The sequence below is a fragment of the Rutidosis leptorrhynchoides genome, chromosome 8 (assembly GCF_046630445.1).
Source record: "Rutidosis leptorrhynchoides isolate AG116_Rl617_1_P2 chromosome 8, CSIRO_AGI_Rlap_v1, whole genome shotgun sequence".
NCBI classification, from domain to species: domain Eukaryota; kingdom Viridiplantae; phylum Streptophyta; class Magnoliopsida; order Asterales; family Asteraceae; genus Rutidosis; species Rutidosis leptorrhynchoides.
In genome coordinates, this window is record NC_092340.1 from 368,502,878 (window position 1) to 368,574,966 (window position 72,089).

Here is a 72,089-nt window from a genome sequence, read left to right on the forward strand (position 1 = left end):
TTTAAACTCGTTTACGAAAAAACATGTCACCTTCCAGTAGAAATTGAGCACAAAGCATTTTGGGCTTTGAAGACATGTAATCTTGATTTGCATGAAGCTGGACGTCTACGGTTAAGTCAACTAAACGAATTAGAAGAATTAAGACATGAAGCATATGAAAATTCATTAATCTATAAAGAAAGAACGAAGAAATGGCATGATAAAAGAATCAGAAGTTCAAAAGAATTTAAAGAATGAGACAGAGTTCTTCTTTTCAATTCACGATTCCAGCTATTTTCTGGAAAATTGAAATCAAGATGGTTTGGACCATTCATAGTCAAAAGAGTTTTTCCATATGGAACAATAGAGTTAATAAATTCAAATGGGGTTGAATTTAAGGTTAATGGTGTGATGACCCGAAAATTTTTGACTTATTTAAACCAATTCTCTATACGATTTATTATTTTAACACGCTAAACAAAGTCTGTTAGATTGAGTCTCAAAATTTTAGAACTGTTTCATATATACAATTACCTTTGATTACTCTCGACGATTCATGAACAATTATATGTATGTATATATATATGTACAAGTAAAAACGACTTTCCTACAGTAAAACCCTATTTGCTACAGTAAAAATTACTTTGCTACAGTAAAACACTATTTGCTACAGTAAAACACTATTTGCTACAGTGAAACCGTATTTTGCTACAGTGCTACAGTGAAAACGACTTGCTACAGTGATTTGCTACAGTAAACACTATTTGCTGCAGTAAACACTATAGAGGAGGTTCCAGCTCCACCCAGCTTTAGTTTTCCGGAGCCACAGTATCGTTGGCATGGACCCATGATCCCTGGAGTAAAAGAGGATCGTCCATTTCTAAACAAATATGGACATTGGTCCAGATATACCGCCGACGGGCGGGTTGTGCCGATTACGCCTGGCAGATTTCGGTTCATGACCACCGGTACATATTCTTGCAGTTCGTCATCATATTCTCCTACACATGACTCAGACAGTTCGTCATCAGACGAGATCAGTAAGGAGGAGGATTTCGCTAATGAAATAAAAGAGATCACTAAGGAGAAATTCCAACTTGCTATAGATAATAAAAACAACCACAATAATAAAATGTCCTTAATTATTAAAAAAGAACAGGACCATTCGATCCGTAACCACCCTTATTGTATTAAACCCACTGAGGCAACGGGTACCTCAAAACCCCAACCAAAAATAAAATACACTGCCAGAATGTCTGTCGGACCATGTGCACACAAACAATTGGCAGAGAGAACCAAATGGGAAGAAGTTTCTGATAGTTCTGAATAAACGACCTCGCAACCATAAATCTTCCATGCGCTATTTTATTGCTTATGTGTGCTACTCTATCTTGTTATGTAAAATAAGCATATGTAAAATATCAGTATTGTATGGTATTGTATTATTTTGGTTTATTAATAATAAATGTATGGAATGATTATTTGTATTATTACTACTTCTTATTATTATTATTACATAATAATGTAGTAACTCGCTATAATTTTTCATAGTGGAATATTATTAGGATTTTAGTAGTTAATTCCTTGTACTAGCTATTATGTATGAACTTAACGGGTAGGTAATACCCTAGAAATAATTATAAAATGCTAATAAGAAGAAAAGGCTTTTATAATAATTGGTTCATAATATTAATATGCTACGATTAACTATTGACAACTCATTTTACCTATAATATTCTATATGATTAAATTATATCTGTTGTGTTTATTGAAGAAACATGTCTCAAATGTCGGATGCTGAGTTTGAGCAACTAGTCGAGAAACGTGTGAATGAAAGAATTGCTGCAACCGAGGCAGCAAAAGCAACAGCCGAAGTAGCAGCCAAAGCAGCAGTCGTAAACACAAATTCACGAAACGGATGCTCATACAAAACTTTTCAAGGATGCAAACCACAGACGTTTAGTGGAACCGAGGGACCAGTCGGTCTAACCCGATGGTTTGAAAAGATGGAGTCCGTTTTCAAAATCAGTAATTGTGCAAACGGAGACAAGTCAAAGTATGCTTCGTGCACATTGCAAGATGGTGCACTTACTTGGTGGAACAATTATGCTAAAGCAGAAGGAATAGATACGGCATATGATATCTCTTGGGAAGAACTGAAAAAGATGCTAATCGAGGAGTACTGTCCTCGAAACGAGATCAGAAAAATGGAATCTGAGTTACGTAATCTGAAGGTTATCGGCGCGAATCTCAATAACTATGAAAAGCGTTTCATGGAACTAGCCTTGTTGTGTCCCGAATTGGTGCCAAACGAGAAACGAAAGATAGAAATGTATATTGACGGTTTATCGATCAATATCAAAGGAAATGTTACATCGTCCAAACCAAATACGATGCAGGAAGCCATGACAATGGCACACCAACTCATGGACCAGATCACAGAGAGTTCGATTAAGGCACCAATTACCGAAGTCAAGACAACTGAAGGAAAGAGGAAATGGGAAGACTATAAGGGCAAAAGTACTCACCTGAAGAAACAAGAAACTTTTAAAGGTAAACAAGATGGGGCAACTGCAAGTCCAAACTATAAGGGACCTCATCCATTCTGCAAAAGGTGTTACACACATCATGCAGGCTATTGCCAAGTGGTCTGTGATAAGTGCAACAAGAAAGGACATGTGGCGAAAGATTGTTATGCCACCGTTTCTGAAGTAAAGACAAAATCGACCGATGTCAAGAAATGTTATGGATGCGGGAAGTCTGGTCACTTTATAAATCAATGCCCTGATAAGGAGAAGAACAAAGAACTCGCACGTGGGAGGGCATTTAATGTTAGTGCCAGTAAAGCACGTGAGGATCCTAATCTTGTCACGGGTACGTTTACCGTTAATAATCAACTAGCTTCTATTATGTTTGATACGGGTGCTGATAGAAGTTATATGTGTAAAGACTTTAGTTTTAAACTAAAATGTGCATCATTACCTTTAGACGATAAATATACTATTGAATTAGCTAATGGTAAACTGATAAAAACCGATAAAATTTGCCATGGTTGCGAAATGAATCTCGCTGGTGAAACCTTCAAAATCGATTTGATACCCGTAGAATTAGGAAGTTTTGACGTAATCGTTGGCATGGACTGGATGTCCAAAACAAGAGCGGAAGTTGTTTGCGCTGAGAAAGCAATTCGCATCCCTCGTAAGGATGAAACGTCATTAATGATTTATGGGGAGAAGAGCAACTCAAAGCTGAACTTTATCAGCTGTATGAAGGCCCAGAAACTTATAAGAAAAGGTTGTTATGCTATTCTGGCACATGTAAAGAAGATCGATACTGAAGAAAGAAGCATTAATGACATGCCGGTTGTAAGAGAATATCCCGGAGTATTTCCAGAAGAATTACCGGGGCTACCTCCACACAGATGTGTAGAATTCCAGATTGATCTCATACCAGGAGCTGCACCTGTAGCCCGATCTCCATATAGACTTGCACCTTCAGAAATGCAAGAATTACAAGACCAGTTGCAAGAATTATCGGATCGTGGATTTATTCGTCCTAGTTTTTCACCTTGGGGTGCTCCTATTCTGTTCGTCAAGAAGAAGGATGGATCTATGAGAATGTTCATAGATTACCGAGAATTAAACAAATTAACGATCAAGAATCGGTACCCATTACCGAGGATTGATGATTTGTTTGATCAATTGCAAGGATCAAGTGTTTATTCTAAGATTGATCTACGCTCCGGATATCATCAGCTGAGAGTGAAGGAAGAAGATGTTCCTAAAACCGCGTTCAGAACCCGTTACGGTCACTATGAGTTTCTAGTCATGCCTTTTGGATTAACTAATGCTCCAGCAGTATTCATGGATCTAATGAATCGCATCTGTAGACCGTATTTAGACAAATTTGTCATTGTTTTTATCGACGACATATTGATTTACTCGAAGAACAAGGAAGAACATGAGCAACACTTAAGACTGGTACTAGAGATACTCAAGAAAGAAGAATTGTACGCAAAATTTTCGAAGTGTGATTTCTGGTTACAAGAAGTACAATTTTTGGGACATGTTGTCAGTAAACATGGAATTAAAGTTGACCCTGCCAAGATCGAAGCCATTAGTAAATGGGAAACACCGAAGACTCCAACACAAATCCGCCAATTCTTAGGTCTTGCTGGTTACTACCGAAGATTCATTCAAGATTTCTCTAGAATCGCCAAACCCTTAACTTCATTGACTCAAAAGGGAAAGAAGTATGATTGGTCCACGGAACAGGAATCCTCATTCCAGTTGTTAAAGAAGAAGTTAACGTCTGCACCCATTTTGTCATTACCAGAAGGAAATGATGATTTCGTGATCTATTGTGATGCTTCGCGCCAAGGTTTAGGATGTGTATTAATGCAACGCACAAAAGTTATCGCATATGCCTCACGACAACTAAAAATTCATGAAAAGAACTATACAACACACGATTTGGAACTTGGAGCTGTAGTTTTTGCACTCAAAATATGGAGACACTATCTATATGGCACCAAGTGTACAGTGTACACCGACCATAAGAGTCTTCAGCATATTTTTGATCAAAAACAACTCAATATGAGGCAACGTCGCTGGGTAGAGTTGTTAAACGATTACGATTGTGAAATCCGTTACCACCCCGGAAAAGCTAATGTTGTAGCTGATGCCCTAAGTCGAAAAGAAAGAGTAAAACCTCTTAGGGTCCGAGCTTTGAATATTACAATTCGTTCTGATCTCACAAAGCAAATTCAAGCAGCACAGTTAGAAGCTTTAAAAGAAGAAAACGAAAAAGGCGAAATGAGCAAAGGGTTAGAAAAACAACTTGAAGTAAAAGCCGATGGAACCCTGTATTTTGCTGGTAGGATATGGGTACCAAAACATGGTAACCTAAGGCAACTAGTACTGGATGAAGCACACAAAACGAGGTACTCAATTCACCCAGGAAACGGGAAAATGTACCACGATCTCAAGAAGTTTTATTGGTGGCCTGATATGAAGACAGAAATTGCTACTTATGTAAGCAAATGTTTGACGTGTGCAAAGGTCAAAGCTGAGCACCAAAAGCCGTCAGGATTACTGCAACAACCAGAAATTCCGCAGTGGAAATGGGAAAGAATAACTATGGATTTCATTACGAAATTGCCAAGGACTGCAAGTAGTCATGATACTATTTGGGTGATAGTTGATCGTCTAACTAAATCAGCTCATTTTCTACCAATAAAGGAGACAGACAGTATGGAGAAATTAGCACGCCTATATTTGAAGGAAGTAGTTTCCAGGCATGGTGTACCCATCTCTATCATATCTGATCGCGACACCCGATTCACATCACGTTTCTGGCAGTCATTACAAAAAGCATTGGGAACTCGATTAGATATGAGCACCGCTTATCACCCACAGACAGATGGTCAAAGTGAAAGAACAATACAAACATTGGAAGACATGTTACGGGCATGCGTGATTGACTTTGGAACCAGTTGGGATCGACACTTACCGTTGGCAGAATTTTCATACAATAACAGCTATCATACGAGCATCAACGCAGCGCCATTTGAAGCACTTTACGGTAGAAAGTGCAGATCTCCTATATGTTGGAGTGAAGTAGGAGAAAGACAACTTACTGGACCAGAAATTATTCACGAAACCACCGAAAAGATCATTCAAATACAACAGCGATTGAAAACGGCCATGAGTCGCCAAAAGAGTTATGCTGATGTAAGAAGAAAACCGCTAGAATTTCAAGTGGGCGACAAAGTCATGTTGAAAGTGTCACCCTGGAAAGGCGTTGTACGATTCGGTAAACGAGGAAAGCTAAGTCCTAGGTACGTAGGACCCTTTGAAATCACCGAAAGAATTGGAACAGTTGCTTATCGATTAAAGCTACCGCAAAAACTTAGTAGTGTTCACAACACATTTCACGTGTCAAATTTGAAGAAATGTTTAGCTGAAGAGGATGTCGTAATTCCTCTTGACGAAATACGAATCAATGATAAACTCCATTTTATTGAAGAACCTGTTGAAATCATGGACCGTGAGGTCAAACAATTAAAACAAAGCAAAATACCGATAGTTAGGGTTCGTTGGAACGTAAGACGAGGACCCGAGTTTACTTGGGAACGTGAAGATCAGATGAAGCAAAAGTATCCACATTTGTTCACTGATATCGCTCATGAAACAGGTACTACTCAAAATTTCGGGATGAAATTTTCTTTAAGGGGGAGGTACTGTGATGACCCGAAAATTTTTGACTTATTTAAACCAATTCTCTATACGATTTATTATTTTAACACACTAAACAAAGTCTGTTAGATTGAGTCTCAAAATTTTAGAACTGTTTCATATATACAATTACCTTTGATTACTCTCGACGATTCATGAACAATTATATGTATGTATATATATATGTACAAGTAAAAACGACTTTCCTACAGTAAAACCCTATTTGCTACAGTAAAAATTACTTTGCTACAGTAAAACACTATTTGCTACAGTAAAACACTATTTGCTACAGTGAAACTGTATTTTGCTACATTGAAACCGTATTTTGCTACAGTGCTACAGCGAAACCGTATTTTGCTACAGTGCTACAGTGATTTGCTACAGTAAACACTATTTGCTACAGTAACACTATTGATGTCGACGAACTAGCAAACAAAAATGGAAAAAAAAACGGCCATGCGATCGCATGGCAAAAACACTGAAAATCCATGCGATCGCATGGGGACCAAAATCAGAAAACATGCCTATAAAAGGCCAGCTTACTCGACGAAATATAATCACTTTTTCTTTCTTCTGTAAATTTAAATTTATATTTATAATTATAATTATAATTTTAATTTAAGTTTAATAATAATAAGGTATATTTGAGGGTGTTTTAATTCGGGTTTCAAACCGCTTTAAGCTAAGGAAATATTGGGTATTGTTCGGGGTGTTGTTCTTGAATCCAAGGCCAACCATACAGTCGTCTACCATCTTTACGTCTACACAATTTGCCTACAATATTGAGTCACAATATTGAACTGTGAGTTTATAGTCCCCCTTTTTAAATACTTTAAATATTTTTGGGCTGAGAATACATGCAATTTATTTTAAACGCAATAAGACACAAGTACATACAAAATTCTACACTGAGTTAAACCGAAAATCCCTTAGCTTTGGTAACTAGTAGCTGCCAGTACATAGGATATGGACTGGTGGGCGCGAATTATTGTATATGGATCCATAGGGCTTGACATCCCCGTCCGAGCTGGAGCGCTAGCCTTTTAACGGACGTATGTTATTTGAGTTTAAGACATGTTGGTTTGCGTGTATTAAAACGAATGGGGTAATTATCACTATAGCGTTAAGTTTAGTTACCAGGGTGCTCTGTTACGTAGAATCTATTGATAAACTTTTGATGAAATCTTGTGGTCTATCTTTATATATGTTTATGACTCGAGCAATTAAACCTATAACTCACCAACATTCGTGTTGACTTTTTAGCATGTTTTATTCTCAGGTCCTTAGAATGCTTCCGCTGTGATGTGCTTGTTGCCTGCATGGAGTCTCTCATGCTTTGTACAAAGTTTATTGCATTCAAAATAAAACTGCGTTGTGTAATAAATAATTGGACTGTGATGTCAACCTGTAAATTAAAGACTTATGTATTTCGGGGTTTTGCTTATACCTAAGCACTTGCCCACATGTTTATAACTTTCTATGTTTAGAAAGTCACTTATTTTAATGAATGCAATATTTTATAAAAACGTATCATATAGAGGTCAAAACCTCACTGTGGAATCAATGATTAACGTGCCGCGTCAATAGCGATTTTGACGGGTCGTTACAGTATATATATATATATATATATATATATATATATATATATATATATATATATATATATATATATATATATATATATATATATATATATATATATGGTCACAGTGTTAAACATTACATAGATAATCCAATGGAAGTTGAAGATGAAGTTAATCACAATTTCGACACCACAACTAACTAAGTGTGGGAAAATTCGAATCTGTTAAGGGTAATATGTATTTCTGTTAGAGTTAGATAATCTGTTCTCATGTAGTTTCCGAGAATGGAATCCGAATGGTCTTTCCCTAGCAGACCCTAAAGAACTAGTCTTCTCCCCCCATTCTGAATTTTTATTTTTATTTTAGGTTTTACTAGATGAAGAATTCCTTTGATCTGAACCATGGTCTACTGCTACACACTTTGATTACTAAACGTAATAATAACATCTTCCCGAGTGAATTAGTATCATTTATAAGAGGCAAAATGGACGAAGTAAGGAGAGAACTCAGGAACAATCATAATAAGATACATTTTGGTAAAGGAAAATCAAAATCTGCAACAAAAAGAAGACCACGACACCTTGAAAGATGTCATAAACGCGGAAAATGGTCACACGAAGGTAAATGTTCGAACAATCAAACATATTCAAATACCGAATTTGTTACTCTATGCAGAGAAGGACCGTTCATATGTTTAGAAGAAAAGTTATTGAAGAATCAAGGTTACGCTTATGTAGCTATGGAAAACTAAATCACACGACTCTCCTATGAGTCTGCTAAAGCAGGTCTCTGAGAATTCTATCTCACAGGTAAGTATGTACAGTTTTTATTTATTTTTATTTATTGAATTTAACCTTTTGATAATAAACGCTGAATCGTTCGCTATAAAGTATTAAATTGATATTCAATAAAATTAGGTACGCGAAACCGAAATTATTGATATCATATAAAAATTTATTACATCACTGCGAAATTTACCGTTTATTCTTAAGGTATAAATATCTTTAATCAGTCAATCCAAAATATTTCAAAAATTCGTTAGGAGTAAAACTAGGTAATATAGCCGAAATTACTTTACCCAAAAGAGGGACGTATATTTTTGTTAATATTTGATTGATTAAAGTGGGATAAAAGACCAAAAAGATTTTTATTTTTACCTTATTTTTAAAATTAATATATAAATATTAAATTATTATTGTAAATTTTTAAAACTATTATATAATTATAATATTTGAAATGAAAGTTTGTAAAATTAATGTATATAAATATTAATAATATTTATATGAAATTTTATGCATTTTAAATTTAAGTTTGGTGTGAATTTAAAAACAAAAATGTACTTTACTTCAACAAGTTAAAAATTGATTTATAAAATTCGTCGTGAGTTGAAGACTAGGTCGTTGAACCGAAATTGCTTAACCCAAGAGAGGGACGAGAAATTTTGTTATTATTATTTTTAATCTTATTGAATTAAAGTATGCCAAAAACATTAAAAAAAAACCCTAAAATCTTTGCTTTTAAAACAACGCTTAAAATGACAAATTTTAAAATTTTGTCGAGAGACGAACTAGGACAAAGATCCGAAACGCCCTCATTCTAAAAGAAAATAAATTTTTAAAATTAATTAAGTGTTTTATAAGTAAAAGGTTTTAATTAAAAAAACAAAAAAAAAAAACAAAACCTGGACTCCATGCGATCGCATGGGAATTGCACTGGGTAACCATGCGATCGCATGGCCCCAGAAAACTGGACAGAAACAAAAACCCAGCGAACTGGTCTCTGTCTCCCACATTTACACACACACATATTCGAAAACATCCCAAAACCCCCTTAAAAATTCGCCATTTTCACCAAATTTCTTACAATAATCCGCTATAATCATGTCTTTTCTCAGATGGGGAAGCAGGAAGGTAAAGATTTCACCCCTAAAACTCTTTAAATTCGAATTTTAGTGTTCTTGAGCTAATTTTTACCTAATTTGATTTTGTTAATTTCTAGTGTAATTAGAGTTAAATTATTAGTATATTATGCATGTATAACCTAGATTGATGCTATTTGTCATGATTTGAAGCCTTAAACTTCAAATTTTTTAGAAATCTAAGGTTTGTGTTCTTGAGCAATTTTGGGCTTTTTGATATAAACAGGTTATGGCCGATTTTTGTCATGAATTATTGCTAAATTAAGTAGTGTAACATGTTTAGGTTGCTAAATGATCCAAACATTGATCCTAAACATGATTTTTGTGAATTAAAGTAGACTTTTTAAGTCTAAAATTCATGAACTTGATTAATTTGATATAAATGCCCTTTGAGACTTGTTTAATTGCTAGTAATGATTATTTTAACATGTTATTTGAGTTGAATACTTATGAACTTTGTAAACATTTTCATATATGCTTATTTGAAAAAGTGTAGAATTGATAAAAAAAAAAATGAAAATGAGTATGAGTTCAATATGGATTAAACATGTTATTGTAATTGTTTTAATGTGTTATTTTGCAAACACTAATGCATATTTGGATGCACAAATTTTGTGTTTAATGTGTTTTGCAGAGAAATACAGATACGGACGGTGCATCATCGTCTAGGCAACCTGATCCAAAACCACAGCCAGAGATGCAATATCACGAACCGGAACAACAACAACAACATTATGATCAACACGTACCATACTATGAGCCGGAGCCATAATTTTTTATTGCCTACGTAGTATTTCCCGTTCACCATATAATAGAACACCCAACAATTCATGAAGAACAGTTGCATCCCAATTTAAGGATTGATAGAAGTTGGAGAGATTACCCGACGTACCAAAGTAACAAATTTAAGCTTTGGACCAAAAATGTAGAAGTTCCAAGGGTAATAGATTGGCAGCCTTTGGAAAGGGTCCACCTAGCTAACCCAGTTAGGCAGCATCTAATCCAATGGTATGGCAGCTCTTTTTTTCCGATTGGGAATGTTTATTTACCACTCGTAGGCCTGTATATAAAGAGTGGTGTGTTGAGCTAATGAGTACTATCGCTTTTAATAAGGATGTAGATAGGTTAGACGATAAGAGTTTTCTTAGATTTTTACTTGGCCGTAGGATGTACATGATGTCCATGCTGGACATGGTCAGGGCTTTACAGATTTACACTCCCGCTGAATTACTATCACCTGATTGTACAAATTTGATTTATCATGGTGAGCGGGTAGATAGAAATTTTGACGCCAACGCCATCTGGAGGCGTATGTCAAATTTTAATGTGTTTATGCGGGGAGGAAGACACTCCTATTTAGATATTAATAAAGCCGAGCTTCGTATAATACATAGATTCTTAGCAAACTCGATTACACAAAGAGGTAACAACAAGGAGAAAATGACCCTACATGATTTATTTTACCTTAAGTGCATTCGAAACACTAGAAACTTTGTTAATATCCCCTACTGTGTTGGTTTTTATCTGTCCAAAATGGTGGAAGGTATACAGGAAGGGGGAATAATAGGAGGAGGTATTTTTGTTACTCTCATTGGAGAGTATTTAGGTGTAGATAGGGATCAAGGGGGTCCGATGATGGTATGTAGGGAACAGGACGAGACTTTAGGTGTGCAAGTCTATCAAGGTGCAAAGGTATTGACTAGGAGACGCAATCACGCAATACCATATCAGGGCCGCCATCCACAGGTAGAGAGGAGTTCGGATGAGGAAATGGAGGAAGCGGATGACATTAGGGATGCCATTAGGGATAGTGCTACTGACATTTTCCAGCGTATAGATGAGGTAGATATGACTAATGATGATAGGCATCGTCGGTATGAGCAGTGGCAAGCCGTGAATGAGTATGAGACTTCCAGGCGACGCCAACACGATAGCGGGCAAGTTCATCAGCACCAAATCATGAGCCAGCAATCATATCAGGTACCAAATAACTACATCCCGACTCGACCTGCTTACTATCCACCGCACCAGCCCGACATGCGACCACCCTATGACCTGTACGACCCCAATCAAGCATACCAGAACACCTATCACCAACCATGGAACCCGAACGACGATATGAACTGGAACCCCTATCCAAATCAATAGTGTTCCATTGGTGATGTCTTATCTTTTATTATTTTTATGCTAAACATTTAACATTGTGATACTTTTATGTAATGTTTAATATGTTTATTATTTTGTACTAATATTTCATTTTTATAATTTGAAAGTGGGATATTAAGTCCCATTTCAAATTACCATGCATGTTTATATTTGTATTGTATGTATTTTATCTCATGTACACAACAGGGTAAAACAGCGCATTTTTAAAGACTGACATTAAGTTCAGCAAAAGCTATTAATTTTGATGACAAAACGAAAAACAAATGTGATGTAACAACAGACGAAATGAACAAATGATGTGCATCATTTATCATTCAACACAAACAACAATATGTTTGGAAACTTTGATAAAATTTAATCATTTTTCTACGCTAATCACCCTCAATAATTTAAATTGTTACTGATTTTTTACAAATGAGGGCATTGCAAGATTTTAAGTGTGGAAAGGGGTTAAATTCTTTCGGGTTTTAAAATTTAAATTTAAACACTTGGTTACCATTAAAAATACTAGCAACCCAGTAGTTTTATTAGAATCTAGTGTTCTCTGATAATAAAAAACAGCCCTAGTCTTATATACTGACTACCCAATTCTAGTAAAATTTTTAAATTTTTTTTTTCAAATAAATGAATTCAAAATCATGTTTATACATATTTATGAACGATAAAACTAGGTGTTAACACCGAAATTATTGTTACCTCGGAAAGGACATAAATTGAGAAACAACCTAAAATGCTTGAATTCATTTAAAATGGAATAGAGGAAAATAAAAACCAAGTGTGGGAAAAATTTACCAAGTTATTTAGAACATATATCACATATTTTTGTACAAATAATTGAAGATACTTTTGTTTTGGACGATTTTAATCAAGTTTTACCCAGTTTATTGTAATATAAATAGAATTTATAAGGAAGTAAAGTCTTCCGAGAAAAAGACACGTGCTTCTTGATTTAGGTCAGGAAGTTGTCGTCCAAACCAGTTGTAGAGTCTACGAAAAACCTTGAAAAATTTTCTCGAAAATCAGCTGGAAATCCACGGACCTCAGCATCAAACAGGGTCGCCAAGTGGTCAGACTTATCCTAACCATGAGAGGATCTGTCTCGTACAATGGGGGGCACCGTGCAAATTAGCTTATAAGACTAATGAATCAGATCCCCAGAAAGGATAATCTCCTTAAAGATCAAAAATCAGCTTTTAAGCCTGATATTACTTAATCCTTGAGATTGACCTTAAAGATTGAGAATTACAAACTCATGGAATTCGATGATATCTAAACTCGAGCTTGAACGAGAAAATATTTTAATCAAATTACAAACCGATTTGTTTTTTGAAAACCCTATTTTCAATGCGTTCATTACCATTGAACGTAAAATCCTAAGAATTCACCGGAATTCATTAGGTCACCTGAACCAAATTGGGTGTCAACCGTAAGAACGGTGGTTGCATAGCAGGGTCGAAGACAGGACCTTGTGCCAGACCGAAAAACTATAGGGTGATCTTTACTATTGCTCCTACAAAGGATAGTAATTGCATCCGACACGATATAGACCATAATCAAAAGCATGTCATTAGACATTGCCTTAACAGTTGCTTGTTCAACGCTTTCCTTTACAACCGGACGGTAGTTTACCGAAAGGTAATATACGGAGCAAGTATACTGGACGTGTTGCTTTCCTAATACAAGGTTAGCAAGTGGGTGACACAAAACCGCAAGTTTTGAGCTAAAATTTTCAAATCTGAAACCCACAAAACCCACAAAAACAATTTGCAAACACCGGTGAAGGGTTATTCCGGAAAACTTATCTAGGGTAAAAGCTAGATTGAATTTTCAAAAGATCAAAAGTTATCATAAACATCCAATTTCCTTAAAGGATCTAAATTTTCATAGTCATGTGGAACTGTAAACTACATCGTTACTATCATTGTTCATACCGCCGTATTAAAAACACTGATGTACAAAGTGTGAAGAATAAAGAAGTGATTCTAGTAAAGTTATATTCAAATTCTATATTGCTTGAGGACAAGCAACGCTCAAGTGTGGGAATATTTGATAATGCTAAAAACGAACACATATTTCATAGCATTATCCTTCAAGAAAGACAAGCTTTTGGTTGCAATTGTTCTATTTACAAGTGATATTCGTTTAAATAATAAAAGGTAAAGACAAAAGACAGATTTGACGATTTGAAGACGCAAACGACCAAAAAGCTCAAAAGTACAAAATACAATCCAAGTGGTTCAATTTATTGATGAGAAACGTCTAAAAGTTACAAGAGTACGAGCCGCGAAATGCAAAGTACAAGATATTAAATCGTACGAAAGGACGTTCGAAAATACGGAACCGGAACATGAACCAACTATCAACGTACGACGCAACGGGCCTAAAATTACGAGTCAACTATGCACAAGAATATAATATAATATATAAAATTATATATATTATATTATATATTATTAAATAAAACGTCGACAAATAAGAAAACAAAAGTATGTGAGCTGTCCCAGGCGGCCATGCGATCGCATGGCCAGGTAGTGTTAAATCCATGCGGTCACATGGAACACTGTAGCTGCCCAAGTCCTATAAATTGGAACGTTTTCTGCCGAGTTTGAGCACCCTTTTTTCTACTTCATACTCTCAATATATATTTATATTTTAATTTTAATTTTAATTTTAAGTTAATAATAATAAGGTTATAGTGGCGAATGTTTTAAGTTTGTAAGTCGAAATTCTGTCCGTGTAACGCTACGTGATTAATACTCATTGTAAGTTATGTTCAACCTTTTTAAATTAATGTCTCGTAGGTAAATTATTATTATGCTTATTTAAATCAAAGTAATCGTGATGTTGGGCTAAATATTAAAGACGGGGTTATTAGGCTTTGTACCATAATTGAGGGTTGGACAAAAGACCGACACTTGTAGAAATTGGACTATGGACTATTAATGGGCTTTATATTTGTTTAACTGAATGATAGTTCGTTAATTTAATATAGAGATTTACAATTTGACGTATCTATAAATAACCATATACACTCGATTGGACACGATGGGCGGGATATTTATAAATATTAATAATCATTCATTTAACCGGACATGGGGATGGATTAATAGTCAATGGACTCATTAAAACAGGGGTGGATTACATACAAGGACACTTGGTGTAATTGTTAATAAAGTATTAAAACCTTGGATTGCACGCAGTCGATATCCTGGTGTAATCATTAACAATGTATTAAAACCTTATTACAATTTAAGTCCCCAATTAGTTGGAATATTTGACTTCGGATATAAGGATAATTTGACGAGGACACTCGCACTTTATATTTATGACTGATGGACTGTTATGGACAAAAACCGTATGGACATATTGAATAATCCAGGACAAAGGACAATTAACCCGTGGTAATAAACTAAAATCAACACGTCGAACATCATGATTACGGAAGTTTAAATAAGCATAATTTCTTTATTTTATATCTCATCGTACTTTAAATTATCGCACTTTTATTTATTGTCATTTTATTTATCGCACTTTTAATTATCGCAATTTTATTTATCGTCATTTACTTTACGCTTTAAATTAAGTTATTTGTATATTTAATATTTTACATTAGGTTTTAATTGTGAATTAAGACATAAAATCGACAAACCGGTCATTAAACGGTAAAAACCCCCTTTTATAATAATAATAATACTACTTATATATATATATATATATATATATATATATATATATATATATATATATATATATATATATATATATATATATATATATATATATATATATATATATACAAATATAGTTTTAAAAATATAGCATTAAACTTGGCTAGCTCCCTGCGGAATGAACCGAACTTACTAAAAACTACACTACTTTACAATTAGGTACACTGCCTATAGTGTTGTAGCAAGGTTTAGGTATATCCACTCTATAAATAAATAAATAACTTGTGTAAAATTGTATCGTATTTAATAAGATTTCGTAACAAAAATATAACTATTTTGTATACACCTCGCATAACATCATTCATGTAGAACCAAAAGCTACAAAGCTTTGATCCTTGTTCTTGCTTCTTTATCATAAAAGTGATCAAAGGTTGCAAGATAACATGAGGATTGAAGTTATAAAAATCAAAATCCAAAAATAAATAATGATGATGATGATTTACGGTTTTGAAGGAAGAAAAAAAGAGAAAAATAATTAAAACCTTCAAGTTCTTCAAGAAAAGTTGAGAGAAAAGTTAGAGAGAATTTGAGAGAAGAGAAGTGTGTGTTTTTGAAATGAAATGAGAGTGTTTGAAATGAAATGGTGATGGTGGTGTGTGGGGGTGTGGCCGATGGTTTAAGGGAGCAAGGGGAGGGGACCATTTGCTTGCTATTGGATGGTGGTACATGGTGGTGGTTGTACATGTTGGGTGGCATGACAAAAGATGTTAAAACATGTAAGTAATGGTACACTAGCATGCTTAATACTTGTCTTAATGTCTAATGGACTTTGTCTCATGTAGTAATGGGCTAACTAGTCCATTAAGTGAGTCCATTAAGTTAAGTAGATTGGGCCTTTAATTAACTAGGTCCATTAAGGTGTTAGGTCCATTAAAACTAACTAGTAAGCATTAGTAACCACTAAGCATAATTAAAGAGCCATAAAGCTAGGTAATTGTCATAAATAAATAACAATTATGTTTACGTAGTCACAATATTCCAATTATGACCAAAGTTTAACGTGTACCAAGTACGTAGCTCGTTTTAAACGGTAAGTGACACTAACGGTCGTAAATGCATTCAAGGATCATGTTAAGCACTTAATATCATGTTGTAAAGCATTAACGAAAGTAATTAACATAATTAATGACCCCGGAATATAATTTATCACAGAAATCACAAACACGCAGTTTCGTAAAAGTAATAAATATAAATAAAAGTCAAAAAAGTCGGGTCGTTACAACTCGCTCCTTTTTTATCCCTTCTGCCGACAGTTTATATATATATATATATATATATATATATATATATATATATATATATATATATATATATATATATATATATATATATATATTATATAATATTTACGTGCATAGTTGACTTATAATTTTAGTTCCAATGACTTGTACGTTGTCGCTTGACTAACGTCTCGATTTCGGTTTTTCGAACGTCCTTTCGTACGCTAAGAAAACTTGTACTTTACTTCTCGCGACACGTACCTTTATTAATAATTAAACTTATTCGCCAATAAATTATATTACAAGCAATGTAACTTATACATTTAAGTGTTATGATCATTTGCTTCTTTAAATCAAGTTTCGCTATATATATATATATATATATATATATATATATATATATATATATATATATATATATAATAGTATTATTTTAAATCAAAATGTTTTATGTCAAGGTTAATACTATGTTTTATATATATATATATATATATATATATATATATATATATATATATATATATATTCATTTTGAAATATAAATTTATATACATTAGAAATATTTATTTAATAGTGTTTAGTTTTTCAAATACTAATTATATTTCAAAGTATAGTTTAAGATCGTTTACGTAATAGAAATTATTATAACATATAACGTTTTCATTCTAAAACTTAACTAGATATAGTTTATTTATGTACTAGCGTTTATTCTGACTTCTCGAGTTAACTTATTTAAATGTCAATCGAGTCACTAATCGAATACTAATATCATTTATTACATAATCCGAAATATATATAAACACGTTTTTAATTACACGTTGTAAGTTATTTATATTTAATTGAATCACGGACCGTTATCATTTATAATTTGTCAAAAAGGTTTCTAGAAAGATTCTAAATTTTAAGATAACGTTAAAACTTTTATCCTTATTAAAATGGCTCGATAATAATTTGTCAAAAGTGGTTCCAGATATTTATAAAGTTATATATTCTTTTTAAAGAAGACGTGACACTCAAATCATTTTACATAATTTCTAAAATTCATATATGATAATAACCTTAATAATCTACTTCTTGACATTTATATTATTTATCCTTATATATATATATATATATATATATATATATATATATATATATATATATATATATATATATGAAAATAACCTTAATAATCTACTTCTTGACATTTATATTATTTATCCTTATATATATATATATATATATATATATATACATACATATTACGAGAAAATTAATATTGTTTTCTTTTATATATTCAAAACATTTTTGTAACAAAGTTCTTTTAGATATAAAACATTTTCATACGTTTGAAATTTAATCAAATAATTATTATAAAGTTTATTCTTTTAAAACTAGTTATATTTAGATCATAAAATCTATTACTAGAACTTATGTTTATTTTAAATCCTTATAAGTTTGTATGGACTTATTTAATATCAATCAGGTGTTACTATATCTATTAATTGTATTCGAAACTGCTTATATATAAGTTTAATATACTTTGTCTATATATATATATATATATACACACACACGTTTCACATAACACGTTTTATTACGTAGATGTTTATCTAAAACGAATAAGTATAACGTTATACGTTTAATACTTTGTTAACGTTTTCAAGTCATATAATAGATTTCATATTTTATTTTCCTATCAACCAAACCGTTTAATGTTTTATTAATATCTCTCAATTTAATATACACACATGTATATATATATATATACATACATAACTATTTTACACGTCATTGTTCGTGAATCGTCGAGAGCAGTCAAATGGCAATTGAATACATGAACATAGTTCAGAATTTTTGAGACTTAACATTACAGACTTTGCTTATCGTGTCGGAATCATATAAAGATTAAGTTTAAATTTGGTCAGAAATTTTCAGGTTGTCACAAGATACGGAGGATGCACTACTATGTAGTATTGAAAGTTCGGTGGAGTCTTGGGTCTTGGATTCGGGAGCTTCGTTTCACGCTACACCCACTAAGAGCGTGATGAGGAATTTTTGGGCTTATCAAGGTAAAGTTAGATTGGCAAACAACAAAAGTCTCGAGATTAAAGGTATAGGAGATGTTGTATTGAAGACTACTCTTGGTTCTGATTGGACTTTGAAGAACGTGAGGTTTATTCCTAAGTTAAAGAGAAAGTTAATCTTGGTTGGTCAATTAGATGAAGAAGGTAATGGGGTTACTTTCAGGAATTGCCAATGGGAGGTGATTAAGGGTAGTAATGTCGTAGCTCGTGGACATAAAAGGGGAACTCTTTATATGGTTGAGGTGTTTGAAGAAGACACGGTGATTGCTACGGTTGACATTGGGGCTAGTTCTACTCTATGGCACCGAAGACTCGGGCATATGGGTGAGAAGGGTATGAAGGTTCTTAGTTCGAGTGGGAGAATTCCGGATTTGAAAAAGATAGAGCTTGGGTTTTTCGAACCATGTACTTATGGGAAGAAAAAGAAGGTAACTTTTGTTAAATCGGGGAATTCACCAAAATGCCACCTTCATTGACGACGCCACTTGAAAGGTATGGGTTTACTTTCTTAAAGCTAAATCCGAAGTTTTTGGTACTTTTGTGAAGTGGAAAGCTATGGTTGAGAATGAGACCAATTTAAAGGTTAAGTGCTTAAGGTCGGACAATGGAGGAAAATATGGTAGTCTTGAATTTAAAGACCATTGTGCAAAGTTCGGTATTAGAATGTTAAAAATGGTACCGGAAACACCGCAACACAATGGAGTCACCGAACGTATGAATCGTACGTTGAATGAAAGGGCTAGGAGTATGAGACTACATGCTGGTTTGCCTAAGATGTTTTGGGCGGATGCGGTTAATACGGCGGCTTATTTGATTAATTGGGAACCCTCAACACCATTGGGTTTTCGAATTCCCGAGGAAGAATGGCTAGGTAAAAAGGTTAGTTATGATCATCTTAGAATCTTTGGGTGTAATGTTTATGTGAAAACCAAAGATATTGATAAAGATAAACTTGAAGCTAAGTCAAAGAAGTGTACATTCATTGGTTACGGTTCGGATGAGATGGGCTATCGTTGTTGGGATAATGAAGCTAGAAAGGTTATTCGATCGCGTGATGTTACCTATGATGAAGATTCGGTCTTTGGCAAACCGGAAACGGGGAGTCAAAAACTGGATCATGTTATTCTTGACGATGTTTCTCTTGATGATCTTGCGGGTTCTAGTGGGAGTTCGGGGAATAATGAATTGCCGATTAATGGTGATGGGTCGGATCTTGACAATGATGGGGATGGTTCGGATAACGGTGATAATTCCGAACATAGTGCAAGTTCTAGTAATGAGGAGGCTAATGAAACCGGTCCAACCATTTTGGTTGCTCCTATACTTAGACGCTCGACTAGAGTGCCCAAAATTAATCCTAGGTATTCTCCATCAATAAACTACTTGCTCTATACCGAGAATGGTGAACCTGAAAGTTACTTTGAAGCAAGAAAGTCCAAAGAATCCATACAATGGGAGCTTGCTATGAAAGAAGAGATGGGGTCACTTGAGAAGAACAAGACTTGGTCACTAGTGAAATTACCTCATGATAAAAAAGCGTTGCAAAACAAATGGGTGTATAGAATAAAGAATGAGGTGGATGGCAAGAAGAGGTACAAAGCATGGTTAGTGGTTAAAGGGTTTCAACAAAGGAAAGGGGTTGATTACCAAGAGATATTCTCACCGGTGGTGAAGATGACTACTATTCGTTTGGTACTTACGTTGGTCGCATCTGATGACTTACATCTACAACAACTAGATGTGAAGACCGCATTCTTACACGGGGATCTTGATGAGGAGATCTACATGAGGTAACCCGAGAGCTTTGAGGTAAAAGGTAAAGAGAAGTGGGTTTGTATGTTAAAGAAAAGTTTGTATGGATTGAAGCAAGCACCTCAGCAATGGTACTTGAGATTTGACGAGTTTATGAAGAAGGTTGGTTTTGTAAAATGTGAAGCGGACAATTGTTGTTACTTGAAGAAATTCAAGTCTTCTTATATAATCTTATTGTTATACGTTGATGACATGTTGATTGCGGGTTCGGACATGTTCGAGATCAATAAGTTGAAAGGTATGCTTTCAAAAGAGTTCGAGATGAAGGATCTTGGTAGTGCTAAGCAAATACTTGGAATGATATTGTGCGTGATCATGCTAAAGGTGTTCTATACTTGTCTCAATCTAAGTATATTGAGAAAGTAGTAGAAAAGTTTAATGTTGATAAAGCAAAGGCTCGTACTATGCCTTTGGGTAGCGCGATAAAGTTATCGAAGAATCAATCACCTAAAACGGAAGAAGACAAAGCGGAGATGGAAAAGGTTCCGTATAGATCGGCCGTGGGAAGTATTATGTATGCCATGGTTTGTACGAGACCGGATGTAACGACCCTGGTTTTTCCAACGTTATTTATTAATAATTATTATTATTAATACGTGTGATTAATCGAATGTATGTTATTACATTTACATGTTGCTTTAATTGCCCGTACTTGAACTTTAAATGCCCGAAACGTCTTTGTGACACCCGGAACTTGCACGAATAATATTTTAAGGTATTATTTACATTCATGATTAATTTTATTAATCATTTTAATTAACTAAGATGGTTAGTTAATTACTTGGGCTTAAGTTGGACTTATTTGGATTATTTGCAACTTGGGCTTTAATTAGTGTAATGGACTCTTGAATAAGACTCACAAGCCCACCCTACTTCTTTTAATGGACATTAAGCCCACTCTTGCATACTTGTAAGTATCATTTAAACATAAACTAACTAGTTACTTGCTTAAGGAATCTAGTTGCCTTATAATCCCCATGAAATCAACTCTTATATCCACCTTTATGAACTTTACATGCTAATAACCATTAAACTTAACCTCTCCCCCTCTCTATTCAGCTGAATGCCGAGATTTTGATGCCCATATGGGGTGTTTTGGTTTCCATTTTTCATTCACAACTTACATACAACACTCTCTCAAAAACACACACACATTACTAGCAATTATCCCTCTTTCTTTTCTCTCTCAAGTTCTTTGTTCTTGCAAGTAAGTTAAAGACTTTTTTTCTTTCTTCTTTGTCTAAACAAAACCGTGGGCCTTGAGCCCTTTGATCATCATCATGATTTGTTGTTTTAATCTTTGTTTACAAGTGTTGATTTCTAGTTACTTGTTACTTACTTTCAAGCTTTCAAGAAGCAAACTTCTTAGTTTGATTTCTTCATGTATATCTTGTATTTAACAAGAACATCAAGAACATAATCTCTCTAGTTATGTTCTACATATTTTGTTTCAAAGAATTGAAGTTCATAGTTGTATAAACTCTTTACTTGTAGTTCTTAAAGTAACTTTGAAGTTACTTCACTTAAAGATCAACTTGGTTGAATCTTTAAAAGTAAGAGCAACTATGAATCATCTTCTTATTTAGATTAGCTTTCTACTTTATTTATTTCAAAGATTTAAAGTTTATAATCTTTAATTTTTGTTACTTGTGTTCTTGTTTGTTGTATGTTACTAGAATACCACCTTCATGGTTGGTTTAGGCTTATCTTTCATTTTCTTTATTTCTTATTGTTAAGTTGCTTACTAAACATTTGAACAAGGACATGAAACCAACAAGAGCTTACACTTTGGTGCAAGTATCATGGATCCAACACTTGGTTGTGATCTTTCTTAGTGTTCATGAACTTGTTCATAAACTTACATGTAACCTTGGTTCATCAAACACTTACAACACTTGCACTTGAGTTATGATGGACAAACCTTGGTCAAAATGATGTTAACACATCAACGAGTTGTACACTTGAAGCTATACGCATCAAGGATGAGAACCGTGATGAACATCAAGCACCGAGACAACCGGAACTCTCCAAAACCCACTGTTCTGTCCAAAACCTACTGACCTGATGCTTCTGGAACAGACCAGTAGACCTGGGCTGTTCTAACCTTGATTTTTGGATAGAACTTTTCGAGTAGATAACTTTTCATATAGGACTCGTCTTAATCCGAGTTACGGTTTAGGATTTGTGGCCCTCCGATCGTTACCATGTCCTTTAACGTTGTGCAGAAATTTCTGACCTACTCGCACTTAGACCGTCGCCACGGTCAAACCAAGACGAGTTTGCTTCTGTAAATTTTACCACACTTAAGGGACTCATAGACGGAGCCATGACCACTGGTCTCACCTTAATTCAGTAAGGGTAGAGGCCGTGGTGACTGACCGAAGTCAGCCTTTGTTTTAAACGACTTTCATAAACGAGTCTTACTTGTTACCTTTTGTTTAATGATGATTGATGATGACCCTTATGACCTTAATTACGTACTTGTAAACCTTTTGAGACGACTTATTGACTTAGTGCTATTTGACTTAGGTTGAGGACGTTTGGGCCGATACTTGCACACCACTTTCCGACTACTACCTTACCATTACTACTAATCAATGTGAGTTATAGCATTCCCTTTTTACTTTAACTTATTTTGGGAACTGAGAATACATGCGGATTTTATGTTTTACATACTAGGCACGAGTACTTAAACTTTATATATGTGTGGGTTATATAACGGCAGAAACATTCCCTTTAGCTCGGTAACGTTTAATCATTGGTTTTTGAACCGTGAACGCGAATCTTAGATATGGATCCATAGGGTTTGACATCCCCACTCGGGCTAGTAGCGCTAGCATTTAACGAGTGTTTAATACTTCGAGGTTATACGCACTTGCCAAGTGCACTTTAAGGGGGTACATTAAACGTTAAGTTAGTTACCGGGTGCCCACGGTTAAACATATACTTTTACATACTTTTGAATCGCTCGTTGTAGCACTGAAATCTCGTGGCCTACTTACGTTACTGTTATACTTAAACTATAGCTCACCAACCTTTGTGTTGACCTTTTTAAGCATGTATTTTCTCAGGTGCTTGAAGTCGCTTCCGCTATCTTACTAGTCGTGCTGTAGAACCCGCTGCCTAGAGTTGTTATCGCATGACTACTTATGTTGCATTCAAACTTTTTACTTATGAACTTATGTTATGTAACGACCATTATGGTCACGTACACTTATTTAATGCTTCTACTTAGCGAAGCATACTTTTGATTTGTAAAACAATTGACGTATGTTATGACGTCACTTCTATTTATGAATGTAAACTCTGTTTTGAAAACGCATATAGTACTTAACCTTGTAATGATCCTGTTGATGATGGTCCGTACATGATGATTTAGTACGGGGCGTCACACCGGATATAGCTCATGCATTGGGAGTTGTAAGCCGTTATATGTCTAATCCGGGGAAGGAGCATTGGGAAGCGGTCAAATGGTTGCTTTGTTATTTGAAAGGTACTTCTAGTATGGGATTGTGTTTCACTAAAAGCAATGTTGTACTTAGAGGTTATGCGGATGCAAATTTGGGTGGATTTGGTGATTCGGGTAAGAGTACTACGGGATATGTGTTCATGGTTGGTAAGACGGCGGTTAGTTGGATGTCTATACTACAAAGGAATGTTGCTTTGTCGACCATCGAGGCCGAGTATATGGCTATTGCGGAAGCTTCTAAAGAGCTTGTTTGGTTGAAGAACTTCTTGTGTGAGTTGGTTAAAAGACAAGACAATTGCGTCTTATATTGTGATAACCAAAGTGCAATCAATCTCACGAAGAATCCGGTGTTTCATAATCGTACGAAACACATTGATTTGATGTATCATTTTATTTGAGAACGTATTGAAGATGGTACTTTGACATTGGAGAAAGTCCTTGGTATGAAGAATCCCGCGGATATGTTTACTAAGGTGGTGTCAATGGACAAGTTGAAGTTGTGCATAGCTTCAACGGGTCTTCTCATGAACTAATGAGAAGGTGGTGACCGACTAGGGAGATAGAGAGATGGTGATTCTATTCTAACAAGAAGTGTTGAAGACCTTGTATCGAAAGTCTGCTTATCCGGCGTATGTGATAGGAGTGTGCGTGTCCCAAATGAAGTTTGGCGGTAAACGGTGCTTTGGCGGTAAACGGTGCTTTGGCGATCTTGGTTAGTTTGGTATGATGGGTTGACAAAATGTGAGTCATGGTTTTGAATATCTTCAAGTGGGAGATTGTTGGATGTGAAGGATATCAAAACAAAAGGATTCGGACGAACAGGGGAGGCGCGCCGAGGCCTTGAAGGCGCGACGCGGCCTACTACGTGAAACAGAGCATCAGTTTTGGAAAACGACTGTCCGGAGATTAGCCTTTGAGGCGCGGCGCGGCTCGTCTGGGCGCGGCGCGGCTTCGTCTGGCGAGAAGTTTCCAAAATTATGTTTTTCTTGTTCTCCAAGGTGTTTTGGCCTATATAAAGCATCCTAATGTAACCCTCGGTTGTATCTACGAATTATATCAATAAAAATCTCTCTAGTTGGTCCATGGATTAAAATAATCGACATTCGATTACATATAACCACGTTAAATCTCGTGTTCTTTAATTTTCTTGTTTTATCGTCTTTCGTTTGTCGTAGTGGGTGATTAATCTCGGTGATTAATCTTATTGTTTGGGTCCTATAATCCTAACACAAACTACACACGAAACCACGAATATTTACATCTCACTGCCTCAAGTGAGGCTTGAACTCACAACCTCTTGGTTGAAGGGTTCATCTCATACGGCCAAGCCAAGGGCCCTTTGGTTATAAAATAATATGTTTGGGATTGAATATCAAACTGAAATTAGATCCGTTAAAATTAAAACAAAATTTATTAATAAATGTTGGATCCGTTAGACCACTCTTATCGGTACTCCGTTGGGCCGCTGTTGGTGGCGCGATTCAATGGCGCCGTTGCTAGCAGCTGCGGTTGGCTCTGCCGTTGGACCTCAGCGGTTCATTGTACTATGTGGGTGTTTGGGATCACGTTTTGAATATGATTTTTTAATTATTGCGTTTTGACAACGTAAATAATTTATTTATAGTGTTTGAAAATTAAAATTTAAAATCACTTTTTTGCATTTTCTTGGCACGATAACGTGAATTTGAAGAAGCTAAGGTGGAGTTACTGTTGCAAAACGCAACTTTCAAATTTGTGGTCATCGAGTCAAAATTACTTACGTGTCCTCATATTTCTTTCGTAACTAAACTATTCATCCTCTTAACCTTCCACATCAGCGCCACATCAACACCAATATCCTATAACTAATTCATAACTAAACACTCTCTATCATGGCTAAAACAATACTCCTTTTAATATACAACGTACAAGCAATAAAGCATCAAGTCCAACAATAAATAGCCACTGGGACCCATAATTCCTATAACTAACCTAAACTCTTCCATTAAATCCATGGTGAGTGCGGGTAACTAACGCGGGTAACTAAGTCGTGACTATGGTTCATTACGGGCAACTACGGATAATGAGCGGGTAATGACGGATAGTGGAACCATAGGGAGTGGTCTTAGACTTACTTATTGATTTCTGTAATGTACTCCGTATATACTTCTCCTTTTGAAATATTATCAAGAAATATATATAAGATATATACCCCTAGATTATATATATTATCAATCAATTCAATTCATTCAATTTATAATTATAAACAATTACAGTATGTTTTTTAGCCACCATATTATACTCGATTTTTTGTGTTTGTTTTATTGGGTAAAACAAAACATTAATTATACATTATGTATTAATTTATTTATTTTTGATAGATAATAGATAATTTGTACAAATATATAAAAATAAATCATACTCCGTAACATACTATATTATAAGAATGTTCATTTTAGTAATTTTACTTCTTATGTAATTAAATTATCTGATTTACTAAACACTTAAAAATTGATTATTAGATTATCACGTTATCAAACATCATAATCATATCCAAACACTATTAATGTACAACACGTTATGCTACAGCTAATTATTTGATTATGATTATCTAAAACGCATAATCAATTTTCAAAACGCAAATCCAAGCACCCCCTATGCAATGACATGTTTGAGGACGTGGGAGGTGGGGTTGTTTAACATTAATAATAATAAAATAAATATATACCGTTGATGCAACAGTTATTTTTTTTAATATAATATATTTTTATATATTTACTGCTACCCATATTCATACATTTCATATTTTTCTAAATACCAAAACTCTTTTAAAAAAAAATAAAAATATTTAAGTATGGAGCGAGATGATGAAAATTATGAAGAGGCGTTAGCAATTGCAAAGTAAGAAATGAGACAATCATTGGCAGAAGGGTCAACATTCTTAAGTGAGAAATGTGTGTTTTAATTTTGAATTGAGAAGTGAAGTGTGTGTTTTTATTTTGAGTTGAGAAGTGAAGTGTGTGTTATGATTTGAGTTAAGTTGAAGTATTTATAGTGAAAAAACTAGTCTTTTTAGGTGCGTTTTTCGAAAGAAAAAAATAAACGGTTTGAAAAAAGTAGCCGTTTGAATAAAAAAATAAATATGTTTAAATAAATAATAATAATAATAATAAAATAATAAAATAATATTTGAAGTGAGGTCAATGTGGTTGTATGGCAGGTGTCATGGATATTAGGGAGTGTGATGAGTTAAGTGATAAAAAGAAGTTGTTGAGGTAGCGCTGATGTGGTAGTAATGTGGTTGTATGACAGACGTCGTGTATAAGAGTGGTGTAAGGGGTCAAATGGGTTAGTAGAGTTGAAAGCCATCTGTGTATTGAAATGCATACAACCTCCCAGATTTCATTATTATTAGATAAAGTTCTATTGCATTTGAAATAACATAGTTTTTGACATCATATTTACCATTTACCATATTATTAATTCATAAAGCTCAAATAATTTGAAAAAGACTCCAGTTCAACCTGTTTTGGCATGTTACCCAACCCACCCACTTTGCCATGTCTAGCATTACTATTTTGCCACACACACACTCTCTTTCTGATAATTGCTATAATTTCTAATACAAGTAAAGACAACATAAAATTTATCCACGGCTGCCACAGTTGGAGATACGTCAGCTACCAAAACAACAATTTAGGCCATCGACTAATAGACGAAGTGTTGAGTTTTTAAGTTACATATCTCGATTCTGATATTCGCATTACTAGAGGATATAGAGGTGAGCTTAGAGTCTGTGTGGTCTCATGAACCTATATTCTCATTACTATATGGAGGTTTATAAATTAGATGTTTTTTCGACAGCTAATGCAATATATAGTTACAAATTCATTTATGTAAAAGTTGCTTCATGCTCTATCAACTCAACTGGCTCATTTAACTGGTTTTCGGCACACACCATCACTGCAATTTGAATCCGAGTAGTCTGATGGGTCTTTGTTTTTGTTTTTGGAAGATCTTGTGGTTCCATCACTTCTTTTTTTACGTGTTCTTTTCACATTGTCTGCAGATGACTCACTAGTGTTGCTTTTGTTCTTTCTGGGCCTGTGATGATTCGGTGAGTCGTTCCCATGAGACGATTTTTTTATTTGCCTTGACTTATGCTGGCGACTAGATTGCGCCTCGGAACCAGTTTCACCAGATTGAGCCTCGGAACCACTTTGATACTCATTCATCTGTAGTAATTAGCAATGTAACTATTTGATCAAAACAGATGACCAAGACCAGATTATTAGACTAGGGTTGACCCAAGCCCAATATCTGACTTCGTGCAACAAATTACAGAAAAAATTTATTTTTATTTATTTATTTATCCATTTGATGTGTTTCCTTCCGGTGCGAATTTTCGCTATTTCGCCGTTCGGAATGCAGAGGAGTATTAGACGATAGTTTAGGGATTAGGCCCAAGTCCGATTGTGGACTTGGTTTCGTTAGGGTTTCTAAGCAATTTTAGGGTTTATGTATCCTATAAGTATCGCATTATAATAAAGTGATTCTAACGGGGTTTTCATTGTCTGATACGGGTATGCAGTATCGACTCATTTATGGGCTCTTCACGTGTCAAATGGTAATAAAATAAAACCATGGAATACAGGACACATGTAGAATGGGTTTACCGCGTCAAATAGGTTTAAAGTCACCCAAACCGTTTTAAATTGCATAACATGTTCATTATCATATTATGATATCCCTTTTATCGTGTTATCATTCAAGTACAATGGTTACGGGTTGGAGTGGTATTATTTTTTCGTGTTATCATATACCTTTATGGGGACGGAAAACAAAAAAGGAAAGACATGGAGGTGTCAATAACCCATTCTGAAAATGACCCATTTAAACATTATAGCAAACGTGCTTGACCCACCCATTTTACCACCTCTAGATAGATACAGCTCATACTAACCCAACTAGGTGCAGGGGTAGAAGGACCATCACATCCAATATGCGCAACATGTTTGACATCTGTTGGAGCTCCAATCTGGATTTCAGGTTCTTTTTCATCGTTGGTGTCTATAAAACATCAAATCGCTTAATCAATCAACTAATGCTCATAATTTACATGCACGGATATATGTGAATTATGTTTATTACCGAAAAGGCAACGCAGGCCTCTGAATAAACCTTTCATCATGGTGGCGGTTAGGGGAAAAACAAACAAGATATTTCGATAATATTGCTGCTTGTTAGCTGGATCATATGGAGCTTCCTATCTTCAACAACATACAATTAACACCTAATGTTAGACATCCCTATTCATATATGATATCATATCCTATAATCAAATATTGACATATTTGCATATGCAAACTCACGTCAAATATGCAAACGCATGCCCCACATGATCCTGCTGAACAATCTTTTTGTAGACCTTTGAAATGAATAATTTCCCTAACCAGAAACAAAATATAAGATTCAAGTTCAAAGAAAAGAATACAAAGGTTCTGTTATTCTTTTTATGTGAAATGATTTAGTTTTTGGGGAAAAAGATCAATCATGTGAAAAAAAAAAAAAAAAAAAAAAAAACTTTGATGGGAATTAATACAAACCATTCGTCACATCCACATTTTAAGGTACACAACAAAATTAAACAGAATCCAGTTTATTTAACATACGGTTTGGTGACTGAAAACATACGGTTTTATTTACCTCTTTGCCCATTGACAATATGAGGGATTAAAAATGTAAATTTTAACTGGATTTTGATCCATCTAAACATAAGACCATGGTATCGGGCTATCCGCTACTTTTTAATCGGGTATGGATCTCGTTGTGTTTGTTGGATCATTTGTAAAGTCATTTATTTACGAATTTGCCACTTAGTAGTTTCATTATTCCTTGAGCAGCCGACTTCTTCTTCTTCTTCTTCTTCTACACATCTCTTGTGCAGAAACCTTCAATATCTTCAAATCATCAAGTAAGATTCGTCTACCTATGTCTACGATTCGAAATCGATATTTGTTTTTCTAGGGTTCGAGTTTGCTTTTTCTATATAGCGTTTCAATCGTTAATATTCATTTTTAGGCTTATGTTTTGATGTCTTTTTTTTTAACTACTTCATATTTTTTTTAATGAATTAGTGGATATAACTGTTTGATCAAATTCTCCATTGAAGAAATCATATTTTTATTTCTATGTTTTCTTCGTATTAGGGATAATGAATAACACTTGCTTGAAGCACATGTATCCAGCTCTATTGATTTTGTTTAGAAGTATAATGTATGTATAATGAAAGCTTGTTCGACCTTATATATTTGTTAGACATTGAAATAATTAATTAACATCTAATGTACTTGTGTTAGGCATTTTAAATCACTTCAATAAGATACAGTAGTTACATAATTTTGTTTTTCTACTATTTGTTGTAACAATAGTTACATACATGTATATTAATTAATCACTTCAATAAGATACAGATTAATAGAGATAGATTACTTTTATCTCCCTTCAATTGAAAGCTATTATTATATTATTTTGTTGAGATAGTTCGTTCTGTCTAGCCACTGGTAACTCGAGTTTGAGGGGAAATAGTGCAACATCTTTTATATAGTAGATGTAAAATATAAGAAGATTTACTTATGGTGACGGCTGTTTTATCTAATTATTCAGACTTCCAGAATTATGGGCTATAGAGAAAGAGAGTTATTCATGCTACTAATAGCCACAGTTAATAAGCTAGATTTACGTGTAAATTGTTCGAAAGTATCCCTCTCAGTTGTTCCATACAGTCTTGATCTTCTTCTTGTGCGATTTAAGGCAGTGTCTAATAAAAATGTAATTAACAGCAGCCCATTAGTGTCATTATCTATAAAATCACTAAAGTTAATAGACTGATTTGCCATATCATTGTTCTCTCTTTTATTGCTTCTTTATTTGGTAGATAGGAGTGTCAAGAATAGTTTGTGAATTTTATTAATCTGTATGATGTAATAGAAGTTTTAACTAACTATAATAGTAATTGGTTTATATTAAATCCATAATTGTTTTTGTATCGTCAAAAAGATTTGACGAAATAACCCGTGTCACCCATGACCCATTTTGATTTGTATTAGAAAAGATGTATATATGTTTAATTACTCATTTGATTCGTTGTATAGTAAAAATCTACATTTAGGTATCCATAACATTTATAAGCCCGGGAAGTTTAATATGTTCAGGTAGTTGTTAGTGTGAGATTGTACATAAATTAGCTGTTCATGGCAACATTTTTTTCTTCACAAAGTCCCTGACAGCTGGAACAAAAAAATTGACATGTGGATTGCAAAGCATTTTTGCAGTGCATCATATTATGTTATACCTAGGTCCTGTTTATCATTGTGACCATAGAATATATTTTTAGTCGCCTTAAAGATACTAGTATTAACATACTCATGTTTTTTTGTAGATGTCTCAACGAGGTGTTTGGCAGCTTCAGAAGCTGGTAGTGAGCTACTGTAACTGGGGTGGAAGTAGTAGGGGCATTAGGTATGTTAGTTATATGCCTTTTCTTTCTCAAATATCGTTTAATGGCATATTTGTTTTCTATTTTTAGTTATGATTGTTTAATTAGTATATTTTTATAACACATTGTTTCATTGAATATTGTAATCTTTCAACACTGAAAATATACCAGAAAGTTCAATAAGAGATACTTATGCAATCAGCTGCCTATTTAATTTTTAGGGCATTTATGGAGTCTGAATTGCCATCATTCAAGGAAAGCAATCCTCAGTTAGAGGTTGTTACTGAGCTTAACCGTGGTCAGCATCCATTTTTGAAGGGATTATACAGTAAGGCTATTCTTTACTCGTTTAGTTATGTTATGAGTACTCTTCACCCTGCTACTGTTTTGTATTATCTCTTTTAATTAGATTGGGTATCAGTGAGTGAACACTGAACATTTACTGTTGTAAATATGTGGCTTTTGTTAACCTGTGCAGAGAATAAGAATGAGCGTGTTGTATCTGTCATGAATATGACACCAGAAGAGGTACTGCTTTGTGCAACCAGGCTTAGAAATTCACTTGGAAGAAAGGTGGTGAAGCTCAAGACTAGACATGTCACTAAACACCCTAGTGTTCAAGGAACATGGACCACCGCCTTGAAAATCTGAAGCTCACGATTGGCTTTGGTGAACCTTTTTTAATGTTTAGAAAGCTCTGCCGGTTTATTTCTTTTATGTGTATGATTCCCTTTCCTCTTAAGGATAGTCATAATATGCAATAATTTTGAAAACTCGGCATGCATGTTCTGTATTACAAATCGACCAGCTTATAATTCTTTTTGTCCAAATGCTTTCGGTGAATAGTTACTCTTTGGAGTGTTCTACAGATCTTCATCTATAATAGACTAGACCAGTCAATGTATGCCTCTTGCACATCTAATTTGACTAATCATGGATATTTATATTACATGATTATTGTCTGCTTTGTTTGTTAAATGTGCTATTAGTATACGTCTCTTCGTGGAAAAAGTGATATTTGTGCATACTTTGTTTAGGCCTAACTACAGCTTAACCTTCTAATGGCATAGGATATGAATACTAGATTCTAGAGAAAGCCTTGGACTATTTCCAAAAAATCCTGAGCCTGGTATTGACTGTTAGGCCCAGTGACCTATGTTGTAAAAGGCTTGATTGGATCGGAACGGACTATTTTAGGTTTGGTTAGGACCGAGCCTGATTAAGGACCAAATATGTTTTTTGGTACTCACTAATCTAGTTGAGGATAACAATTTTCGAGGTGACTTACTATACTTGATATTGTGAATATGGTATTAATTTAATAATCTTACTGCTCCTGTCTGTGGTCCAGTCTTAAGATGCACCCTTATCCAGGCTTTGGGTCTAATTGGCTCTAACTAGATTCAGGATTATTTAAAGACTGTTGAGCCTAAGTGGTCCTTCTTCTTGGTTTACATGATATTCTTTCCACATGGTTTTACCACCATCCATATTATGTGTCTTAATCCATGGTTTTACATGATTTCCCTGTCCACAACTAAACATTATAAATGATATCAGCAACCCCTTTTTTGTTTATTTGTCACACTTTTTATCTACACTTGGATCCTTGTTAAATTGCACTAATGTGCATTTGTGTACAAAAACCTTAAACTATTGCTGATGGAACAAGTGATAGCAACAGTCCCTGATCTAAAGTATTATGCACCAGGACCCTCTAATCATTCTGTTCCCCTCTTAATACAGATACAAAAAATCTTTAATATAGCACAAGACAATGGTCACTGTAACACCAGAAAATGCAGTCGTTTTCAAAGAACTACTCGTATTAATTACTACTCCGTATTTTAGAAAGAAAAAGAGAAGTGACGTACATAGATCCATTTAGTTAACCGAGGCATTGATTATAAGTTTTGGGTTGGATCTGAGTCCTAGTTGGCGCATGTTCGAATCCAGGGGATGTTTTCTCAGGGATTCTGTTGTAGTGAAAAAGGTGTATGCCCTAAGCCACTCGGTAAAATCCAAAGCACGCCGAGTACCCAATGCGTCAATGGTGTATGAAGAGTTTTCTCCTAACGTGTGTGTGAGTGACAAATGAGAGTATCTAATGTCGAAATAGCCGTTAAAAAAAACTAGATCCCTGTAGTAAATGCATGCATGATCTACTATTTCATCCACAATTATTATGTTATGCTTAATTAATAAAGTGACAGGTAAGAGCATCATTAAACAAAAGTGGTAGTTCAAGATTATTACATGGTGTGTGATTAAAAAGCTATGTTGGGGGGCATTAATCACATATCAACATTTCAACATTTAGATCTTAAATCTAATAGAATATAAGCTATATCAAAAAGAAGCAAGTTGGGGTCTTTTAGTAAATTCAATAAAAAAGCAAGAAATCCAACTTTGTTGCCTTTGAATTTTGAACTCTTATCTCTCACACACACACAATAAGAAGGAATCATGCCTGCCACTGGCAAAGTAAAAGGGGTGGAGGGGTATGAAATATCAACAATAAAGAAAAGAAGCCTATTTGACAACCAATATCAATCATCACTTTAGCATTCAAAAAGCTTCATCATCATCATCTTATGTAATTGTAATGTACATGAACTACCTTCATATCTACTCTCCTTCTTCTTCACCTACCTATATCTATCCATCACTTTCATGCACATCATTACTCATTTGTTCATGCAGGATCCCAAGAACACCTCTGCAACATCTAGGTATATTTCTTCCTCATCAATTACTTTTTCGCGGTAAAAGGTTGATAACCCGCAATTCAGTCCGACCCACAATCGACTGTCAATTCCATAGTGGCGGGACATACCTGACTCACTCAGCGGTTGTGGCTATAGGGTTCCAGGCTTGAACCCTGCCTAATTTTCTTTAATTTTTCTTGTTTTCGAGAATCACAAAAGGTTAAATTTCAGGAGACATGTAGCTTCGCATGCTACTTACCGTTCTTACATGGTGAAAACAATTAGCAATTAGCCTCTTGTGGTATACAATGACCCATACTATAAGGTTATTAGAAACAATGCATCACTTTATTTTAACAAAAGAATCCTATAATTTAGAGAATTATGCAAGAGGTTTTGCATCATTTGACAGTTTTCAAATTTAGCATACATTGATTAAAGGGTTTGGTCAACATATGCTTTTTCCAACACCTGGCCCCATTGGTGGTTGTATTGTTTTTCTTTTCTCAAGAATTATGCTTTACACATCACTTAGAAACATAATTCTTATGCGAAGTCTAAAGCTTAAGCAATCAGACGTTTGTTATTGACGAAAATGCTCAGGTCCAAGCTTACTAGTATGTAGAGGTGGCAAGATGGGCGGGTTGGGTTTAAGGTAAAAAAGGGCCATCTTCTAATATGGGTTGACCCAGCTGCACTCTTTTCTACATTTATTACATTTTTTATGATTACCTAATAAGTTGTTCAATTATAAAAACAATTATGTTACAATAATAACTTCAAAATTTAAATAAAGAACAACACTTTGAGCAACTTCAACCAGTCTGACAGATTTCCCTTTTGGCTAAATATATTCATTTGAACCATTTGAGACATACAAAAGGCCAAACCATCCAATTTATGCGCAAATGCTCGAAAATTGATACCACTAGTACTATTGTTTTTAAACTATTAACAACAATTTTAATGCGGTATAACAAATGGTGCAACAGGAAGCCTTGGTATCAAAGAGCAATGGAGATAGCCAGTTTATGGAAAACAACCAATCCGAAATCTACCAATATTCCATCTCCCAACCCGACGTTAAATAAAAATCTGTCCACATCAGCGAAGTATACTGCCACAAGAAACAACACCACCCCTAATAGACGACAACTTAGAAAGTCAACATCTTTGAAAGTTGCCACCTCATTCACCCGAGTTTGCCTATGTGTTCCTATATCTTCCTACACAGAGGTTTTTCAGGCCGATGTAGCCCCTAGAAGAAGCAACACGTACCCACAAGCCGATGTGGGCCCTAGAAGAAGCAACACGTACCCACGTTCAAAACCTTTTCCGAATTGTATACCGGAACGAACCGTGGTTCCAAGAATGAGCACCGAAGGAAGGAGAATATTTAGAGGGAAGTCGTTGACGGATGACGTATTGATGAGACGATTTGTGATCGAAGAAGAAGCGATGATGCAAGTTAGGAGGCGAAATGAAATGGAGATAGTGAGAAAGAGAAATGCTAAAAGAAGGAGAAAACTTGGTCCAAGTCCTTTAAGTAGAATGGTTTTGGCAGAAGAGGATGGATTTTAAGATTTTCAGAAAGTTTCAATTTTTATGGTATTCTACAATATCTAAATATTGTCATATTTGGTTGCTTTTGGTTTGTGAAATTGCAATGTTGGTTTGCTTGCAACTTGAATTGCCTTGAGTAGCACCAAATTGTTATGGCAGTGCTTATACTCTGATGATCAATGTCAAAACTTTCACAAAGCCCTGTCGTGGGCATATTGGTGAATTAATAGGTGTTGGGTGTGTGAGTTGCTGTTCTAGAAAAAGCAACTTTCGCAAAGCCTTGTTATTATGTTTCAAAGATCACGATTTTTATTTAATGAGAACAAAAACAAAAGTGATTCAGTAAATTATATAGCAGTATTCAAGATTACACCGTTATGCCCAATTACAAGTAATCTTTCAGCAAGCTACCATCATGATATTATACAACAAACTCAAATAAAATCAATCAAGATTCAAACTTTAAACCTTTATACTCCATAAACTTTTAACAAAAACTCGGTTTGTTCATATTCGTGGGAATCTGAAATGGCGTGCTTCATGTTTTTGGTTTGTTCAATTGTTGGTTTCGATAATATTTGCTGCTAGTTTCGTTTTCAATGATTTGTTTTAATGGTGATTGTTGTAATTAGTCTGGTTGTGTGTAATAGGGTCTATATCGATCGTGGTGTACAATAGACCGTAGGGTCTTGACAATCAGACAGTGGTCTGTATCGTTTGTAACATTTAAGATCTTCATATCTTTTTAATTTGGTTACTTGTTTTTTCTTTAAAAACATAACAAAACCACCAAATCCCACGAATGTGAGTTATGACGGAGGTGAGACATAATCATCCTCGACAACTAAATAACCAATAAAACACAATTAAGCCTCGACTGCCACTTCGCTAGGTCCATGCACATCATGTATCCCCAAATCTTGCCTCTTTTGACGATTCATTTGGTTTGATGTCAAGATTCGTAAACCCGAATTTTTGCTAATCTCTAAAACCTCAGGAAGCCCATTAATGCACCCTTTCGACATACCCACATCAATCCTTATAGCTTTATTATCACAAGCACCATTTATACCACCCTTTTGAATCGTATGCCCAATGATCATCCTTTTCGCACCTGGAATCCTTTCTAAAACATGTTCCAGCTTACTACAATCACAATCTTCAACTACTTTTTCACCAAAATTTCTCAACCAAACAATCGAGTCCCTAGTCTTATATAAATCCGAAGATACCTTATCGCTCAACCCAAAAATCCAATCCCTTACATCGTTATTAAGCCGTTCCAAACCGTATGCAGCATGTTCAGGGAACATACCACCATGAACGAACAACGATTCGCCTACAACAACAGCAGTTAAATTCTTAGATAAAAATCTTGTTGCAATAGGACCAGTAGGTCTCAGTGCAGCAATCCTAGCTCTAAATCCTTCCACATATTCTTGTTTTACACCTTTAAAACATAAAGGAATCCCATCATATATATCTTTCGGTTTCTCTAATCCATCACACAAACACTTTATATCGTTACCAATACGAAACCATTTAGCCCAATGTCGAAACTCATCAAGCCCGGATGGGTGCGTACTCCAAAAGTTCCCGTCCATATTCATGAACTCATGATTCCCATGAATTGTAATCACATTACCACCAGCCTTAACGGCTTGTCGTTTAAGTTTTTCAAGAAGATAAAGGATCTTGAGTTCTTGACCACCTTTATCAAGGACATCACCTATTTGTACAACAGTGGACGAGCCACCCGACCAGCAGTCCTCAGAGTCAATGAGGCCCGCCAGTCGAAAGGCTTGTTTGGATTTATCCAGGTCGCCGTGGAGATCACCCAAAGCGACTAGACGTTCGGGTGAAGGACACGTGGTTTGAGAAAAAGGTAACGATGGTGAGTCCGGTAAAAAGATTCCGGCAACGGTGAAGTCAACGAATGTGTCAATGAATGATGATACAAGATTTGGTAGGTTTTTGCAGGTGATGTTTGAATCCATTGCTTTAGTTTATTATCATTTTTCTGTTTCTGAAATCCTTTAAATGCATGGCTTTTCACATCAATTTGTAAAAAGTCAACTACTTGGTCTTATTTTATTATTTGGGTCTTAATTTATTATGCAAGTCTTAAAGTTAATTTATAATCAGCTTTGAATGCAAATTTGTCATAAGTGAGTAGTTATTTACGTACATCATATTCTGGTTAGTATATATGATCTAACACTTAGCCCACCAATAAATTAAAGTACATTGTACATAAGATTATCAATCGGATAGTATAAATACATCAATTATATTTTAAAAAATCGTTAAACCTATATATGATTCTGAAGAACGTTGGTTGCACCAATTGCCTCTTTCAACTAAAGTGTATCAAGAAGACAAGATTACCATGTAAATGAATGAAGTACATATGTTGGAAACGCATCGTACTTGGTTGCAAGTGCATTCACAGAGGACAGATCAGCAACATCTCTAAAACCCGTCAGTCCAAGTTCACTTGCGTGGATCCCACATGTGATAAAAGCCGATTCAATCCCAGATGCATTTGCACCCTTTATATCATGATGTAAAGAGTCTCCAACAGCAATTGAGTCATGAGCATCAACACCCACCATGGCCATTGCTGATTTATAGATAATCTCATAAGGCTTGCCCATCCATTTAACTTCACCACCAAGTTTTTCATATTTATCTGCTAACGTACCTAAAAAAGAAACCAAAACATGTATTGTATCTCATTGAATTTAAGGACACATTATTATATTGTATTCATTTTAAAGCTATGATAAGATGCGGTTAAGTAATTATTTTAATATACCAGGCATTATGCGCAGTTCTCGAGCTTCAACAGTCACAAAATCAGGATTTGCTACGACCATAGGGATTCTTTTAGTTGCAGATTGTTCTAGAATCGTCTCAAGGTCCTCAAGCTTCATGGAAACTGAGTCACCAGAAGGAAGACCCAAAGCTTCAGTACCATGAACCAAAATGAACTCAGCTTGTTCGACATTCTCTACAACCTCTAGCCCTAGACCCTGAACCAAAGCAAAACAAAGTAGTAAATTTTTAGCTAGCCGTCAATTGTCATGTAGACACTTTTAATAGGAATTTCAAATAAAAATTTAATTTTAATGACCGACCATATTAAAAGAAGTCAGAAAAAAATTGAATGGTAAAAGAAAGATACCTCAAGTGATATAGCACCTCTGTCACTCCAAGTGATATGAATGCAGGTCTTTCCTAGTGCCTCAAACCAAGGATCATCTCTCCTGTTCATGGGTTGATTCCGGGTCAAATGGGTCAAATTTGGCAGGTTAGTTCCGGGTGGTCGGGTTGGTTTAAGGTCAAGCAGGTATAATTTGTTAAAACTAAGTTTATGGGTTAGAATTTGCGAAAAGAAAAAACTCAAAAAAAAAAAAAAAATTCAGGTTGGTGGGTTGACCAGCTAAGCCGAATGTTGACCCGAACCTGATATAAGCATTAGATTTCAGTTTCAGTACCTTTGAAGATGCTGATATGTTAATTCTCCACTGGTGATGGCTCCTACAAACAGAGAAGGATCAAATCCAAGGCTTTTCAATTTTTCCAAAGTTGTTGATGCGCGTCTTGATGAGTTACTAATAATAATCATCTTGGCACCATGAGCAGCCAATTTTTCTACTGTTAGAAAAGCAAAAAAAAAAAAACTTATTAATAGAAACTTTTGAAAACAAAAAGGTGATGCTTTTCCAACTGACATCACTTACCAAAATGTCAAAAGCTTATAACATACATGTAGATATGGCACCAGGATAAGGTTGTTTCCCATCATGAAGAACCCCGAACTGATCTAAAAGCCAAGCCTGCACCGAAAAGTACTTTAAGTATAACTAAAACACAAAATTAAAGATCAAATGCACGGCACGCACATGCTGTGTACCTATGATATGAAACTATAATTTATACAAATACCCTAGTGATGTTTAAGAATGTACACCTTAATACTCGTGAATCTTTTAACAACAGCCTTCATTGACTTGAAATAGGGGAACTCTCTTAGGTAAACGGAATTAAAATAGAGTATATATACACTCGTAAATGTCAGTTAAGTAACGGTATATATTAAAAGAAGATCGAGCATGCAGATGGACTCTGCCTAAAATTCATGAGCAACTGTACAAGAACATAACGCACTATGGAATGAACAATTAATGGTGAAGAGTAAACCGGTGAAGCAATAATCATAATCATCATATTCAAATCCCACTACAATCCTAAAAAGTGACTAAAAAGGCCTTCGAGAAGATAAGTTCAAGGAGGAAATTAACAAAATAATTAAGCATTTGCCAAGTTATGCATAGAGCATAACAGGGATTAATATTTACATTGGGTAAATTTTGTAATCTTTTTAGGGATAATTAAATCTCTGTAGCACCGAATCTGATAATTAATCTAAAAACTGCATACTTTCCGTATGAAAAACGTACGAACTGATGTTTGAGAGGTTAAATTGCTTATATGCTACGTGACGTTTCTTCATTTCTGAGCTTAATACAACTATAAATAAATATGAAAATGCTTCAAATTCATTTAAAACACCGTTAGGGTTAGTAAAATTGGATGCCTATAAATCACCATATTTCATCCAAAAATGTGTATTTAATGGAATTATAATTATAATTATATTCAGATTGGATGGATTACTCCTATAGCCTAAGTCAAACCTAATCCTATTACCATGAACAACATCTGTGGGTTCTGATTACATAGTCGTAGTACATACAGTATATACATTAAAATTTAAATTTAAATAAGTGATTAAAAAAAGAAGTAAATATTGAAATTGAAATTAGAGATACCTTATAATGACGAGTTTCAGCGATTTGTTGGAGACTTGTTGAAGAAATGGGCACAGCCATTGAGGTTGAGCATTTTGCCATCATCTTCTCTTTTCCTTTTGGGGATGTTTTTCTATGAAATCAATCTACAAATTTTCTGTATTTTTCATCTCAGTATGAAATTTAAAAGTTAATTTAATTTTGTTTATTGTTTAGTTTCTGTATTTCAGATCTTTATTGGCGTGTTATTTTATATATTTTCTGATAGATTTTTTTAGATCCTGCAATATGTAATTGTGGTATATAAATACTCCGTAATTAGTTGTATGCTTAACAGTAATATTCATTTGAATTCATAAATTAAGTTGAGATCGAAATGACTAATGAGAGCGCGACATGTGGCGAAAATCACATGTGATTGAAAAAGAAAATTAAAAAAAAAAAATTACGGAAAAATTTTTATTTTTTTTTTGAAATTTGTTTTCGCAAATTTTTTCTTTCAAAATATTTTTTATAATCACATGTGATTTACCTGCACAATCACATACAATTGATTGACACGCAGAATCACATGTGATTGTAAAGAAAAATTCGAGAAAAAAAAATTTAAAAAAAAAAATTTGAAAAAAATATTTTTTTCGAAAAAAATTAGTTCAATAAAAAAAAAATTTGAATTTTTTTTTCCAATCACATGTGATTTTCGCGCCACATGTTGCGCTTTCATTGAACCCTTGAATTTCAAGCAAATTAATGATGCAAATGATTACAACTCAAATAAATAATTAGTTGCAATATTTTAACGCATGATCCAAAATCAAAATTTTTCTAACGATAACCCTTAAAGTTGTCGTCGACATGCATGAAATAGTAACGTATGAAGGTTGAAGGTTGAAGGTTGAAGGTTGTTTGTTGACTTTTTTAGCGACGATTATTAAATTTACAATATTTTAGTGTACGTAAGAGCTATCATTATCAAAATACTTTAAAATGTGTTCTTTTAATATTTTCAATCTATTAAAATGAATTTTATTAAAAAAAAATGCTTATACTGAATAACGGGTGTTGATGATGTAGTGACACGAACTTTTCCATATTTATATATATTAATTGAGATTGATATTTACATGACTAAATGTTTCCAACGTGTTAAGCAATCAAACTTGTTAAGACTTAATTAATTGAAATAGGTTTCATATACACAATTGACCACCCAAGTTGACCGGTGATTCACGAACGTTAAAACTTGTAAAAATTATACGATGACATATATATGGTTATATATATAGTTAACATGATTTTATTATAAGTAAGTATCTCATTAGGTTTTTTTAACAATGAGTTATATACATAAAAATGAGACTATTAAATTAAGAAACTCGAAAACGATATATATAACGATTATCGTTATAACAACGTCTTACTAGGTACATATGAATCATATTAAGATATTGATACACTTGGTTAATTATGTTAAATTATAAGTAAATATATCATTAAGTGTATTAACAATGAACTACATATGTAAAAATAAGACTACTAACTTAATGATTTCGAAACGAGACATATATGTAACGATTATCGTTGTAACGACATTTAACTGTATATATATCATACTAAGATATATTATATATCATAATATCATGATAATGTAATAATTTAACATCTCATTTGATATAATAAACAATGGGTTCACAACATTTAACAAGATCGTTAACCTAAATGTTTCAAAACAACATTTACATGTAACGACTAACGATGACTTAACGACTCAGTTAAAATGTATATACATGTAGTGTTTTAATATGTATTCATACACTTTTGAAAGACTTCAAGACACTTATCAAAATACTTCTACTTAACAAAAATGTTTACAATTACATCCTCGTTCAGTTTCATCAACAATTCTACTCGTATGCACCCGTATTCGTACTCGTACAATACACAGCTTTTAGATGTATGTACTATTGGTATATACACTCCAATGATCAGCTCTTAGCAGCCCATGTGAGTCACCTAACACATGTGGGAACTATCATTTGGCAACTAGCATGAAATATCTCATAAAATTACAAAAATATTAGTAATCATTCGTGACTTATTTACATGAAAACAAAATTACATATCCTTTATATCTAATCCATATACCAACGACCAAAAACACCTACAAACACTTTCATTCTTCAATTTTCTTCATCTAATTGATCTCTCTCAAGTTCCATCTTCAAGTTCTAAGTGTTCTTCATAAATTCCATAAGTATAGTTTCATAAAAATCAAGAATACTTTCAAGTTTGCAAGTCTACTTCCAAGCTTTCTAATCCATTCCAAGTAATCATCTAAGATCAAGGAACATTTGTTATTTACAGTAGGTTATCTTTCTAATTCAAGGTAATATTCATATTCAAACTTTGATTCAATTTCTACAACTATAACAATCTTATTTCGAGTGAAAATCTTACTTGAACTGTTTTCGTGTCATGATTCTGTTTCAAGAACTTTCAAGCCATCCAAGGATCCTTTGAAGCTAGATCCATTTTTCTCATTTCCAGTAGTTTTATCCAGAAAACTTGAGGTAGTAATGATGTTCATAACATCATTCGATTCATACATATAAAGCTATCTTATTCGAAGGTTTAAACTTGTAATCACTAGAACATAGTTTAGTTAATTCTAAACTTGTTCGCAAACAAAAGTTAATCCTTCTAACTTGACTTTTAAAATCAACTAAACACATGTTCTATATCTATATGATATGCTAACTTAATGATTTAAAACATGGAAACACTATGAACACCATAAAATCGGATATACGCCGTCGTAGTGAAACCGGGGGCTGTTTTGGTTTGGATAATTAAAAACTATGATAAACTTTGATTTAAAAGTTGTTCTTCTGGGAAAATGATTTTTCATATGAACATGAAACTTTATCCAAAAATCAAGGTTAAACTCAAAGTGAAAGTATGTTTTCTAAAATGGTCATCTAGACGTCGTTCTTTCGACTGAAATGACTACCTTTACAAAAATGACCTGTAACTTATATTTTCGACTATAAACCTATACTTTTTCTGTTTAGATTCATAAAATAGAGTTCAATATTAAACCATAGCAATTTGATTCACTCAAAACGGATTTAAAATGAAGAAGTTATGGGTAAAACAAGATTGGATATTTTTGATCTTTTTAGCTACGGGAAATGTTTAACAAATCTATACAAATCATATCCTAGCTAACTTATATTGTATTATACATGTATTCTAATATATTATGTAATCTTGGGATACCATAGACACGTATGCAAATGTTTTGACATATCATATCGACCCATGTATATATATTATTTGGAACAACCATAGACACTCTATATGCAGTAATGTTGGAGTTAGCTATACAGGGTTGAGGTTGATTCCAAAAATATATATACTTTGAGTTGTGATATAGCATGAGACGTGTATACACTGGGTCGTGGATTGATTCAAGATAATATCGATTTATTTATGTACATCTAACTGTGGACAACTAGTTGTAGGTTACTAACGAGGACAGCTGACTTAATACACTCAAATCTTTAAAACATAATAAAAATGGTTGTAATTATATTTTGATCATACTTTGATATATATGTACATATTTGTATAGGTTCGTGAATCGATCCGTGGCCAAGTCTTATTTCCGAGGAAGGAAATATCTGTGAAAGTGAGTTATAGTCCCACTTTTAAAATCTAATATTTTTTGGGATGAGAATACATGCAGGTTTTATAAATGATTTACAAAATAGACACAAGTACGTGAAACTAAATTCTATGGTTGAATTATCGAAATCGAATATGCCCCTTTTTATTAAGTCTGGTAATCTAAGAATTAGGGAACAGACACCCTAATTGACGCGAATCCTAAAGATAGATCTATTGGGCCTAACAAACCCCATTCAAAGTACCGGATGCTTTAGTACTTCGAAATTTATATCATATCTGAAGGGTGTCCCGGAATGATGGGGATATTCTTAAATATGCATCTTGTTAATGTCGGTTACCATGTGTTCACCATATGAATGATTTTTATCTCTATGTATGGGATGTGTATTGAAATATGAAATCTTGTGGTCTATTGTTACGATTTGATATATCTAGGTTAAACCTATAACTCACCAACATTTTTGTTGACGTTTAAAGCATGTTTATTCTCAGGTGAATACTAAGAGCTTCCGCTGTTGCATACTAAAATAAGGACAAGATTTGAAGTCCATGTTTGTATGATATTGTGTAAAAACTGCATTCGAGAAACATATGTCGATGTAATATATTTCTATTGTAAACCATTATGTAATGGTCGTGTGTAAACAGTATATTTTAGATTATCATTATTTGATAATCTACGTAATATTTTTAAAACCTTTATTGATAAAATAAAGGTTATGGTTGTTTTAAAAATGAATGCAGTCTTTGAAAAACGTCTCATATAGAGGTCAAAACCTCGCAACGAAATCAATTAATATGGAACGTTTATAATCAATATGAACGGGACATTTCAGTTGGTATCCGAGCGTTGGTCTTAGAGAACCAGAAAATTTGCATTAGTGTGTCTTATCGAGTTTGTTAGGATGCATTAGTGAGTCTGAACTTCGACCGTGTTTTCTTTAAAAATGATTGTTTAACATTTTTGTTGGAAACTATATATTATTAACATGTAAATATTATGTGATATATTAATCTCTTAACATGTTTGATATTGTGTGATATATGTCTACCTCTAGCACAAATCCTATTGACTCACCTAATAATAACGAAGAGTCGAATATATATTGGCAAGATTCACAAGTTCCCGAAGAACCGGAAGAAGAGGAAACGGAACCGGAAGAAGAGGAACCAGAAGAAGAGGAACCGGAAGAAGAAGAGGTTCCGGAGGGGGGAATAGTAGGAACCACGGAAAACCGGTCAAATAAAAGAAAATCCTCAACCAATGGACCAAAGTTAATAATGGTCAATGGTGTTTCCGCTAAGGAAGCAAAATATTGGGAAAATTACCAATTTTCTGATGAATCGGATCCTGATGAGGATTCCGATGATGTTATAGAAATTACCCCGACCCAATTTAATGAGGCAAAAGAAAATAATAAGGGAAAAGGCATCAAAATAGAGAAATCTGATTCCGACCCCGATGAACTTTATATGTACCGTCAACACCCGTATTTTTAATATCGTGACAATAACCCGGGAACCTCTAAACCACCAGGTTTTTCTAAACCAATGTGGAAAATGACGACTCGTATTAGAGGAACATCATATATCCCTAGAAGATTAGGAAAAAGAACCAAGTCCGAAGAAGAAGAAACCCGTGATTCAGATTAGAGGGGTGTGAGCATGTTGTGTAATAAATGTATTGTAGTGTGCTTGTACTTTTATGTTCTATGTAAAAATTGCTTGTATTGTTTGTTATTACGAATCTAATCCTTGTCTATTTTACAGTATAAAAACAAAATGGACCTTAAGGGTAGACAACCGAATATTTTAGAAGACCTACCAGAGGATATGATTGAGAAAATCTTATTTGTTATTACGAATCTAATCCTTGTCTATTTTACAGTATAAAAACAAAATGGACGTTAAGGGTAGACAACCGAATATTTTAGAAGACCTACCAGAGGATATGATTGAGGAAATCTTGTCTAGAGTCGGTCAGATGTCATCAGCACATTTAGTTATGGCGAAATTAACTTGTCAAACATTTGAAAGACTTTCCAGAAATGCCTTAGTTTATAAAAGGCGTTCCTTTGATAGGTGGGGTATATCACATTGGGGAGACTTTAAGTTACGCCGTGTTTTCTTTAAAGCGTTAAATGCGGGGAACCCAAATGCAATTTTACGCTACGGGTTAAGAACCTATTTTGACTCAACATATCCCAACATAGGATTTCGTGAATTAGAAAGAGCTTCTAACATGCAACATAAAGAAGCATGTTATGCTTACGGGTTAGTGATGTTCGCTTCTTACCAAAGTGAGAAAAAGAACATCGGATTGCAGCTTTTAAATAAAACTTTCCCACAAGTGACGGATTCAGTAGTTGGGGTGAGAAACAAGGTTTTTAGATTATTACGGGGCTGTTGGACATTACAAAACCCTCGTCCTTTTGATGACATTACAACATGCTGCCTAGCTAATGGTCATAACGGTTATTTTCCACAAGACCAAGGATGGGAAGTCGTCTTAGTAAAACCAGAATGCATGACTTGTTTCTGGACTTATGAATTACGTGTCTTTATTTCCTTTGCTGAACAACTTGCGTATTAACTAGATTTATCTTCAAAAATGTCCTGTATCATAGTGTACTATATTTCATGTTATATGTAATATAGCGAAGTTGTAAGTTTGAAGAATATTTGTATGTGATATACTATTATAATCAGTTTTTCATATGGAATTGTAGTAGTTGAATTGTATATTAGCTACTAAGTATGAACTTAACGGGTAGGTAGTACCCGAATTTAAACTTATAAAACGCTAATATGAAGAAAAAGCTTTTATAAATGAGTTCATATTATGCTACGAGATACTATTGACTACTCTTAATATTCTGTATGATTAACTTGTTTCATTTGACTAATTTGAAGGAAATGGCACCGACTACTCGACACACCTTGAATATGAGCGAAGAGGAATTTCGTGCCTTTCTTGCTTCAAACATAGCCGCAGTACAGGCCGCGCTACATACCAACAATAACTCTGAATCTAGCAATACAGCTAACGGCGCAAGAAATCGTGTAGGATGCTCCTACAAGGAATTCACTGCCTGCAAACCTTCAGAATTTGATGGGACCGAAGGACCAATCGGATTGAAACGGTGGACCAAGAAAGTTGAATCAATGTTTGCCATAAGTAAGTGTGCTGAAGGAGACAAAGTGAAGTACGCTACGCATACCTTCACAGGTATTGTGTTAACATGGTGGAATACCTATCTAGAGCAAGTGGGACAAGATGCTGCTTACGCGCTACCGTGGTCAGCATTCAAGCACTTGATGAACGAGAAGTACCTTCCGAGAACCGAGGTCAATAAGCTCAAGTCAGAACTTAGAGGGTTACGAACACAGGGATTCGATATTACTTCGTACGAAAGACGATACACAGAATTGTGCCTATTGTGTCCGAGAGCGTTCGAAGATGAGGAAGAGAAGATCGACGCGTTTGTGAAAGGGTTACCGGAGAGAATCCAAGAAGATATAAGTTCACACGAGGCATGTAGAATGTCTCACAAACTAGTGAACCAGATTGAGGGAAGAATTAAAGAACAGTGAAGCTAGTCAAAAGAAAGTGGGAGGAAGACGGTGATAAGAGTCACCAAAACAACAACAACTATCCCAACAATCGCAACATCAATCGCAACTACAACAAACGGCAAAACAACAACAACAACTACAACAATCATCCCAACAACAATAACAACCATAGCAACAACAACAATCAGAAGCAGCTATGCCAAAGGTGTGAAAAGTATCACTCGGGGTTCTGCACCAAATTTTGCAACAAGTGTAAAAGAAATGGTCATAGCGCGGCGAAGTGTGAGGTCTACGGACCAGGGGTTAACAGAACGAAAGGAACAAATGGTGTCAGAACGAGTAATGGCAGAGCAAGTAGTGTCGGAGCAAGTTATGCCAACGTAGTTTGTTATAAATGCGGAAAACCGGGCCACATTATTAGAAATTTCCCGAACCAGGAGAACACGAATGGACAAGGCCGCGAAAGAGTTTTCAATATTAATGCGGCAGAGGCCCAGGAAGACCCGGAGCTTGTTACTGGTACGTTTCTTATTGATAATAAATCTGCTTACGTTTTATTTGATTCGGGTGCGGATAGAAGCTATATGAGTAGAGATTTTTGTGCTAAATTAAGTTGTCCATTGACGCCCTTGGATAGTAAATTTTTACTCGAATTAGCAAACGGTAAATTAATTTCAGCAGATTATATATGCCGGAATCGAGAAATTAAACTGGGTAGCAAAATATTTAAGATTGATTTGATACCAGTAGAGTTAGGGAGTTTTGATGTAATAGTTAGCATGGACTGGCTGAAGGAGATGAAAGCAGAGATCGTATGTTACAAAAATGCAATTTGCATTGCACGAGAAGAAGGAGAACCCTTAATGGTGTACGGAGAAAAGGGCAACATGAAGCTACATCTTAATAGTAATTTGAAGGCACAAAAACTAATAAGAAAAGGTTTCTATGCTGTTCTAGCACACGTCGAGAAAGTACAAACTGAAGAAAAGAGCATCAATGATATTCCCGTCGCAAAAGAATTTCTCGATGTATTTCTGAAAGAATTACTGGGACTACCTCCACATCGATCTGTTGAATTTCAAATAGATCTTGTACCAGGAGCTGCACCAATAGCTCGTGCTCCTTACAGACTCGCACCCAGCGAGATGAAAGAACTGCAAAGCCAACTGCAATAACTATTAGAACGTGGTTTCATTCGACCAATCACATCACCATGGGGAGCTCCTGTTTTGTTTGTCAAGAAGAAGGATGGTACATTTAGGTTGTGTATTGACTACAGAGAGTTGAATAAACTTACCATCAAAAACCGTTATCCACTGCCGAGAATTGACCACTTATTTGATCAACTACAAAGCTCGTCGGTTTATTCGAAAATCGATTTACGTTCTGGATATCATCAAATGCGAGTAAAGGAGGAGGATATTCCAAAAACTACTTTTAGGACGCGTTATGGTCATCACGAGTTTATGGTTATGCCGTTTGGATTGACTAACGCACCAGCTGTGTTCATGGACCTTATGAACAGAGTGTGTGGGCCATATCTTGACAAGTTTGTCATTGTTTTCATCGATGACATACTTATTTACTCAAAGAATGATCAAGAGCACGAAGAACATTTGAGAAAAGTGCTAGAAGTATTGAGGAAAGAAAAACTGTACGCTAAGTTTTCAAAGTGTGCATTTTGGTTGGAAGAAGTTCAATTCCTCGGTCACATAGTGAATAAAGAAGGTATCCATAGTGAACTAAGTATATTATTCAATTATATGGTTGATTTTATACTTTCATCTTCGATGTATTCGAAACTTTCTAGAAAACATCATTCGTACCTTGCGAAGTTAGCAAGAGTTCCATGAGCACCAACATGATTCACTGAGAAAATATCAATAAAACTGAGTATTGATTACATTAGTAAAATACTCCGTAAAGATTATTAAATCTTTAATGTTTTAGAGATTATTCATTTCTAATTCAAGTCAAAAATCAAATGAGCTTAATATGATATTAACTCATCAAATTTGTATTACATCTGAAGAAAATATACATACATATATTTTCATAAAGACGGTAATAAAAATTCTTTTGTACAAAATATTACTTGTGAAATCTTTAACGGGTAGGTAATTCCGGAGAAATATATAAGTTTACAATTAATATGTTATACTGTACATTCTTCAACTTTGATTCAAAAATTATTAACTATGCTCACAGCGATATACAATCGTTTCCATACAAATTCAATTACATATTCTGATATTGACGGATCAGAATCCAAGTCAAGATTTAACGGGTGACATCATTCTTAGATCTCTACATCTTTCAAAGCTATACTTTGACTTCAAAACTATGCAAGATCCTTTAGCATTGTTTTTACCAAAAATAACCTTGCAATTCCTTTTCAAAGTATCCAGTATTATCAACCATTCAACCAGTCAACGACGGCCTTTCAGACTTGTAACTTTGGCACATACGTTTTTGTTATCGGGGAATCTTTCATGTTCCACCACATTAGCAGTAAATTTACCAACAAATTCATTGATCTTTGACCTTTCGAAAAATCCTTATACTCATTGAAATCGTATCATGTACTCATCCACATCTTATAATGGCAATTGCCATACCAACTATCGGGAATTAGCAATCAGTATTTTGAAATCTTGTAGCACGTCTACGCCAACAGTTATATGTGTACATATAACGTCTACCTCCTGGACTTACATACTTCGAATGTGAAGTTTCCGAAAAACACCCCAAACTACGAAACTAGTTCTCCGAATTTTGGAAAAATGTTGATGAAGCAGCAAAAACTGTAAACGACCTTAACAGTCAAAAGTTTGATGATAAAGAATAAGTATGGTGGTAAAGCTGAGAAAAAGAGAAAGTTTGGAACTGAAAAACGGATTGAGCAAAGTATGAAAGAGGCTATGGATAAATCACAAGGACGAAACCTGTCTTCAAAGAATTCAAATGATTCAGTATCTGCTGAAGCCATTAACGAATACCTTGCTTCCGAATCTAAACCCTTGCGGACAATATTCTTCATCATCCTCTGATATTAGAAATTCTAAGATATCATCGTATCTTTCATTATAAATATCCTCGATATTTCTGAAGATATCTTCATACCGATTCTTATCGAAAATCATTCATCTCTTCACACTATCTGTGTTACATCATAAAAGAAACTATTTTAGTTTCTAAAATCTGAAGAGAAAAAAATGGATGTTTTGAAGTAATATTGGGAACTGAAGCATGAGTTAGTATAATATAATGACACTTGATCAACGTGATTATATTACAGTAAATCATGCTGAGTTTCTAATGGAACGTGATAAAGGTTCATAGATCATACCCTCATCATAAACCATGTTACATAACTCTTTCATTCTATATAATCTCTAAATATATCAAGAAAATATATTTCTTGATGATTCGGTCTTTTCCAGATATTCTGGTAATTTGACAAATCAAGATCGTGCCATTACAATTTCTTTCTTAGAACATTAATTATGTTCATCCGAAATTCATACCTACAAATTCTGAACCATTATCCGCTTGACTTAAGGTCGGGAAGAGAAATCGAAAGCATGTAGCTCTGAAATATAAAGGAGAATATAGGCCCGATAACAACCCCGAAATTTACAAACCATGTATATCAATACGTACAGCAATGTAAAGACATGGGAGAATAAAAAACACTATAACCCCAAGGTAATGATAGAAGAAAATAACTTCCTCTGGTGGTAGATGAAAAAGAAGAATGACAGATATGAAAGTTAGGAGTATATCAAGAATCAGAACTGGATGAAGCATTTTCACAATCTTTTGAAAGTATGAAATAAGGAAGAAGTTTATAAGAGTGGTGAAAACAAATGAAATGAAAGAGGTCAATTTATAGCGAAATATCAGACATAGCAATTGAGGCAGATTACGCATTTAATCAAAGGAAATTGATGTTATGCGAGGTGTATATAAAATAGTTATTAATTTTAGCAGGAAATACTATTAAATACGATACAATTTTACACAAGATATTTATTTATTTATAGAATGGATATACTTAAACCTTGCTACAACACTTATAGGCAGTGTACCTAATCGTACAGTAGTGTAGTTTTTAGTAAGTCCGGTTCGTTCCACAGGGAAATCTTTAAACAAAGCTCAACGCTATATTAGTTTACTTTTATTAAAAATACAAATATATATATAAGTAATATTATTATTATAAAGGGGGGTTTTTACCGTTTAATGACCGGTTTGTCGATTTTAAGACTTTAGTCGCAGTTAAAGCCTAATGTAAAATATAAAATAAATACAAGACTTAAATTAAAGCGTAAAGTAAATAACGATAATGAAATTGCGAATAATAAAAGTGCGATAAAATAAAATTGCGATAATTAAAAAGTACGATAATTAAAAGTGCGATTAAATAACAAAAAACAAAAGTGCGATAATTAGAAGTGAAATTAAATATAAAATAAAGGAAATTAAATATGAAATAAAAGAATTATGCTTATTTAAACTTCCGTAATCATGATGTTTGACGTGTTGATTTTAGTTTTATGCCCATGGGTTAATTGTCCTTTGTCCTGGATTATTTAATCTGTCCGTCTGGTTTTTGTCCATAACAGTCCATCAGTCATAAATATAAAGTGCGAGTGTCCTCATCAAATTATTCTTATACCCGAAGTTAAATATTCCAACTAATTGGGGATTCGAATTGTAACAAGGTTTTAATACTTTGTTTAATGAATACACCAGGTTATCGACTGCGTGTAAACCAAGGTTTTACTACTTTGTTAACAATTACACCAATTACCCTTGAATGTAATTTCACCCCTGTTTTAATTATTCTAGTGGCTATTAATCCATTCCCGTGTCCGGTTAAATGAACGATTATTCGTACATATAAATACCCCGCCCATCGTGTCCGATCGAGTGTATATGGTAATTTATAGGGACGCCCAATTGTAAATCTTTATATTAACATTAACAAACATTCATTTAGTTAAACAAATATAAAGCCCATTAATAGCCCATAGTCTAATTTCCACAAGTGTCGTTCTTTTGTCCAAACCCCAATTATGGTACAAAGCTCAATTACCCAATTTTAGTAATTAGCCCAACATCATGATTACTTCGTTTTAAATAAGCATAATAATAACTTAGCTACGAGACATTAATATAAAAAGGTTGAACATAACTTACAATGATTAAAAATAGCGTAGCGTTACACGGACAGAATTTCGACTTACACCCTTACAACATTCGCTAACATACCCTTATTATTAGAATTATAATTAAAATTAAAATATAAATTATATATATATATATATAAATTTTACGTATGATAAGAGAAGAAAAAGATAGAATATGAAAAATGATCAGAATTCGGTTTGCTTTATAGCCAGAGTTGAAATTTGGGGCTCCGCGACTCGCGGCAAAATCCTCCTCAAACTCCGCGAGTCGCGGAGAATGTATTTACAGCTCACACCCTTGGAGTCTTTCTCTGCCGACGGTTTATAATATATATATATATAATATATATATAATTAATATAATTAATTATATATTATATTATATTTATATACATAGTTAACTTGTAATTTTTAGTCCGTTGCGTCGAGCGTTAAGAGTTGACTCTGGTCCCGGTTCCGGATTTTCGAACGTCCTTGCGTACAATTTTATATTTTGTACTTTGCGTTTTGAATCTTGTACTCTTGTAATTTCGAGACGTTTCTTATCAATAATTGGAACCTTTTTGATTGTCTTTTGTACTTTTGAGCTTTTTGTTCGTTTGCGTCTTCAATTCGTCGAATCTGTCTTTTGTCTTCACCTTTTATTATTTAAACGAATATCACTTGTAAATAGAACAATTGCAACTAAAAGCTTGTCTTTCTTGAGGAATAATGCTATGAAATATATGTTCGTTTTTAGCATTATCAAATATTCCCATACTTGAGCGTTGCTTGTCCTCAAGCAATATCGTCTTGAAATACTAGAATCACTTCTTTATTCTTCACACTTTGTACATCAGTGATTTCTATACGGCGGTATAAACAATGGTAGTAACGATATGGTTTACAGTCCCACATGACTATAAAAATTTAGATCCATTAAGGAAATTGGATCTTTATGAAAACATTTGATCTTTTGAAAATTAAATCTAGTTTTTACCCTAGATAAGTTTTCCGGGATAACCCTTTACCGGTGTTTGCAAAATATTTTTGTGGGTTTGGTGGGTTTCAGATTTGAAAATTTTAGCTCAAAACTTGCGGTTTTGTGTCACCCACTTGCTAACCTTGTATTTGGAAAGCAACACGTCCAGTTTACTTGTCCCGTATATTACCTTTCGGTAAACTACCGTCCGGTTGTAAAGGAAAGCGTTGAACAAGCAACTGTTAAGGCAATGTCCCGTGACATGCTTTTGATTATGGTCTATAACGTGTCGGACGCAATTACTATCCTTGGTATGAGCAATAGTAAAGCTCACCCTTATAATTTTTTTCGGTCTGGCACAAGGTCCTGTCTTTGACCACTATGCAACCACCGTTCTTACGGTTGACACCCGATTTGGTTCAGGTGACCTAATGAATTCCAGGTGAATTCCTAGGATTTTACGTTCAATGGTAATGAACGCATTGAAAATAGGGTTTTCAGAAAACAAATCGGTTTGTAATTTTGATCAAAATATTTTCTCGTTTAAGCTCGAGTTTAGATATCATTGAATTCCATGAGTTTGAATTCTCAATCTTTAAGGTCAATCTCTAGGATTGAGTAATATCAGTCTTAAAAGCTGATTTTTAATCTTTAAGGAGATTATCCTTTCTGGGGATCTGATTCATTAGTCTTATCCAGCTAATTTGCATGGTGCCCCCCATTGTACGAGATAAATCCTTCTCATGGTTAGGATAAATCTGACCACTTGGCGACCCTGTTTAATGCTGAGGTCCGTGGATTTCCTGCTGATTTTAGTGATGACTTTTCTAGATTTTTCGTCAACCTACAGCTGGTCTGAACGACAACTTCATGACCTAAATCAAGAAGCGCGTTTCTTTTTCGAAAGACTTTACTTCCTTTTAATGATGGAATTGATTCATCGTGTAGATCCATCTCTTCTTTTCTTTCATCGGGTAAAACAGTTTAGTTTAGTCCAAAGCAAAAGTATTTTCAGTTATTTGTTATAGATATATGTGACATATGTTTAAAATAACTTGGTAAATTTTCCCACACTTGGCTTTTTATTTTTCTTTTTATCGTCCTCTATTCCATTTTAAATGAATTTTGACATTTTAGTTTGTTTCTTAATTTATGTTCTTTCTGAGATAACAATAATTTCGGTGTTAAAACCTAGTTTTATCGTTCATAAATATGTATAAACATGATTTGAATTCATTTAATTGAAAATTTTTACTAGAATTGGGTAGTCAGTATATAAGACTAGGGCTGTTCTTTTTTATCAGAGAGCACTAGATTCTAATACAACTACTGCTTTACTAGTATTTTTAATGGTAACCAAGTGTATAAAGTAAAAAATTTTAAAATCCGAAAGAATTTAACCCCTTCCCACACTTAAGATCTTGCAATGCCCTCATTTGCAAGAAATCAGTAACAATTTAAATTATTGAGGGTGATTTGTGTGAAAATGATTAAATTTTTACCAAAGTTTCCAAATATATTGGCGTTTGTTTGCTGAATGATAAATGGTGCACATCATTTGTTCATTCCGTCTTGTTGTTATTTCACATATATTTTGCATCTTGTCGTCAAAATTAGTTGCTTTTGCTGAACTTAATGCCAGTCTTTGAAAATGCGTTGTTTTACCCTGTTGTGTACATAAGATAAACTGCAAACATATATACATATTTTTGAAGTTTGGTATATTACCCCACATTCAAAAATTATTAAAATCTAAGAATAAAAGTTAGATAATTATAAAAATGATTACAATATTAACAAAAATATTAAATGTATCAATAATTACAAATTACAAAATAAAAAAAATAATAATAAGTAAACTAAGGATGATATTGGTACCAATAGGGGTTCCAGGCATAACCATAAGTGCTATAGAATGCTTCGGCAGGGTCATACGTAGGATATGGTGGCTGCATCTCTATAGACCAAGGAGGGAAGATGGGTTTCGGTGTAGGAATATAGTTTCTACCTATATGTTGGCAATGAGCTATGATCTGGTTCTGATGAACTTGCCAATCTTCAAATGCTCTCTGTCTAGCATTTTCGTATTCCTGAGAAGCTATAAACCTATGCATTTCTTGCATCTCATTCCCCCCTCCTACATTACCTTGCTGCTGGTTTCTCTCCACCTGTGGATGTCTACCATGGTATCGTACTGCGGCGTTATTTCGCCTCTTCAAAACTTTCGCACCATGGTATACATTTAAACCTATAGTATCGCGGGGTTCCGGCTCTTCTAGTAATAATCCCCCCCGACTTATATCCACACTGAGATATTCACCAATCAAAGTAATAAAAATACCACCTCCTATTATGCTATGTGGTCGCATCCCCCGAACCATAGCTGATAAATAATAACCCACACAATATGGTATACTTACAGCGCTTTGTGGGTCTCGAATACACATATGGTAAAACAAATCCTGTTCATTTACTTTTTCTTTGTTCTTACCCCTTTGTGTAATCGAATTAGCTAAAAACCTATGTATCACTCTTAATACGGCTCTATCTATATCCAAATAAGAGTAATTTCCCCCTTTGAAACGGTGATGGCTTGTCATTTGACTCCACACACCGTGTGTATCAAAATTCTCATCTATCTTTCTACCGTTTAGTATCAATCCTCTACAATCGGCAGACGCTAACTCCTCAGGCGTATATATACGTAAAGCCTGAGCCATGTCCAGTAAAGACATGTGGCGCATCGAACCGCCTAACAAAAATCTAATAAAAGAACGATCGGTTAAACTCGCTACCCGATCATTCAACTCTATACTACATAACAATTCTTCACACCATACTTTATATACAGGTCTACGTATGGTGAATAAACATATCCAGTCATTAAAAGAAGAATTACCATACCTCTGTACAAGTAATTCCCTAATTGGCCCGGCCAATTCTACAGCTTCTAAGGGTCCCCATTCTATGACCCTCGGTACCTCAACAACCTTAGAATGAAGAGTATGCAAACCCCTTTGATATTTTGGATAATCTATCCAAAGTCTGTCAAATCTCAGGTTCGGGTGCAACTCTTCCAAATGCATATCGGAAAAGGTCATGACTGGATGAGGTACTGATAATGCTAAAAACGAACATATATTTCATAGCATTATTCCTCAAGAAAGACAAGCTTTTAGTTGCAATTGTTCGATTTACAAGCAATATTCGTTTAAATATTAAAAAGTGAAGACAAAAGGCAGATTCGACAAATTGAAGACAAAAAGGTCCAAAGAGCTAAAAAGTACAAGATACAACTAAAAAGGTTCAAAATATTGATGAGGAACGTCTCAAAATGACAAGAGTACAAGTTACAAGACGCAAAGTACGCGATATAAAATAATACGCGAAGACGTCCGAAAATCCGGAACCGGGACCTGAGCCAAGAAGAAACGCCCGACGCAACGGACCAAAAATATCTAGTCTACTATGCACAAGAATATAATATAATATATATATAATTATATATAATTATATATTATATATATTATTATTATTATATTACGTCGGCAAGAAGAAAACAAAGTAGTTGGCTGAATCCAGGGTGGCCATGCGACTCGCATGGCCAGAAGCACAAATCCATGCGAGTCGCATGGTGTGAGATTGCTGGTCAGGTCCTATAAAAAGCCAGTTTTCTGCCGAGTTTTACACATCCTTTTTCTCTTCCTCTTCAACGTAAATATATTTATATTTATAATTTATATTTTAATTTTAATTATAATTCTAATAATAAGGGTATGTTAGCGAATGTTGTAAGGGTGTAAGTCGAAATTCTGTCCGTGTAACGCTACGCTATTTTTAATCATTGTAAGTTATGTTCAACTTTTTTATATTAATGTCTCGTAGCTAAGTTATTATTATGCTTATTTAAAACGAAGTAATCATGATGTTGGGCTAATTACTAAAATTGGGTAATTGGGCTTTGTACCATAATTGGGGTTTGGACAAAAGAACGACACTTGTGGAAACTAGACTATGGGCTATTAATGGGCTTTATATTTGTTTAACTAAATGAAAGTTTGTTAATGTTAATATAAAGATTTACAATTGGGCGTCCCTATAAATTACCATATACACTCGATCGGACACGATGGGCGGGGTATTTATATGTACGAATAATCGTTCATTTAACCGGACACGGGAATGGATTAATAGCCACTAGAATAATTAAAACAGGGGTGAAATTACATTCAAGGGTAATTGGTGTAATTGTTAACAAAGTAGTAAAACCTTGGTTTACACGCAGTCGATAACCTGGTGTATTCATTAAACAAAGTATTAAAACCTTGTTACAATTCGAATCCCCAATTAGTTGGAATATTTAACTTCGGGTATAATAATAATTTGTCAAGGACACTTGCAATTTATATTTATGACTGATGGACTGTTATGGACAAAAACCAGACGGACATATTGAATAATCCAGGACAAAGGACAATTAACCCATGGGCATAAAACTAAAATCAACACGTCAAACATCATGATTACGGAAGTTTAAATAAGCATAATTCTTTTATTTCATATTTAATTTCCTTTATTTTATATTTAATTGCACTTCTAATTATCGCACTTTTATTTATTGTTATTTTATTTTATCGCACTTTTAATTATCGTACTTTTTAATTATCGCAATTTTATTTTATCGCATTTTTATTATTCGCAATTTCATTATCGTTATTTACTTTACGCTTTAATTTAAGTCTTATATTTATTTAATATTTTACATTAGGTTTTAACTGCGACTAAAGTTTTAAAATCGACAAACCGGTCATTAAACGGTAAAAACTCCCCTTTATAATAATAATATTACCTATATATATATTTGTATTTTTATAAAAATAAACTAATATAGCGTTGAGCTTTGTTTAAAGATTTCCCTGTGGAACGAACCGGACTTACTAAAAACTACACTACTGTACGATTAGGTACACTGCCTATAAGTGTTGTAGCAAGGTTTAAGTATATCCATTCTATAAATAAATAAATATCTTGTGTAAAATTGTATCGTATTTAATAGTTTTTCCTAGTAAAATATAAACTATTTTATATACACCTCGTTCGACATCAAGTATTTTTGGCGCCGCTGCCGGGGATATTTTCGCCGAAGCGAAACGCCATATTTTTAATTTTTAAGTTATAATTAGTTTTTGTAAAATTTATATTTTTGTTTAAAAATTAAAAAGATATAAAAAATTAAAAAATCTTTTAAAACCGAAAAAAAAAAAATATATATTTTTAGTATATTTTTAAGTTTTTCTTTTATTTTTACAAAATTATAAAGTATTTTAAGTTTATTTTTAAGTTTTTATTTTAATTATATATATATATATTTTATTTAAAAAAAAAAAAAAAAAAATAATAAGTAATCGGGCCAAGGTACTGTAGCAGCCCAACTTTTGGCCTGGATCCGAACCCCATGCGAGTCGCATGAGATTTCAACTAAACCCCATGCGAGTCGCATGAGGGGTCTGACAGGACCACATCTGAACCCTAAAAACGCATTAATTACGGATTATAATATATTATTATTATAATTAAACCCTAATTTGATTTATTATTATTAATTAAGTTTTTAGTTTAATTAATTACTTTTAATTAGTTTTATTATATTTAAAACTTAATACTTTAATATAATTAAAATAATATTTTAATAAAAATTGTTTTTTTTATCACTTTTTATTTCTTTTAATATTTTGTCCCTTTTTAATCGTTGTAGCGTAATATTTGTATTTTTAACTCATAATTAATTTTAAACTTAGTTTTTGCTATAGTTATTTTTACTCCTATATTTTTAGGCTTTGCCGTAGAATTCCTTAAGTGCTTTTTCTTTAGACTAAGATTTAGGTGCTTTAGAATTTTGCGACGCCTTTTTAAGTTTTAGTTTCTTTTTAAGTTATTTCCATTTGGGATTTAGTTTTTCCTTGTAAGCTTTAATATTTTTAGACCTTTTACTATGTATCAATTATCATTCCAATTAGTAATATCAATTTGCGATTATAATTTTAAGTTAGTTGTAGTAATAAGGTTAGGTTAGTAAAGTATTTTTAAGTTTTTATAAGTTTCTTTTATTTTTCCGTCGCCTTTTATTTTTCAAACATTTTTCTTTTTCGACCTTTTTCGACGAACTCTTTGTCTTTCTTATTTCTCGCCATTCTAGTTTTTAGGACTTAGAATTTTATTCTACTTCTTATCTAAATTTCTTAAAATTACGAAAATTTATTTTAAGTGGTTAAATTGATAGACATCAAAATTTTCTGGTTCGTAGTAATAGTTGGATTTGTACGTGGACCGGGTTATTGGAGCCAAACAGTCCTCAATTATATTGAGACCAAACGAATCCTGCCCCTCTGCTGCATCTTTTGGCTATTCGAAACGTGGGCAAAATCAGAAAAGTCTATTGATTGGATAACTTATTATAATTTTTCTTTCCTTTTTAAAAACTAATAGGATATTCTGTGAATGCACCGAGCAAGACGTTCATCACCTTTTGTACGTTCACCACCTGTAACTCGATCAAGACATCGTTTAACAAATATAACCGCCGTTGATTTTTCTTTAGAATCGTCATCCAGTCGACCAAGTACTTCAGTTCAAATTTCCGATAATCCATTTTTTGAACCAAACCTCACAATTGAGAATCCAGAAAATATTCAGGAACGGTTCATAGATCCTGAACCACTAAACTTTCCTCCGGAACCACCAATCATTCAAACAGAGATTGTTGAGGAACGAACTATTAAATCAGAATCATCTAGTGATACCGATTCAACAAATTCAATTATGGAGAATCTGGAACCTTTAAGTATGGAAGACCGAATGAGAGCTAAACGCACTGGCCAAGGTCACGCAATTACTCATCCAGACATTAATGCGCCAGATTATGAAATCAAAGGACAAATTCTACACATGGTGACTAATCAATGCCAATTTAGTGGTGCGCCGAAGGAAGATCCAAATGAACATCTACGTACCTTTAATAGGATCTGCACACTATTTAAAATACGAGAAGTGGAGGATGAACAGATATATCTCATGTTATTTCCCTGGACTTTAAAGGGAGAAGCCAAAGATTGGTTGGAATCGTTACCTGAAGGGGCGATCGATACATGGGACGTTTTAATTGACAAATTTCTTAAACAATTCTTTCCTGCATCTAAAGCCGTAAGACTTCAAGCAGAAATTGTTACGTTCACACAGAAGCCAAATGAAACTCTATATGAGGCGTGGACAAGATATGGAAAGTTGTTAAGAGGATGTCCGCAACATGGTTTAGACACCTGTCAAATAGTACAAATATTCTACCAAGGATGCGACATCACTACAAGAAAAGACATAGATATAGCAGCTGGTGGTTCTATTATGAAGAAAACCGAAACTGATGCTTACAAAATTATTGATAACACTGCTTCCCACTCGCATGAGTGGCACCAAGAAAAAGACATCATTAGATCATCTAAAGCAGCTAGAGCCGATTCTAGCCATGACTTAGATTCCATTTCCGCAAAGATAGATGCTGTGGAGAGACGAATGGAAAAGATGACTAAGGATATTCACTCAATACGAATTAGTTGTGAGCAGTGTGGAGGACCACATTTGACAAAAGATTGTCTAAGTATTGAATTAACAATGGAACAAAGAGAGAATATTTCATACATAAACCAAAGGCCTGGAAATAATTATCAGAATAATTATCAACCGCCAAGACCGATTTACAATCAAAACCAGAATTATAACCGAAATATTCCATACAATAACCAACAAGGTCCTAGCAATCAACAAGTATCCAATAATACTTATAATCAGCAAAGACCAAATTTTCAAAACAAACCACCACAACAAACCGAAGATAAAAAGCCGAATTTAGAAGATATGATGACGAAGCTAGTTGAAACTCAAACGCAGTTTTTCACATCTCAAAAACAAACCAATGAACAAAATGCTCAAGCATTTAGAAATCAACAAGCTTCTATTCAAAATCTGGAACAAGAAGTAAGTAACCTAGCAAGGTTAATAGGTGAAAGAAAACCGGGAAGTTTACCTAGTGATACAAATGCTAACCCCCGGAATGAAACAGCTAAAGCTATTACCACAAGAAGTGGTACAACACTTAAACCACCTGAAATACCTGTAACTTCTGATGAAACTATTCCTACTCCACAAGAACCACAACCTGATCAAGATAAGGAACAAGAACCGGTAATTGAAAAGGTTAATGAAAATAACACAGTTAAGGATAAACCTTATGTTAAACCATACCAACCACCACTTCCTTACCCGAGTAAAATGAAGAAAGAAAAACTTGAAGCCGAGCAATCCAAATTCTTGGATATGTTTAAACAGATAAATGTAAATCTTCCTTTCATTGATGTGATTTCAGGAATGCCAAGGTATGCTAAATTCTTGAAAGATCTGATCACAAATAGAAAGAAAATGGAAGAACTCTCGGCTGTTACTATGAATGCTAATTGTTCAGCAGTGCTGTTGAATAAGATACCAGAAAAACTATCTGATCCAGGAAGTTTCACAATTCCATGTTTTCTGGGTAGTCTTAGTTCAATAGAAGCATTGGCAGACTTAGGTGCTAGTATAAATCTAATGCCGTATTCACTATACGCTAAACTAGACCTTGGAGAATTGAAACCAACCAGAAAAAGCATACAACTAGCCGATAGATCAATAAAATATCCTAGAGGGATAATGGAGAACATGCTAGTTAAAGTTGGTACTTTAGTATTTCCAGTAGATTTTGTTGTTTTGGACATGGAAGAAGATTCTCAAGTTCCTCTCATATTAGGAAGACCATTCTTAAACACGGCTAAAGCAATGATAGACGTGTTCGGTAAGAAACTGACCCTAAGTATAGAGGATGAGAGTGTTACCTTTTCAGTTGATAGAGCAATGCAACAACCACAATCTGCAGATGATACATGTTATTATATTCAAACTATAGATGCACATGCAGAATTATTAGAAGAATTTCCAGAATTACAAGGAACAGGAGAATGTTCTTTAGGAGAAGGTAATGAACCAATTGATGAAGCTGAAATGTTAGCTACACTTATAGCTAATGGATATGAACCAACAACAGAAGAAATTCAAATGCTAAAAGAAGAAGACAGATATCGATATAAATCATCGATAGAAGAACCTCCGAAATTAGAGTTAAAGCCACTTCCAAACCATTTGGAATACGCTTATTTACATGGTGAATCTGAATTACCTGTAATAATATCGTCTTCTCTTACTGAAAATGAGAAATCACAGCTCATTTCTGTGTTGAAAGCTCATAAACCAGCCATTGCATGGAAGATTCATGATATTAAAGGAATAAGTCCTTCGTATTGCACACATAAAATCCTTATGGAAGAAGGTCATAAAACGTATGTGCAACGCCAACGAAGACTAAATCCTAATATGCAAGATGTAGTTAAGAAAGAGATTATTAAACTGCTAGATGCAGGTTTGATATATCCAATTTCTGATAGTCCATGGGTAAGCCCAGTTCAATGCGTGCCGAAGAAGGGTGGCATGACTGTCATCACAAATGAGAAAAATGAGCTTATTCCTACTAGGACTGTAACAGGATGGCGTGTATGTATTGATTATAGAAAATTAAATGACGCCACCAGAAAAGATCACTTTCCCTTACCTTTCATAGATCAAATGTTGGAAAGATTAGCCGGAAATAGTTACTATTGTTTCCTAGATGGATTTTCCGGATATTTTCAAATTCCAATAGCACCCGAAGATTAAGAGAAAACCACATTCACGTGCCCTTATGGTACTTTTGCTTACAAACGCATGCCATTTGGACTTTGTAACGCCCCTGCAACCTTTCAAAGGTGTATGATGGCGATTTTTCATGACATGATAGAAGAATGCATGGAAGTATTCATGGATGACTTTTCAGTCTTCGGTGATACATTTAAATCATGTCTAGTTAATCTGGAACGAATGCTAATTAGATGCGAAAAATCAAATCTAGTACTTAATTGGGAAAAATGCCATTTCATGGTTAAAGAAGGCATCGTTCTTGGACATAAAATTTCAAAAGAAGGAATTGAAGTGGATAGAGCTAAAGTAGATGTAATTGCTAAACTTCCACATCCCACCAATGTTAGAGGAGTTAGGAGTTTTCTAGGGCATGCCGGTTTTTACCGACGTTTCATAAAAGATTTTTCTAAAATTGCCACTCCTATGAATAAACTCCTAGAAAAGGATGCGCCATTCATCTTTTCAGATGAATGTATCAAATCTTTTAATATTCTTAAAGAAAAACTCACTAATGCGCCGATCATGATAACACCAAATTGGAATCTACCATTTGAACTAATGTGCGATGCAAGTGATTTTGCAATGGGAGCCGTTTTAGGACAAAGGATTGAAAAACGATTTCAACCTATATATTATGCTAGTAAGACATTACAAGGAGCACAAACGAACTATACAACTACTGAAAAAGAACTCCTTGCTATTGTCTTTGCTTTTGACAAATTTCGATCATATCTAGTTCTAGCAAAAACGGTGGTCTATACCGACCATTCTGCTCTTAGATACCTATTTTCAAAACAAGATGCTAAACCAAGATTAATCCGTTGGATTTTACTCTTACAAGAGTTTGATATTGAAATCCGAGATAAAAAAGGAGCAGAAAATCTCGCCGCTGATCATCTTTCTCGTCTTGAAAATCCCGAATTAGAAGTTCTGAATGAATCGGCCATACAAGACAACTTTCCTGATGAATATCTATTGAAGATAGATTATAAAGAAATCCCATGGTTTGCAGACTATGCAAACTACTTAGTTTGTGGATTCCTTGAAAAAGGATTATCGTACCAAAGACGAAAGAAATTCTTCAGTGATATAAAACACTATTTCTGGGAAGATCCACATCTGTTTAAAAGTTGTCCCGATGGAATAATACGCCGATGTGTATTTGGAGATGAAGCTAGTAAAATATTAAACCATTGTCACACAGGACCAACAGGAGGGCATTATGGGCCTCAACTAACAGCAAGAAAAGTTTATGAAGCTGGATTCTATTGGCCTACAATTTACAAAGACGCACACCTTCTTTGCAAATCCTGTGATGCATGTCAAAGGGCCGGAAAAATAAGTCAACGCGATGAAATGCCACAAAATGTCATCCAAGTATGTGAAGTATTTGACATTTGGGGTATTGACTTTATGGGTCCATTTCCAAAATCTCATAATAATCTATATATACTCGTAGCCATTGATTATGTATCTAAATGGGCTGAAGCACAAGCTCTCCCAACTAACGATGCACGAGTTGTAGTCAACTTTTTAAAACGTCTTTTTGCAAGGTTTGGAACACCGAAAGCTTTAATAAGTGATCGGGGTACTCATTTCTGTAATAATCAACTTGAGAAAGTTCTTAAAAGATATGGAGTAACTCATAAAATCTCCACCGCATATCATCCACAAACAAGTGGACAAGTTGAAAATACCAACCGAGCTTTAAAACGTATTCTAGAAAAAACCGTAGGATCAAATCCAAAGGAATGGTCCATTAAATTGGAGGATGCACTCTGGGCTTTTAGAACAGCCTACAAAACTCCAATTGGAACCACACCTTTTAGACTTGTGTATGGAAAAGCATGTCATCTTCCAGTAGAAATTGAACACAAAGCATTTTGGGCTTTGAAGACATGTAATCTTGATTTACATGAAGCCGGACGTCTACGATTAAGTCAACTAAACGAATTAGAAGAATTAAGACATGAAGCATACGAAAATTCGTTAATCTATAAAGAAAGAACGAAGAAATGGCATGATAAAAGAATCAGAAGTTCAAAAGAATTTAAAGAAGGAGACAGAGTTCTTCTTTTCAATTCACGATTCAAGCTATTTCCTGGAAAATTGAAATCAAGATGGTCTGGACCATTCATAGTCAAAAGAGTTTTCCCATACGGAACGATAGAATTAATAAATTCAAATGGGATTGAATTTAAAGTTAATGGTCACAGAGTTAAACATTACATACATGGTCCGATGGAAGTCGACAACGAAGTTAATCACAATTTCGACACCACAGCTAACTAAGTGTGGGGAGAATCAAGTCTTTAAAGGATAATATATATTTCTGTTAGAGTTAGATTGTCTGTTTTCGTGTAGTTCTCGAAAATGGAACACGTATGGTCTTTCCCTAGCAGACCCTAAAGAACTAGTCTTCTTCCCCCATTCTGAATTTTTATTTTTTTAGGTTTTTACAAAATGAAGACTGCCTGTGAATTAAACCATGGTCTAATGCTACACGCTTTGATCACTAAACGTAATAATGACATACTCCCGAGTGAAATAGTATCAGTAATCAAAGAAAGAATGGACGGAGTTAGAAAAGGATCCAGATGCGAAGATAATAAGTTACAATTTGGTAAAGGAAAATCAAAATCCGCAGCGAAAAGAAGAGCACGACACCTAGAACGATGTCACAAATGCGGAAAATGGTCACATGGAGGTAAATGTTCAAATAATCAAACCTATTCAAATACCGAATTTGTTACTTTATGCAGAGACGGACCGTTCATATGTTTAGAAGAAAAGACAATGAATGCTCGAGGTTACGCCTATGCAGCCATGGAAGACCAATTAAACCGACTATCTTATGAATATAATAGATCATATAACTAAGAAATCTATTTCACAGGTATGTCTGTATAGTTTTTATTTTTATTTTTACTTTTAACCTTTTGATAATAAACGCTAATTTGTTCGCTAAAAAGTATTAAATTGGTATTAAATAAAATTAGGTTTGGCGACCGAAATTATTGATATCGTTCAAAAATTTATTACATCACTGCGAAATTTAACGTTTATTCTTAAGGTATAAATATCTTTAATCAATCAACCCAAAATATTTCAAAAATTCGTCATGAGTTAAATTAGGTCTTGGAACCGAAATTACTTTACCGAAAAGAGGGGCGCATATTTTTGATAATATTTGATTGATTAAAGTGGGATAAAAAGACAAAAAGATTTTTAATTTTATTTTTACCATATTTAAAATTAATATTTAAATCTTAAATTAATATTGTAAAACTTTGTAAAAACAATATTTTTAAAATTGTAAATATTTGAAAAATTAATATAAGTTTGGTGTGAATTTATAATATAAATTTTTAAAATAAGTTTGGTGTGAATTTATAATATGAATTTATAAATTAAGTCTGGTGTGAATTTTTAAAATATGAATTTTTAATTTTATGCATTTCAAATTTTAAGTTTGGTGTGATTTTTTTTTATATATTAATTTTGAATTTTATAATTGAGTGAATTTAAAAACAAAAATTTACTTTATCTCATTAAGTTAAGAATATGATTTTTAAAATTCGTCGTAAGTTGAAGACTAGGTCTTTGAACCGAAATTGCTTTACCCGAGGAAGGGACGAGAACTTTTATTATCATTATTTTTAATCTTATTGATTTAAAGTATGCCAAAAACATTAGAAAACCCAAAAATCTTAGCTTTTAAAACAATCGCTAAAAAAAAGACAAATTTTAAAATTTTGTCGAGGGACGGACTAGGGCATCGTCCCGAAACGACCTCGTCTTAAAAAGAAACAAAATTTTTAAATTTTATTAAATTTTATGTTTTAAAAGTATAAGGTTTTTATATAAAAAAAAAAATAAAAAAATAAAAAAAAAAAAAAAAAATAAAAAAAATAAAAAAATCCAGAATTACACCCCATGCGAGTCGCATGGGGATGGGCAGGAAGCCATGCGACTCGCATGGCTGTTAAAAACTGGACAGGAACAAAATCCAGCCGAGTTCTGCTTCTTTCACAATAACACACACACATATACACGAAAACTCTCCCAAACTCTCTCAATTTTTCACCAATTTTCACCAAATTTCTTGCAAAACTTCACAATAATCATGCCTAGATTCAGTAGTCTCAACCCCTTCAGGAGAAAGGTAAAGATTTCACCCCTAATCTCTTTAAATTCGAATTTTTGTGTTCTTGAGCTAGAAAATTTATATTTTGATTTTGTTAAATTTAGGTGTAATTAGAGCTAAATTGTTGTTATATTATGCATGTATATCCTAGATAGAAGCTATTTAACATGAATTGAAGCTAAAAACTTCAAATTTTTAAGAATCTAGGGTTTGTGTTCTTGAGCAATTTGGGGCTTTTTGATATAAACAGGTTATGGCCGATTTTTGTCATGAATTGTTACTAAATTGAGTAGTGTAACATGTCTAGGTAGTTAATTGATCCAAACTTTGAGCCTAAACATGTTTTTGAGAATTAAAGTAGACTTTTTAAGTCTAAAAATTCATGAACTTGGATAATTTGATATAAAGGCCATTTGAAACTTGTTTCATTGCTAGTAGTGATTATTTTGGCATGTTATTTGAGATAAATGCTTATGAACTTGATGTACATTTTTCGTATATGCTTATTTGACAAAGTGTAGACTTGACAAAAATATGAAAATGAGCACTAGTTTGATTTGAATGCCATGTAACAAGTGTTTAATTGCTATAATGATTATCGTTGACATGTTTAAGAGTTTAAATGTGATAAAACATTGTATACATTTTCGTATGTAAAAATGTAGTATTGTTATTGTTAATAAAATATGTATAAAATGTGTTATGAATTGAACATGTCATCATAATTGTTTCAAGTTATTATTTTGCTAACACTAATGCATATTTGGATGCACAATTTTTGTGTTTAATGTGTTTTACAGAAAGCCGATACTGGAGGTTCAGGAGCATCATCGTCCAGGCAACCAGAGCCCGAACCGGAAATGTTTCATGAACAAGAACAACATATGCAACAAGAAGAAGAAGAACAGGAGGAGCAACATATTCCATATCACGATCAAGATCAATTATTCGTGAATCAGTTTCGTCAATTCGCTCCACATCAAAGGATTCTGAGCTTAGACATTAATGAAGATCAGTTACACCCAAATCTTAGATTTGATCGATGTTGGATAGAGTATCCAGATTATCAAAAGAACATGCACATTCTCTACTTTAAGGTTGTTGAAATGCCAAGGGCAATTGACTGGGTACCTTTGGAAACAGTTGACCTCGCCGAACCGATTCGGGAATTATTGGTGCAAAGGTATGGTAATTCTCAGTTTAACGATTGGATGCGCCTATTTTCCATTCGTAGAACCATATATAGGGAATGGTGTATAGAATTACTTAGTACTATTAAGTTAAACAGTGATGTTAGGAGGATAGATGATAGAAGCTTTATTAGATTTCTTTTAGGTGGACGCATGTACAGAATGTCCATGATAGATTTAGCTAGGGCCTTACAGATTTACACCCCTGCTGAACTTTTGAGCCCCGACTGTAATAGCTTGATTGCCCAAGGAGAAAGGGTAGATAGGGAATTTGATATTAACGCTGTCTGGAGGCGTATGTCCCACTTTAATGAATTTCACGCCAGTGGAAATCATACATACTTAGATATAGACAGAGCTGAACTCCGGGTGATTCATAGATTCTTAGCAAACACAATCACACAAAGGGGTAGGAATAAGGAGAAATTGACCGTAAACGATTTGTTCTACCTCAAGTGTATTAGAGACCCGAGGAGTTTCGTTAACATTCCCTATTGTGTTGGTTATTATCTCGCTAATGTAGTTTCGGGGATGAAATCGGGGAGTATTATAGGTGGTGGTATTTTCATTACTCTCATTGGAGAGTATTTAGGTGTAGATAAGCACCAAGGGGGTCCAATGAACGAAATATAGGACGGAGGTGAAACTATAAGTTCAAACCTTTATCACGGTGCAAGGGTATTATTGATGAGACGTGGTCGGGTATATCGATACGAGGGACCTCAGCGACAGGTAGAAAGAGGTTCGGATGACGAGATGGAGGATGCGAACAACATTATAGGAGTTGTTCGGGAGACTGCTCTTGATTTAGGCGTTCGTATGGAGGATGAATACATGACGAACTATGATAGGCATATGCAGTACGAGGCATGGCAACGTCGGAATGACTACGAGCATTCCCGGCAACGAGAGCATGGCCGATGGGATTATCATCAGCGCCAAATTATAAGCCAGTTGCAGCCTGGCGAGATGTATTATCCGACCCGACCCGCATACTATCCCGCACATCAGCCAGAAATGAGACCACCCTATGATTCATATGATTATGACGCAGCATACCAGTTCACCTATAATCAGCCATGGAACCCGGACGCGAACATGAATTGGGATCCATATCCTAATTTTCCTCCTAACCCACCTCCTGATCAGTAGAGATAAGTTGGTAATTTATATTTTTATTTTTATTTTAAACACTTAACATTTCTATTACGTTTATGTAATGTTTGATATTCTTATTATTATTGTGTACTAATATTTTTCTTATAGTTTGAAAGTGGGATGCCAAAGTTCCATTTCAAATTGCATGTATGATTATATTTGTATTGTATGTATTCTCTTTTATGCACAAAACAGGGTAAAACAACGCGTTTTCAAAAACTGGCATTAAGTTCAGCAAAAGCAAGTAATTTTGACGACAATGATGCAAAATGTATGTGAAATAACAACAAGACGGAATGAACAAATGACGTGCACCATTTATCATTCAGCAAACAAACGCCAATATATTTGGAAACTTTGGTAAAAATTTAATCATTTTCACACTAATCACCCTCAATAATTTAAATTGTTACTGATTTCTTGCAAATGAGGGCATTGCAAGATCTTAAGTGTGGGAAGGGGTTAAATTCTTTCGGATTTTAAAATTTTTATATTAAACACTTGGTTACTATTAAAAATACTAGTAAAGCAGTAGTTGTATTAGAATCTAGTGCTCTCTGATAAAAAAGAACAGCCCTAGTCTTATATACTGACTACCCAATTCTAGTAAAATTTTTCAAAATTTTTAAATAAATGAATTCAAAATCATGTTTATACATATTTATGAACGATAAAACTAGGTTTTAACACCGAAATTATTGTTACCTCGGAAAGGACATAAATTGAGAAACAAACGAAAATGTTAAAATTCATTTAAAATGGAATAGAGGACGATAAAAAGGAAAATAAAAGTCAAGTGTGGGAAAATTTACCAAGTTATTTTAAACATATGTCACATATATCTGTAACAAATAACTAAAAATACTTTTGCTTTGGACTAAACTAAACTGTTTTACCCGATGAAAGAAAAGAAGAGATGGATCTACACGATGAATCAATTCCATCATTAAAAGGAAGTAAAGTCTTCCGAAAAAGACACGCGCTTCTTGATTTAGGTCATGAAGTTGTCGTCCAGACCAGCTGTAGGTTGACGAAAAATCTAGAAAAGTCATCACTAAAATCAGCTGGAAATCCACGGACCTCAGCATTAAACAGGGTCGCCAAGTGGTCAGATTTATCCTAACCATGAGAAGGATTTATCTCGTACAATGGGGAGGCACCGTGCAAATTAGCTGGATAAGACTAATGAATCAGATCCCCAGAAAGGATAATCTCCTTAAAGATTAAAAATCAGCTTTTAAGACTGATATTACTCAATCCTAGAGATTGACCTTAAAGATTGAGAATTCAAACTCATGGAATTCAATGATATCTAAACTCGAGCTTGAACGAGAAAATATTTTGATCAAAATTACAAACCGATTTGTTTTCTAAAAACCCTATTTTCAATGCGTTCATTACCATTGAACGTAAAATCCTAGGAATTCACCTGGAATTCATTAGGTCACCTGAACTAAATCGGGTGTCAACCGTAAGAACGGTGGTTGCATAACATGGTCAAAGACAGGACTTTGTGCCAAACCGACAAATTATAAGGGTGAGCTTTGCTATTGCTCCTACCAAGGATAGTAATTGTGTCCGACACGTTATAGACCATAATCAAAAGCATGTCAC

The 72,089-nt window shown here is 34.1% G+C and overlaps 5 protein-coding genes across 6 annotated transcripts; 2 read left to right on the forward strand and 3 right to left on the reverse strand.

Annotated features, from left to right (window-relative positions):
• Positions 1 to 28,091: 28,091 nt before the first annotated feature.
• On the reverse strand, positions 28,092 to 29,347 carry LOC139864732 (uncharacterized). The gene is made up of 3 exons (XM_071853304.1): positions 29,311 to 29,347; positions 29,123 to 29,229; positions 28,092 to 28,394 (listed from the first exon to the last, which is right to left on the reverse strand). Exons 1-3 carry the CDS (start codon positions 29,345 to 29,347, stop codon positions 28,092 to 28,094), a joined length of 447 nt encoding a protein of 148 aa, XP_071709405.1.
• A 698-nt stretch (positions 29,348 to 30,045) lies between these two features.
• On the forward strand, positions 30,046 to 32,487 carry LOC139862994 (large ribosomal subunit protein mL43-like). The gene is made up of 4 exons (XM_071851650.1): positions 30,046 to 30,133; positions 31,601 to 31,680; positions 31,879 to 31,985; positions 32,136 to 32,487. Exons 2-4 carry the CDS (start codon positions 31,601 to 31,603, stop codon positions 32,306 to 32,308), a joined length of 360 nt encoding a protein of 119 aa, XP_071707751.1. The 5' UTR covers positions 30,046 to 30,133; the 3' UTR covers positions 32,309 to 32,487.
• A 1,656-nt stretch (positions 32,488 to 34,143) lies between these two features.
• On the forward strand, positions 34,144 to 36,155 carry LOC139865018 (uncharacterized). The gene is made up of 2 exons (XM_071853570.1): positions 34,144 to 34,389; positions 35,358 to 36,155. Exons 1-2 carry the CDS (start codon positions 34,331 to 34,333, stop codon positions 35,944 to 35,946), a joined length of 648 nt encoding a protein of 215 aa, XP_071709671.1. The 5' UTR covers positions 34,144 to 34,330; the 3' UTR covers positions 35,947 to 36,155.
• A 639-nt stretch (positions 36,156 to 36,794) lies between these two features.
• On the reverse strand, positions 36,795 to 37,925 carry LOC139864733 (shewanella-like protein phosphatase 2). The gene has a single exon (XM_071853305.1). It carries the CDS (start codon positions 37,923 to 37,925, stop codon positions 36,795 to 36,797), a length of 1,131 nt encoding a protein of 376 aa, XP_071709406.1.
• A 214-nt stretch (positions 37,926 to 38,139) lies between these two features.
• Positions 38,140 to 41,013, reverse strand: LOC139862739 (uncharacterized). 2 transcript variants are annotated; one of them, XM_071851366.1, is made up of 6 exons: positions 40,767 to 41,013; positions 39,701 to 39,770; positions 39,429 to 39,588; positions 39,116 to 39,197; positions 38,747 to 38,963; positions 38,141 to 38,632 (listed from the first exon to the last, which is right to left on the reverse strand). In XM_071851366.1, exons 1-6 carry the CDS (start codon positions 40,848 to 40,850, stop codon positions 38,313 to 38,315), a joined length of 933 nt encoding a protein of 310 aa, XP_071707467.1. In that variant the 5' UTR covers positions 40,851 to 41,013; the 3' UTR covers positions 38,141 to 38,312. The 2 variants fall into 2 exon arrangements, with proteins under 2 accessions (XP_071707468.1, XP_071707467.1); XM_071851367.1 differs by lacking the exon at positions 40,767 to 41,013 and having other exon boundaries at positions 38,140 to 38,632; positions 39,675 to 39,770.
• Between the last annotated feature and the right edge of the window lie 31,076 nt (positions 41,014 to 72,089).

Coding starts and splice junctions, on each gene's coding strand:
- LOC139864732 (XM_071853304.1), bottom strand. CDS start 29,347: ATGAAAGGTTTATTCAGAGGCCTGCGTTGCCTTTTCG. Junction 29,230..29,310: donor AGGCCTGCGTTGCCTTTTCG/GTAATAAACATA, acceptor GATGTTTTATAG/ACACCAACGATGAAAAAGAA. Junction 28,395..29,122: donor CTACCCCTGCACCTAGTTGG/GTTAGTATGAGC, acceptor TAATTACTACAG/ATGAATGAGTATCAAAGTGG.
- LOC139862994 (XM_071851650.1), top strand. CDS start 31,601: ATGTCTCAACGAGGTGTTTGGCAGCTTCAGAAGCTGGTAGTGAGCTAC. Junction 31,681..31,878: donor GGAAGTAGTAGGGGCATTAG/GTATGTTAGTTA, acceptor TTTAATTTTTAG/GGCATTTATGGAGTCTGAAT. Junction 31,986..32,135: donor ATTTTTGAAGGGATTATACA/GTAAGGCTATTC, acceptor TAACCTGTGCAG/AGAATAAGAATGAGCGTGTT.
- LOC139865018 (XM_071853570.1), top strand. CDS start 34,331: ATGCACATCATTACTCATTTGTTCATGCAGGATCCCAAGAACACCTCT. Junction 34,390..35,357: donor AACACCTCTGCAACATCTAG/GTATATTTCTTC, acceptor ATGGTGCAACAG/GAAGCCTTGGTATCAAAGAG.
- LOC139864733 (XM_071853305.1), bottom strand. CDS start 37,925: ATGGATTCAAACATCACCTGCAAAAACCTACCAAATCTTGTATCATCA.
- LOC139862739 (XM_071851366.1), bottom strand. CDS start 40,850: ATGATGGCAAAATGCTCAACCTCAATGGCTGTGCCCATTTCTTCAACA. Junction 38,964..39,115: donor GAGGTGCTATATCACTTGAG/GTATCTTTCTTT, acceptor GCTTTGGTTCAG/GGTCTAGGGCTAGAGGTTGT. Junction 38,633..38,746: donor AGAACTGCGCATAATGCCTG/GTATATTAAAAT, acceptor TTTCTTTTTTAG/GTACGTTAGCAGATAAATAT.